This window comes from Nymphalis io, chromosome 3 (assembly GCF_905147045.1).
Source record: "Nymphalis io chromosome 3, ilAglIoxx1.1, whole genome shotgun sequence".
Lineage (NCBI taxonomy): Eukaryota > Metazoa > Arthropoda > Insecta > Lepidoptera > Nymphalidae > Nymphalis > Nymphalis io.
Window position 1 is genome coordinate 13,151,214 of NC_065890.1, and position 72,089 is coordinate 13,223,302.

General features: G+C 32.9%; 1 protein-coding gene and 1 non-coding gene across 2 annotated transcripts; one reads left to right on the plus strand and one right to left on the minus strand.

Moving 5' to 3' along the window:
• The first annotated feature begins 4,798 nt into the window (after window positions 1–4,798).
• LOC126781132 (uncharacterized) lies at window positions 4,799–30,860 on the plus strand. The gene is made up of 12 exons (XM_050505958.1): window positions 4,799–5,060; window positions 13,782–14,012; window positions 21,238–21,361; window positions 21,553–21,728; window positions 22,181–22,288; window positions 23,613–23,743; window positions 25,861–26,128; window positions 26,481–26,702; window positions 27,986–28,109; window positions 28,647–28,822; window positions 30,060–30,167; window positions 30,656–30,860. The coding sequence occupies exons 1-12, from the start codon at window positions 4,838–4,840 to the stop codon at window positions 30,793–30,795; spliced, it is 2,031 nt and encodes a 676-aa protein (XP_050361915.1). The 5' UTR covers window positions 4,799–4,837; the 3' UTR covers window positions 30,796–30,860.
• Window positions 11,177–11,267, minus strand: LOC126781474 (U6atac minor spliceosomal RNA). The gene has a single exon (XR_007670641.1). It is a non-coding gene; the product is annotated as a U6atac minor spliceosomal RNA (small nuclear RNA).
• Window positions 30,861–72,089: the final 41,229 nt, after the last annotated feature.

The following is a 72,089-nucleotide window of genomic DNA, read 5'->3' on the forward strand; positions in this document are numbered from 1 at the left end:
GCAAGGCGCTGTAGTATTCTGTGGAATGCTTTCCCAGAGTCCGTATTTTCTGATAGGTAAAACGTTGGTGTCTTCAAATCCAGAGTGAACAGGTTTCTTTTAGGCAAGCGTTCGACATTCTAGACCGTGTCTATGCTTAAGATCAGGCAAGTCAACGGTCAAACGCTTGCCTATTAATAATTGACTATGTTATAACTTTTTTTTTGCTAAGAAATCGTCTAAATATATATATTTACGTTATACTTTGTTCTGTCTTTTCAGTTCGTTGTGAATCTTCACTTATATATACAATAATTATATCAATGTTGAAATATTTATAATTTAAATAAACGTTTTAATTTTTTAATAATTTGATTGTAATATTGATGACAGCGACCGATGCTTGTTGATTAAAAAATTATAAAAAAGGACTCGTCCATAAGGATTGGTGCAAAGGGTCGAAACTTTATCATGAATGATGAATGATGTTCCACACATAGCCGACTCTATGGAATAGGTATGAACTTCAAATTAATTAAATATAATATATTAGATCAGGTATGTATAAATGTTTAATCTTGTACAAAATTACTGGTGGTAGGGCTTTGTGCAAGCTCGTCTGGGTAGGTACCACCCACTCATCAGATATTCTACCGCAAAACAGCAATACTTGATATTGTTGTGTTCCGGTTTGAAGGGTGAGTGAGCCAGTGTAATTACAGGCACAAGGGACATAAAATCTTAGTTCCCAAGGTTGGTGGCGCATTGGCTATAAGCGATGGTTGACATTTCTTACAATGCCAATGTCTAAGGGCGTTTGGTGACCACTTACCATCAGGTGGCCCATATGCTCGTCCACCTTCCTATTCTATAAAAAAAAATAAAAAAATTGGGCTTACCGTTGAAGCCAAACATTTTTAGCGTCAGCAAAGTGACACGCGAACTCGTGATGATAGCCAAGGCAATTGGAGAAGCGGGGTGGAATAAATTCCAAAACTTGCTTCTCAAAAGGAGAAGAAGCCTAACTCCAGCAGTAAGATATCGACATATATAGTTTCATACAAAACATTATATAGTTATTATACATTATAGTTTCATACAAAGTCTCCTGTTAAATGAAAAAAATGAAAGATATTGTTACTTCAATGTGAGTCGTACACACATATATGATGTAATTTCTTGACACACATTAATTATATAAAAAATAATTTGGTGCTAGCTCGGATTAGAAATTAAAATATTTCTGGTTCTGACCGATGGGCGTTTCGGTTCATTGCAATGTGATATTCACCTTACTATAAAATAAGCGATAACATGAACTTAAGCCTGCAGACAATGGAACCGAATATTGGCTTATGAAGAACTCTTGGGGTACTAGTTTTGGTGAGCAGGGATATTTCAGGATGACGCGGGGAACCAATTGTCTCCTAATCACCCAAGAACCAGCTATTACAGCAATAATAAGTAATTAGACTTCCTTGTTGCTACATCACTCCAATATAAGATACATATATGTGGAAATAAATTGTTTTTTTAATACTTTGTTTATTTCAATGGACTGTTTGATTTTGAAATCTTGACTCAATCGTTTTAAATTTTTATTTATATAAAACAATTTGCGAACCATAAATAAACATTCGCGAAAACGGTTTTAAAACATATAAAGTACAGTTGTATAATATAAGAAGCTTACAAATTACCGCTTAGTGCGAATTTGAATCCGGTAAAATGAAAAATAATTAAAATAATAATTAGCAGACATTTTGTCCACTGATTTACGCTGTACAGACTTAGAAGAAAAGACTAAAGACATGAATATTTGAAATCTGTTTTTAAAATCGCTCCTATCGATTGCTTATCATTATTTATTTTCACTGATTTTTTTAGACGTATATTGATTATTTGGCTTTGCACAAAGGTTTTTTTGATTTTTCTTACGAAATATTCAAAATGTATATTATTTTGAAAATCAGACCAAGGTAGGCAACCTGATCGCTTTTCTTCGTTTGAATAATTCCTACAAGAAGTTGATAATATTTCTGTGGTCATTAATAATGTAATGACATTGTGAAAAACAAATCAGGTCCGCTGGTGTGTATTCATTTACACTTTTGTAAATAATTAAAACAGAAAAATAAGTAACAACAAAACACAGTCATGTTTGATTCCTAAATTATCGTTTTCAGAAGGATTCTAAACATCAGCTAGGAGGCTGACATGAGCAAATGATATAGTGCGCCCGTTACTTTTTACAAATTCAAAGAGCTGTAAATTTATAAAACAGAATTCCAGTGGCAGTGGCAGTCCCTAATGTTTCTTAATGCACTATTATTACTATTAATAACGTCTGCCAAATGAGCAAATCATACTCCTTAGCCATAAGTGAAATTCGAGGACGTGAGCATAAAAGCTACACATACATACTGAGTAAACATAAGCTTTTTATCTTACATATATAACAAGTTTACTATAAAATACCAAGTTTGTAAATCAGCCACATAAAATTGTATAATAATAATAATAATAATCTGGGACATTTTTCACTCACGGCCATCTGATCGCAAATTAAGCTTGTACAGAGCTTGTACTGTGGAAACCAGGCAACTGATATACTGCATATACTATTATTCTGTTGTAAGTACATACTTATACAGATAATTACAAACAGACATGTTCATGAACCCACAACCTTCGGCGTGAAAGGCAAGCATCCACCAACCACGCCAACCGGCTCGTCATGATCGTCATAATGAAAATGATTTGGTAAATTAATTGTAAAAACTGTGTTATTCAAGGTGGCTTATCCTTTCAACAAAAGAAAGTTTATCATATTTAACATCCGTCAAGGATCCATGATCTATAATCCCAATTAATATTTGAATCTCAGACCAGACCAGACCAGAACCTATGGGTAGCGCTTTAAAGACAAAGGCGTGACTTAATTCCATTGAAATACTTTGTAGGAACGTCTTCGGTCTGATCCGATCTGACGAACCGTGCAATATTATAATTGCATAGTTTTTCTCTGGTTGATTATTGTTTGCAATTCCATATGAGGTTTTTTTTTGTTATCATTTCATAGCAACATTATCAAAAAATATAAAAAAAAAATATCGTCATAAATAGGAAATATTTAAAATTAACATGTAAATATTATTATACATACTAAGCAAATAGAATATCCAAAGAATTCAATGTCAATAGTTTCAATTTGATAGAAACAGCCGAGACGGCCCAGTGGTAAGAACGCGTGAATCTTAACCGATGTTCGTGGGTTCAAACCCGGGCAAGCACCACTGGATTTTCATGTGCTTAATTTGTGATTATAATTCATCTCGTGTTTTACGGTGAAGGAAAACATCGCGAGGAAACCTGTATGTGTCTAAATTAACTGAAATTCTGCCACATGTGTATTCCACCAACCCGCATTGGAGCAGCGTGGTGGAATAAGCTCCAAACCTTCTCCTCAAGAGGGAGAGGAGGCCTTTAGCCCAGCAGTGGGATATTCACAAGCTGTTACGGTATAAATACAGATGCATGTATTACGTAAGGGATGGTTAATATTATTTACCATGCCAATGTCTATGGGCGGTGATGACCACTTATCATCTATTGGCCCATTTACTAGTCTGTCTATCCAAATAAAATGAAAAGGCCATCGAATATTGTTTAATTGGTTGGCAAATGCTGTCCATCAAATGAATTCCTTGTAAATTTGTCTTAGAAATGGTTTAAGTAAATAAATCATAACACACTCCAACATCTATTTGTTAGTTTTTCCCTTTGTTTTACGAACATCAAAAATAATCACACACAAGACAAACATTACACTTTATTAAACCTTATTTATATATTAATATGCACAATTACTTAAAACTTTGTATATATTTTTTAACACGTGCACGAATGAGAGCAGGAATGCAGAAAGCTAAAATGTATTTTTGTTACAAATACATTCTAAATTACTGGGCACAATTAAAATGGAAACGGATTGCAATCTGATTCCTTTTACACAGCACTAAGAAAGGATTTTTGAAGTATAAATGTATAAGTAGAAGATAGTGATAAAAGGGATGCAGGATTATATGAAAATCCTTTATTTTGCAGAAAAAGCTTTGATATTGTTATTTAGCAATTCTGAATTATGACGCGAGATAAGTCTGTAATAGTATAATATAAATGTACATGTAGAGTACAAACAACTACGTACGAGTATATTGGTCTTAGTCTGACATGTCTGTAGGACGTTTTCGTCAAAGCTCACACTGTGACAAAATGAAAGAACGAAAACATTCGGTTAGGCTATCTAGCATTTTAGAAGATCATAAAGAAACTGTAATTATGACCATATAGACGAAATAGTACAAATATGCAATCTAAGATAGTAGCCGCCTCTTGTCCTCTGAATAATTTCCGTAGAAAAATTTAATATCTTTTTACTGACCCGATTTAGGGCTTGAACCCAGGACCTCGAGATAAGCTAGTCACTGGATCAACGAGGAACAGCATTAAAATCGCTTTTTAAACGATCTGACTGAGGATATAGCCCTTCAAGAATAGTGCCGACACATTCCTTAAAGGCTGGCAACGAGCGAGTCAAAATAATTTCACAGTATTTTTAGTTATATATAACTCAAGGAATAATATAAATATAAAATAATTCAAGGAATTTCACTATTAAATCTCAAAAATTTTAAACGTACACGCAAATATCCAAATAAAAAAGTTATATTACCAATAAATGTCCAATAGTGATCCTCGAAGAATGTTAAATATGGGTAACTGTTTGTTAAATCTTATATAAATAGACAATTTTCCTCCATTAATTCAATCAAGAATCGATACACAAGTAGTCAACATGAGTTCGATTTGCTTGGTTGCGTTATTTGTAGTTAATACAGTTTTAGCTAAAAGTATATTGAGATACAATCCTGAAGATGCAACTGAACATTTCGAAACATTTATAAGGACTTACGACAAGGAATATGATGAAACCGAAAAAGCAGTAAGGTTTGAAATATTTATGAAGAATTTAGAAGAAATAAATGATCTCAATAAACGAAGCGACAGCGCTGTCTTTGGTAAGTCACTAAAATTCAAATTGTGCCTAGTGCGACTTTTTTTGCTTATTCAATAGACGTCGTTAACTGCGTTTTTTATGGAATTCCGATTATTGTCAACGCTAGGTTATAATTAAAAAAACTTGCACTAGGCAGACAAAAGAAAACTTAACCATGTAAATAAGGTTTTATTATTTAATTATAAAGTAAAACGCTGCTCCAATGCGGGTTGGCAGAATACACATGTGGCATAATTTCAGTGAAATTAGACACATGCAGGTTTCCTCACGATGTTTTCCTTCACTTTCAACCACGAGATGAATTATAAACACCAAATTAAGCACATGAAAATTCAGTGGTGCTTGCCCGGGTTTGAACACACGATCATCGGTTAAGATTTACGCATTCTAACCATTAGGCCATCTCGGCTTTCATTTAGTAATATTCTTATCCGAATATTAACATTTTACAGCAAAGTGCAATTTCGTTAATTAAAAGTTTTACATTAAAAAATAATATTTCATTGAAGGTATTACGGAATTTACTGACTTAACGTCTGAAGAATTTATACAACAGTATACGGGCTACAAACGCAGCAACCATACTTCTAATAAAATGAAACCCTTACGTAACAGTGGACCAAAGACAAATATGAAATTGAAAGATACACCGGAATCATTCGACTGGCGTGACAAAGGAGTGGTCAGTGCAGTGAAATCTCAAGGCCAATGTGGGTCCTGCTGGGCGTTTAGTACTACTGGTGAGTTGTTATAAAGCTACTGCCCTACCATTTGTTGACATTAAAAAGATGATACAGTTAAACGTAAATTATTGACATAATAAGATCTTTATATATATGAATTCGTCTCGGAAAAAAAAGTTTTAATCAATTTCAATAATTTGTGAATTTTGAAGGTTTGTCACTCTGACGTTTGACGTTCAAACGCTGGAGAGGCGGCCAGCTTGAGTGCTAGGGAGGCCATTCGATGATCGAACGAAAGGGCGCGCGCTCGCCTCCACGCGTTTGACGGACGTCATAGTTAAAATCAGGAATTATTTCATTAATATTTTGTAATTGTAATAGTGTTAAAGTTAATTATAATAACATAGTAATTGTAAAGTGCTAATATTTTATTATAATACCCTCTCCTCGCCCGATAATTCACGCCATATTGTACAATTAATTACCCATACTCTTAATATATTTAAATTAATGAAACTTTATTACAAAATTATTTACATTAAAGCATTAATAAAAATTAAAAATGGCTAACGTACAAATAGTGACCGCGTGGAATGGTGGCAAGAATGCTCTATAATATTTGATTAAATTTTAACCGTTAATTTGATGTATATACAAAATATTGATGGATTGCGTTAATCATGACGAGAAAATTGTTTCGACGGAAAATGCGTTAATTTCTAAGTGAAAACCTTCTTTGGGAAAGAACTGGGTTTTTGGTACTAAAATTTTTCGACATGTACTTATATTGAACTTGTTTTTGTATATTATTTTATAATAAAATATATTTTCAGGTAATGTGGAGAGTGCCTATGCGATCAAAACTCAGCAATCTGTCATTCTGTCTGAACAACAGTTAGTGGATTGCGCTACCAATCAATGTTTTGGTTGTAATGGGGGGTATCCGCTAAACGCTTGCGAGTGAGTAACTCTAAATAATTTGGGTAGGTATATCTGAACTGTCCTAGTGATGGTAGGTTCTACTGGTGACAGGTGAGAGTATTATTAAACCAAAACGAATATGCAAACTAATCTTATGAATTTTAATGAATATTATTTTCTGAACTGCTTCGTTGATCTAGCATGTCAGTGATTCACTTTACGATGAGATCGGGAGGCCTGACCATACCTCGGATTATATGAGGGAAAAAGAATGCATCTATGTTTAAAAAAAGTACTTTTATTGGATAGATAGTCGGCCAAAATGGCCGCATGAACACAATTTTTTAAAAAAGATAAATACTATTATAGACAGTATTGTACAAATAAGGTATGGTATTTTTTAGATACTTGCAGTCACATGGTTCGATGGCCGAAGACAGCTATCCTTATGAAGCAAGCGATGGCCAGTGTAAATACGATGCTAATAGCGTCAAAGTTAAGGTTAATAATTGCATGTCTCTGACAGTCTCAGAAGACGAGTTGGCAAATAAATTAGCAACCATTGGACCACTATCTATAGGTACGTATTTCTTAACATTAAGTTATTATCAAGTATTATTTGGAATTTGAATAAGACTGCGTTCTAATTATTTTTAAAAGTTGATTATCTTTTTAATATTTTGATTTAATCTCGACGATGTAGAAAGATACCCTTCTTAATTTGAAAAATCAACCCTTTTACCCTAAAGATTGGAATAAGGGTAATATCTACGCATAAGAACAGAATACACTAGTGAAATGGAACACTTGTTTTTTTTTAATTTTGTTATAAATCTTCGCATATTGTTATTCTTATTTTTTGGTAAATGCCATCATTTATCAATAAAAGAGGTTATATATAAATTTAAATAATATTTATCATCCAGTGAAATGGTTATTAGGTACTGAAAATAGGTTCTATTTATGTAATCATTTTAAAAATACTAAGTAAAAAAATTTACCCTGAATAAATTAAAATTTAATTTAATTAAATGAGGAAAACCACATGGTAACAATGGCGCAGCGCGACAGCGGTAGCAAGGACATGAGGTCATGACCAGCTGAGATCAATCTTTTATAAGCCGTGTGGTTAATGTTATCGTTTATGTTTTAGTAAGTTGTAGCAACTTGATTGTGTGTTGTAAAAAAGCATAAGTGTAAAATTACTGTATGTTTCCCTGAAAAACCTAATAAATAAATTACGCGTTTAATCAGCAGTCATCAGTTTTATTCATAAAATGATTCGATAATTTTTTATTTTCTTTCCACTTTAAGAAGAACACAATCATACCGCTCGGATAACTAATTCAGTAGGTACGTGAGTTTTCTTATCAATCGAGTAGTCAATTTCTGGTTCAGACAGCTTACTGAGCTGGGTTATTTGTGGTTTTTTATTTTAGTCGGTAGTCAATATGCCGCACCGGTCGACTCTGAGCTTAGTATGAAAACGCCCTTACACGTGCCAGCGGTATTTCGAAGGTGCCGCCTGCCGACTAGTGTCTAGTGTATCACCTTTCGAAAAATTTGCTCGATCTTGGGGAAGTAGCGCACTAAATAGGCATTTTTAAATCACAATAACATTTTATATTAATGTATTTTTTAGTAATTTCTGTAATAAACCTATTCGGGTCGGATAGAGTTTTTTTTACACATTGTATAAACCATTTTATTATAGATGATTTATTTTTACAGCGATCGACGCAAGTGTTATGAAACCATATAACAGTGGAATTATAGCGAATGATATGTGTAGCGGAAATCAACTTAACCATGCAGTTCTTTTAGTTGGTTATGGAAAAGGTATGGATTAAAAAATAAATTTACAGGATTAGGCGTAAGCATGTTGTAGACGTTTTACTATTTCCGATCGTGTCAAATTGCCGTCCATCGAATTATGAGATGATGTGTTTGTTTGGTTCACACATTTGTCCACTGTAAAATATTCTCCGCGGTTGGCTAATCCACCTCAACCTTCACGTCAATAACTTTCTCCTCGAAAAGGGAGATGAGGCCTTAGCCCAGCAATGGGACATTCATAGGCTGTTACTTTTTGGCTAATCTCTCTTGATATTGGCCACTGTGGTCCAAATTTTTCAGGAGAACGTCATCAATTATAACATCTGCTTAACTTCATTATTTACTGAATTACTGAACATACAATTACTATATAAATGGGGAATATTAAAATGTTTATGTGCAGTGCCTTAGTATATATATATATATATATATATATATATATATATATATATATATATATATATATATATAGCATAAATTTAAACCTGCAGGTGACGATGGTACGCAATATTGGTTGGTGAAGAATTCTTGGGGTGCACAATGGGGTGAGCAGGGATACTTCAGGATGCAGCGAGGAGTGAACTGTCTCAGCGTTATGAATAGTCCAGCTGTTACTGCTGTAGTGTAGCAATCGTCTTTGTTTTAAGTCTCGATTGTTTTAATACCCTGGCTCTCTACTTAGTATTTATATCAATTACTTTATAATTGGTAATAAATAATTGCATTTTATTTGTTTATTTTTTATTTCACGTTATACTTTTTATTTAATAAATATATCTTAGAGGCGAACCGTTACATACGATGTCATAACCATTATTAATATTACATCACCATGAATCATTCTAATATTATAAAAAAAAGATTTATTGTTTTTTCAAATTTAAGCTCATTAGAATATCATACTTAAATAATGATAAATTAAAAATTCCTACTCAGATGTACTTTATCGACAGTCGAATCGAATTAATGATAATAAGAAGGCCTTCAAACGTATATTGTCTAAATTTTTTTTTTTGATAGTACAGGCACTGCTTAAAAAGTTGTGTGTTGGAATAGATATTTGCTATTATTGTTATGACGATAATAATAAATATTGGCTGGTGAAGAACTCTTGGGATATTTATCAGGGCGAGAGGGGTAGTACAGAATACAGTTAGTGTGAACTGCCTTTTTGTTGGTACCACTTACCACAACACTTGTTTGAATACGATTACACTGTGATATGAATTCCTGGTACACTGATCATATTTAATACGTAACTAGTAATAAAGCATTGAACTTGAATTGTGTTTTGTTTTTTTTAATATAAATTATAACTTTTTAAAATAAGGTTGCAAATGTATAATCAATTAATCATACTAATTTAATGAAGAGGTTTGTTTGTTTGTTTGTTTGTTAGAGTTTTGATATAATCTTCTCAATTCACGTAAGAACTACTCATCCGATGGTTATCGAACATTCAAACTATATTAGTTTATACTTGAGGATGGACATGGTATGTTAAAATGATGCTAATTTTGAGATATATCTTATATATCTACGTAGTCAGATAGACAATTGTCAGTCCAAGCATTTTGAAGCGAAACTGTAATAGATATAAAAAAATTCAATATGAGAGATTTGTAGATCTTCAAATCAGATAAAGTAACAATATGTTATTTATGTTAATTATGTTCAAAAAAATAATGACAACGACTTCAATTTAAGTGTCGCAAATTATTCCTTTTAAAACAAATAATATATTTCTTTTAACCGTTTTATAAATATAAATTGTTTTAAACTTTGCAATTCGAACTAGTAGTTATAGATAAATTACATAATGAACATATGAAAAAGGCAATTATTTTTATAACGAGGCTTCGATTCAATACAGGCGCGTAGGCTGGTGGCTGCTTTATATTATATCTTGTAAGTTTAAAAATACAACGAGAAATACCCTATTTTTACGTGTGAAACCGGAAAGGGTAGCCGGAATGTTTTGCATTTTTGCATTCAATAACTGATCTTTTGAAACAATTATATTTGATCTTTAAAAAATTAATTTAAGGTACATTTTAGAATAGTGTTATCATAACATATTGTTATTTAATTTAGGGTATTTAAAGAAAATTCTAAAGCATCTTACTTAAAAAATAGGGGATTATTTAAGTAACAATAACGTTAAGCTCATCATAACAGCGGCTTCCCAAATAAAAGATAATATAGTGCAGGTTTATGAAATGGAAGAAGAGCACGCAATTATTTTGGTGGTTGGAATTTGTGCAAGTCCGTCTGGTTAGGTACAACCAGTATGGTAGTATTGTCGTATTCCGGTTTGAAGGGTGAGTGGAGGGATGTGAAGGATGGTTAATATGTATTTTGTACAGCTCCATGTCTATGGGCGGTGGTGACCACTTATCATCTGGTTGCCCATTTACTAGTCTATCTATCCATGTAAAATAAAAAATACCTCAGTTTTCATTAGATAAATTTCATCACCGAACACTGTTTGATTTTTTTTTACGCTTGAAAAACGCATAACGCGTTTCCCCCACGGGAACAGAGTAGGGGTATGTGGGGCTTGCTGGTGTCTGAGGAGCCGAGTGCGCCCCGAACATTGGAATACCCACTAAAATACCAGCGGTACCCTTTCCGTCTTAACGAGGAGCGCCACGGGTTCGCTTGCGCATGCTATCGTCAAAAAGTGTGGTAAAGTAGTGCCTTCACCATTTTATTGTGTTCCATCCTTGTCAAGGGGAGTGCTAACCGTCTCTCCTTTCAATATACAATGTTTGATTGTTTGGCGGATGTTGCTCAACTAACGAATTATTTGTAAATTTGTCTTAGAAATGGTCTAAATTAAATATAGTCGTAAAACAATTTGAAAAATATACAAGAAATACCTAATGCTATATTAAACCTTATCTATATATTAATACGTAAAGGGAAAACTTTGTGTCCATTTTTAAACACTGCGTGCATGAGCGACTTTGAGATTTAGCATGGTTACAGTTTTAAAAATGGAGAATAAGTGTAGAAAGATAAAATTTATGTATGTCACAAATTACCAAAAAAATAACAGACTGACTGACTAGCATATCAACGCACAGCCCACTAGTGGGGCTATCAACCCACCGTTTTACCGTGAAAAAATTTAAGTGAATTTTACCGTGAAAAAATTTAAGTATATAGTTATAGAAGACAGTGATAAAAGGGATGAAAATTTGTATGGAAATCCTTCATTTTTGAATAAAGAGCTATTACAATGGTATTTAACAATTCGAAATTATGAAGCGAGCTAAGCCGCGGTAAAGCACTAATATAAACAAAGAAACATTCATAGCTGAGGTCATATCCACACTGTCATTATCAACTTATACATACATGTCAAAATTAATAACGTATTGTTTTAACATTGCCTTGTTCTTTTTTTATTTTAACAGCTAAGCCAATTATTTTTTCTTCGTATTTTTCAAAAGCTTCAACTGTTGTTGAATATTGTACCTTACAAAAAAATTAAATAGTGTCTTATTTTAATTAGCAATAAATAACGGTAGAATTTCAATAAATGATCAATAGGTGTTCCCTAGTGCATATTTGTTTGGAATATTCAGGTAAAATAATAAATACGATTTAAATTCGGTTGTAATGAAAAAGAACAATATGACATAACAAAAGAAAGAAAACAATTGAAGTAACAAAATAATTAACAAATGAATTTGAAAATTATAATTGTTTCATAAATGTAATATAAACTCTCTACACGTTTATACTATAAAATAACATTTCTTTCTTATTTGTAAAGGGCTATACATATTTATTTATAAATACGTATTTTAACTTAACAATATTACCTAGGTCTGTTATAGTAATAGGTAGTTTTCATTTTTGAAATTAGTTATCTTGTCAAATAAGGATTATGATATGTACAAAAAACGACGTACGATATATTGGTCTTGGTCTGATGTGCCTGATAGAATGTAGAAAAATCCAAAAAACATTTGTTGACCCGACCCGGGACTTGATTTTAGAAGGGAACATTACAAGGAACAGCCTTTTAAGTTACCCACTAGAGGAACGAGAAACAGCATTGAAATCGCATTTTCCTTCTATGAAATGTCGTTCCTAAGTCATAGACTTATGAACCTTCAAGTAAAGAGTCGACCCGTTCCGTAAAGGCCGGCTTGCACCAAGCCCTCCTGTGTTGCAGATGTCCAAGGGCGATGGTAATCACTTCCCATCAGGTGAGCTTCATGCCCGTTTGTCCCTTCTTATATAAAAATAATAATTTAAAAGTAAAAGTTTTCTAAGCAATTGTCAATTTACTATCCGTCCATAGTCAAATCACGGTGAGTCAAAATAATTTCATAGTATTTTTAGTCATCAAAATAATTTAAGGAATTTCGCTATTAAATCTTGAAAATTTTAAACGTACACGCAAATATCCAAATAAAAAAGTTATATTACCAATAAATGTCTAATAGCGATGCTCGAAGAATGTTAAATATGGATAACTGTTTCGTAAATCTTATATAAATAGACAATTTTCCTCCATTAATTCAATCAAGAATCAAAACACAAGTAGTCAACATGAGTTCGATTTGCTTAGTTGCGTTATTTGTAGTTAATACGGTTTTAGCTAAAAGTATATTGAGATACAATCCTGAAGATGCAACTGAACATTTCGAAACATTTATAAGGACTTACGACAAGGAATATGATGAAACTGAAAAAGCAAGCAGATTTGAAATATTTATGAAAAATTTGGAACAAATCAATTATCTCAATAAACGAAGCGACAGCGCGGTTTTTGGTAAGTAACTAAAATGCAAATTGTGCCTAGTGCGACTTTTTTTTGCTTCTTCAATAGCGTCAACGTTAACTGCGTTTTGTATGGAATTTCGATTATTGTCAACAATAGCTTATAATTAATAAAACGAGTTTTAGTCTACCTAGTGCGAGCACTAGGCAGACAGAACAAAACTTAACCATGTAATTAAGGTTTTACTGTTTGATTATAAAATTGGTTGAACTTTTACGCTGAATATAAAATACATACCTTACACGACCCAATTATATTTAAATATTATATTATAATTTATAACCTAAGGCAGTTGTTATATAACGTTTTTATAACATACATCTTTTAAGGATTTCTTAAGGATGGATTTTCTTAAGACTTTCAGCATAATTTTTAAGACCACTTTTTTTATCCAAATATAATATTCACCACATACATTTTAGAGCAATGTGAATTTCGTTACTTAAAAGTTTTTACATGAAAAAATTATATTTTATTGAAGGTATTACGGAATTTACTGATTTAACGTCTGAAGAATTTATACAACAGTATACGGGCTACAAACGCAGCAACCATACTTCTAATAAAACGAAACCCTTACGTAACAGTGGAAAAAAGACAAATATGAAATTGAAAGATACACCGGAATCATTCGACTGGCGTGACAAGGGAGTGGTCAGTGCAGTGAAATCTCAAGGCCAATGTGGGTCCTGCTGGGCGTTTAGTATTATCGGTGAGTTGTTATAAAGCTACTGCGCTACCATTTGTTGACATTAAAAATACGTTACAGTTAATTATAAATTATTGACATAATGAAGAACAGGAGCCGGGCCACGTGTCGGTATTCTAGTTTTTAATTGCAAAAATAGCTATTTCTTATATTGCAACTGCAATTTGAATTGAGGTAAGAATGCTACATTTCTGGATTATGTTAACCATGAGGAGAAATTAGTTTCGACGGAAATTGCGTTAATTTCTAAGTGAAAACCTTCTTTGGGAAAGAACAAGGTTTTTAATACAAACATTTTCGACATATACTAATATTGAATTTGTTTTTGTGTATATTTTTATCGTAAAATATATTTGCAGGTAATGTGGAGAGTGCCTATGCGATCAAAACTCAGCAATCTGTCATTCTGTCTGAACAACAGTTAGTGGATTGCGCTACCGATCAATGTTTTGGTTGTAATGGGGGGTATCCGCTGGACGCTTGCGAGTGAGTAACTCTAAATAATTTGAGTAGGTATATCTGAACTGTCCTAGTGATGGTAGGTTCTATTGGGGATAGGTCAGAGTAATATTAAACCAAAACGAATATGCAAACTAATCTTATGTCTTTTAATGAATATAATTTTCTGAACTGCTTCGTTGAGCTAGCCTGTAGATAGTGCATGCATAGGATTCAAATAACTCATTAGGCTGACATAAGCTCTTTCCGTTTTTGTAACCTGTTATTAAGAATTTGTCAGTGATTCACACTACGGGGAGATCAGGGAGGCCTGGCCATACATCGGATTATATGAGTTAGGGAAAATAATTGGATTTGTGTTTACGAACCTAATTTAATTGGGTAGATAGTTTATGAAAATGACCGCATGAACACACTTTTTTATTTATTTTTTATATTATAGGTAGGTGGACGAGCATATGGGTCAACTGATGTTAAGTAGTCACCAACGTCCATAGACATTGGCATAGTAAGAAATATTATTAGTTATAAAGATAAATACTATTATAGACAGTATTGTACAAATAAGATACTGGTATTTTTTAGATACTTGCAGTCATATGGTTCGATGGCCGAAGACAGCTATCCTTATGAAGCAAGCAATGACCAGTGTAAATATGATGCTAATAGCGTCAAAGTTAAGGTTAATAATTGCATGTCTCTGACAGTCTCAGAAGACGAGTTAGCAAATAAATTAGCAACCATTGGACCACTATCTATACGTACGTATGATTGAATATTTTTTTTATTTTTTTTACTATTAAATATTATATGGAATTTGAGTAAGACTGCGTTCTTATTTTTTATAAGATTTATCTCTCTAACATTTCGGTTAAATCTCGAAGGTAGGCATGTTAGTTTGAAAAATCACCCCTTTAAGATTGGAATAAGCGTAAAAAATCCACGCATAAGAGTAGAATACGGGTAATAAACTAGTGAATTTGTTTTGTTATTTTATATGACGCATTTGCGAACTGTTATTCTTATTTCATTGATAAAATAGATAAATTTAGATATTTAAAGCTGTTTTTTTACTTACTTTGACGACCCTATTCTTGAACCTACTCGAATTTAGAAAGTTGGCTTCTGTACTCCTAACCCTTAGTGAACTCTTGTACTTAGAAAACCCGTAAAATACTTTGAACATATTCAATATTACAATAGTATTTATAAAAAAAAAATATTGGTGTTTTTTATTACAGTGATCGACGCTGATATATTACAACAGTATACTGGTGGACTTGTAGCGAATGATATGTGTAGCGGAAATCAACTTAACCACGCGGTTCTTTTGGTTGGTTATGGAAAAGGTATGGATTTAAAATAAACTTACAATATTAAGCCTTTTTTTTTATAGAATAGGAAGGTGGACGAGCATATGGGCCACCTGATGGTAAGTGGTCACCAAACGCCCTTAGACATTGGCATTGTAAGAAATGTCAACCATCGCTTATAGCCAATGCGCCACCAACCTTGGGAACTAAGATTTTATGTCCCTTGTGCCTGTAATTACACTGGTTCACTCACCCTTCAAACGGAACACAACAATAACATGTATTAATACAAGTTTTGCGGTAGAATATCTGATGAGTGGGTGGTACCTACCCAGACGGGCTTGCACAAAGCCCTACTACCAGTAAGACTTACACCACTTAAGACGGTAGTAGTACAAATTGACCTTACACTGAAGGTCTGTGGTATAAAACTGAGCAAGCACTACTGATGTTTTCAGGAACTCTAATTATAACATTTTCATTGACTGCCTGTTTCGTATAGTGGTTAAGGCTGCAGATCTCAAGGCCCTGGGTTCAAATCCCAGGCTGGTACAATATAAGGCTTATTGGGTTTTTCTGTGGAAGATTCTCGTAATTAGCCCGAAGTGTGAACTGTGCCTCGAAAAGCACGTAAAAGCGCTGGTCCCGCTTCTGAACTCTTTCCAGTTGTGTCAAATTGCCGTCGCATCAGATTATGAGAGTAGGGGGACAGAGAATGCACCTGTCTTTGCGCACAGATTTGTCCACTATAATATAACCTCCGCAGTTGGCTAATCTCTCTTGATATTGGCCACCGTGGTCGAAATCGGTCAAGAGAACATCCTCAATTATAACATCTGCTTAAGTTAATTATTTACTGAATTACAGAACATATAATTATATTATAAATGGCGGTCAAATAAATGACTATGTGCAGTGCCTTAGTATATAGATACCTTAAATGTAAACCTGCAGGTTTCGATGGTATTCAATATTGGTTGGTGAAGAATTCTTGGGGTGCACAATGGGGTGAGCAGGGATACTTCAGGATACAGCGGGGGGTGAACTGTCTCAGCGTTATGAATAGTCCAGCTGTTACTGCTGTAGTGTAGCAATCGTCTTTGTTTTAACTCTCAATTGTTTTAATACCCTGACCCTCTACTCGATACTTATATCAATTCCTTTATAATTGCTAATAAATAATTGCATTTTATTTGTTTTTTTTTTATAATACCTTTAAAAAAACTACTTTTAAAACCACCTTCGGATAATTCTATGCCTAGTATGTGTAGACAACACAACTGTCTCGCTAAAAGGATAAGGAACCGTTACCGTTTTTTTATTTATTGCCTAAATAAAGAAATAAAATCTTAAACAATATTTAAAATAAACTTATCTCTATTCACCGTATTTGAATTTTTTATATTATTTTGTTTTAGTTGTTAACTTGAAACGTTTTTAATTTAAATTTTATTATTTATAATATTAGCTGTTATTTATATATGTATATATATTGGATGCTGTGATTTCTTATAATTGAGGGAGCATTTAACTAATATGTGATGTAAACTTTAGATGTGTATTCCTTGTTTTAGATCCTAATAAAATAAAATAAATAAAAATAAATAGTATAATAAAAATAAAATTTAAAAGTTTTGTGTATGAGCAGTTTTAGATATATTCAAGATAATTATTTAAAAAATTGCGGCGTATTAGAGCAGTACGGGGGACAGAAGAACAGTAGGTCTATGCTGTAAGAAGAAGCGTTGCAGATTGGTTGGCAAATGTTTATATATCTGATTGGTTCAATAAAAGTAGCATAGGATTTATCCTATGCTACTTTTATTTAAGTCTTGTACGATCGATATCTCAATATATTTTTCATATATATTACATATTATTTATTAAGTCTCTTGTTATAATAAAAATCTTAAAACCTAAAGAAACGATGACAACTGCGTTGACGTTTTTTTTTATTGTATAGGTCGGTGAGCTAGCCCAACCTGATGGTAAGTGGTCACCAACGCCAATAGACATTGGCACAGTAAGAAATGTTAAGCATCGCTTGCGTTGCCAATGCGTCACCAAACTTGGGAAGTAAGATGTTATGTCCCTTTTGCCTGTAATTACACTGGGTCGCTCACCCTACAAACCCGAACACAACAATACTAAGTACTGCTGTTTTGCGGGTAGAATATCTGATTGGGTGGTGCCTACCCAAACGAGCTTGCACAAAGCCCCACCAAGTCACCTAAGCCCTACCAGCTGTAAACGTATAATGTTTTTTCAATAATTTTAACTACAATAATTCGGTGTGTGTTCATCCAATGATACAGCATTAGAGTCTTCCACAAATATGCAAAAACGCGTAAGATACGATTATGGCTGTGTAGCTTTCTCTATATTCTTTAACAACATCGAGAATTAATGATTTCAATAAAAATCAGAATATGGTTTCTCTTTTTATTTATTTATTGAACCTTGAAGTTATTATGACCTACTTGATGATACTTAGTCATCTTTGGCCATAGACACTGGCACCGTAAGCATGAAAAACGATACACTGTCAAAGCCTAAGATGGTGTCCCTGGACTCGTCATTGTACTGGCTCACCTATCTTTGAAACCGAAACACAGCAATGTATTGCTAATTGGTGGAGCAACATGACTTGGTTGACTCACCCAGCTTGATTCGCTACCTGACTGTTAATAGAATAAGATACTAAACGGTTAAATAAGATAAAGCGATAAAGATGTTGATATTTATATAAAAAAACGGATAATTCTGAAAACGGAAAAGAGCAGTGATTAGAACACATTAATTGTGACTGATTATTGCGGGTTCAAGCCCAGACAAGCACTATTGGTTAATTCATGTTTGTAATTTATTTTATATGCTGCAGTGAAGCATAACATCTTGAAACTCTCAGGTGTTGTATGAAATTGTGCCACGAGTAGCATCTCGCTTTGGAGCAGGGTGGGTTAGCGCTGCAATCGGGCATTTACAGGTTTTTTGGACTTCTTACTTTGTGCTACTAATTGTTGTTTGTACTCCCATCAATCGATCATTTAGATTTACTTCCTTCACGTTAAAATTAGCGTTTTATTATCATTATGATGTTTATATTATATCTTCGTCAATATTTATGAAACTTTTGTTAATACACTATACCTAACTCCTAAGCTGAAAAGGCGATCTCCATGTAATTAATTTATGGGACAGGTACATTCTTACTTTAAACGAAGCACATGAACCGACTTCATATAAGACAGTTGTTATTGTGCATTCTATAATTATGTAGCAGCCGTGTATACGTGGTTGTAACAGTGTTGCATAACATGGATAGCTGTACTACACGAGATCACAAGAACAGAGTCAGCCACACAAACGAGATAAAGAATGACACCCTTAAAATAGCAATTATGCATAGAGATCGTGATGGTAGTTCCAGCTCAAAATAGAAAATGGTTTTACAACATATTTTAAAAAACGAAGGGTCCCCGAGTCTGTCTGTCTGAACCTAATAAACTCAAATACTACCCAAACAATTTTCATACGATTTTCACCATTGAAGTGATTCATGAAGAATGTTTAGGTGTATAATTCATTAATATTTTGTGCAAATTAGCTGAAACATGATGATTATTGTTGAAGATGTCGGAAAAAATCATGCCGATTGGGAGTTATACCAGCGTAAAACAGTTATACGTATAATAATACAATATACACTTTTTACATTGACCTTTATTCTACCCGTGCGAACCCGGGACGGGTAGCTAGTATAACGTAAATATGTAAATGTAAATAAATGAAATGGCTGGTCTATTTATTTCTAATATAGAATCCACATAACATTATTTCCATGTAATATCAACGCAAGCGCAGTCGCTGTAATGTCACTATATCGGTTTTGTTATCAAGACAATTTACGAAAATGCATTATTTAGATAATTTTAAGTATTTAAGACGTCCATGCATTTGTTTGAAATTAAAAAAAATGCCAATTAAATATAAATAGAATTTTCAAAGAATGAGAAATATGAAAAATGATTTGTAAAATCCAATATAAATAGTGATACCAAAAAAATGCTACACAGTCACAGCTGACCACGAGAAGTCGACATGAGTTCCATTTGCTTATTTATGTTATTTGTAGTGAATACAATTTTAGCTAAAAATATAATACGATTCGATCCTGAAGATGCGTATGAACATTTCCAAACATTTATAAACACTCACAATAAGGAATATAACGAAACAGAAATAGCGGTGAGGTTTGAAATCTTTACGAAGAATTTGGAAGAAATTAATTATCAAAATGAACGAAGTGATAGCGCTGTGTTTGGTAAGTTGTTCGAACTTTTGGTATACTTATAATAAAGTTTAGTTAAAGTAAGTTGAACATAATTTGATCATTACTAGGTAGGTAGAGCTTTATGCAAGCCCATCTGTTTTGCACTTTTAGACGTATACAGGTAAAGCCTTTGCGTTTTAATAATCTTGTATTATCAGGCAGTAAGTTGAAGTATTTGTCATTATTATTTTTTAAATCAGTCAATAGTAAAACAATACTTAAATATTTAGCAATTTAGCCAAACAAGATTCATATGAATAGTTAAAATAAGATATAACTTTTATTTCATATTAAATTGTATCGTTAAATATTATCGTTAATGAAAATTAATGTAATTGAAGGTATAACGCAATTTGCTGATTTAACACCTGAAGAATTTAAACAACGGTATACGGGCTATAAAAGAAACAATCTCGCTACTAATTTTCTCCTAGCTGATGAAACAGAAACAGATTTGAAATCAACGAGTATACCAGATTCGTTCGACTGGCGTGATAAAGGAGTGGTCACTCAGGTTAAAAATCAAGGCCTATGTGGTTCCTGCTGGGCGTTTAGTGTGATTGGTAAGCTGGAAAAACTTTTATTGTAATATAAAGTCACCTAATTTTAATACTTTCTGACAAAATTAAGACGAAAGATAATGTTCAATCTTTAACCGTGCTTTAACTCAAGTTGTAAGATCGGCATTACAAATTAAATAATACATATTATATTTATATATCGGCTCGCTATGCACACACCGTATTCACTTCGCACCAATTCCAATATAATATTCTATTTTCCCGCGCTCCGCGATGTCTGTCAACCGAGATGAGAGATGGATAGATACACAGATAATATATATTCATATTATAAAATACTAATTGATACATTATTGTTGATGTGTGTACACTACAGACATGATGGTAGGAAATTTCTGAATGGATTTAGGAAATAGCATTTCCTAAATTGCTATTTTTACATTCATACTTCAATGTAAACGAATCCGTTATATTGTGATAATACATAGATTTGTTAAAAGAAATCTATTTAAATTGCTTTTGTTCGGTTTGTTGCTATTTGGGTTAATTAAAAAAAAAACGCTCGTAATTTCCATAGTTTTGCTATAGTTTCTGTTTTGCAGGTAACGTGGAAAGTGCTTACGCGATTAAAACTAACAAATCCGTCGTTTTGTCTGAACAACAATTATTGGATTGCGATAAAAAATGCGGTGGATGTGATGGCGGAGATACGACGATGGCATGCGAGTGAGTTCTTTTGACTTGTTCTTCTCTATTTCCTGTTTGTATTACTTATCAACTGGTACTGATAGTTTAAAAAAAAAACTATAATCTTGTCATGCTTTTGATGTATGGATCATACGACATTATGAAAATAAGCCGTATTGTTATAAAAACGGAATATAAATACAGATAAAATAGTTGAAAATTTATTTAAGGTATTTACAGCAGTATGGCTCGATAACCGAGAGAAGTTATCCTTACGAAGCCAGCAATGGCAGGTGCAAATACAACTCTAATAAAGTTAAAGTTAACGTTGCAAGTTGTATGGCTGTAAACGTGACGGAAGATAAGTTGGCAGAAAAATTAATAAGTATTGGACCACTCTCTATAGGTAAGATTGACTGTTAAGGGTTAGAAAACCTATAAAAAAATAAATGTAATATGCTATTTCACAAATCCAATAATGGGCTCTATTTAATATGGAATAAGAAGAGGATATTGGCAAAAAGAGTAAAAATAAACATAGGTTATAATTAGATATTCCAAACAGTCTGCTATATATTAATTATTAATTATTCACGTGCTTACTTATGTCTACTTTAAATTATTTCCAAAATTCCAGTAACAATCACCGATATTTCAAATTCCATTTTGTTACGATTCCATAAATTTAATACCGTAGGTTACTTCGAACGTGTAGTACATACATTATAATAAACACTCAATCCTCTTTTTTTATTAATTTCTACTACAGCTATAAAGATATTCTTAAAAAAAAAAACAAATTATTTACTGCATACATACTGTATACATATTTTATTACTAATTATATTCTTATGGCAGCACTCGACGCTTCTGCACTGCAAACGTACCACGGTGGAATCTTAACAAATGACTCATGTTCAGCGACGGATATTAACCATGCAGTTTTGCTTGTCGGTTACGGAACAGGTATTCTCATCAGCTACCAATTTTAAAAGCTAAAACAGACTGACATACAGGCACGAAAGGAATTCTTATTTTTGTGGCGACACTACCTGTAATAATGTAATATATATACTATAATACAATACAATATAATAAATTTAGATTATTAGTACTGTACTATTAGTTACTGGTGGTAGAGCTTTGTGCAAGCTCGTTTGGGTAGGTACCACCCACTCATTAGATATTCTACCGCAATACAGCAGTACTTGGTATTATTGTGTTCCGGTTTAAAGGTTGAGTGAGCCAATGTAATTACAGGCACAAGGGACATAATATCTTAGTTCCCAAGGTTGGTGGCGCAATGTCTACGGTGACCACTTACCATCAGGTGGCTCATATGCACGTCCGCCTTCCGATTCTATATAAAAAAAAGTTTTTACGTTATTGGGATACAACTAAGCAGTATTTACCTTTTTATAATATTCTCTCTCTGCGCTTAATGTTTCTCCGTTGATAGGATATATTTAAGTCAGTCTATTTACTTTTTTTTTTTTTTATAGAAAAGGAAGGCGGACGAGCATATGGGCCACCTGATGGTAAGTGGTCACCAACGCTCTTAGACATTGGCATTGTAAGAAATGTCAACCATCGCTTACATATCCAATGCGCCACCAACCTTGGGAACTAAGATTTTATGTCCCTTGTGCCTGTAATTACACTGGCTCACTCACCCTTCAAACCGGAACACAACAATATCAAGTATTGCTGTTTTGCGGTAGAATATCTGATGAGTGGGTGGTACCTACCCAGACGAGCTTGCACAAAGCCCTACCACCAGTTTTTAATAACAATCACTTAAACGACAATCGATAGACATCGCACAGAACGGTAAAGTATTCTGTTTAACAGATATAGATCTTCGACTCCTTTTACTCCTTTTTTTCGATTTACTCCTTTCTTTGTCGCACTTCCAAAAAAGGGAATTCCTTACCAACTCACGTGTTCCCCTCCTCTAACAACCCGGGTTCCTTCAAACGAGGCGTGAAGCGGCATCTTGTGGGCCAAGGCGAAGGCGGCTAGTGCAGAACGTTTTTCCCGTCTGTACTGGCTGTCGTCGCGTTTGGACTCAACTACCACTTACCATCAGGTGGAGTAGAGTCATTTGCCCTCCCAGCAAATATAAAAAAAGGCTCCACTGCTACATTGCGGATTAGTGGGTTTGCGTATTGGTCAGAATTTGGCTTTAGCGCGTTCTCGATCTAAGATACATTAGAAGAATTAAAATACATTAGGTAAAATGATTAATCGCCTTTCTATTGTATAAGCTAGTGTACACTGAAAATTGCAGACGAAGCTGGAATTAAATATTGGCTTGTGAAGAACTCCTGGGGAACAATTTTCGGCGAAGACGGATACTTCAAGATGCAGCGGGGAGTTAACTGTCTCGCCTTTATGAAAGACCCACATTTATCTGCTGTAATACATTAAACGTGTTTGTTACGACTTACAATTACTATAATGAATTTCTAGAAAAGTAATTGATTGAGTTTTTATGTTTATTAAAAGTGTTAATAAATTGTGGAACACTGCTAGTTTTTTTTTTACTATACCACATACTCGTAGAATAAATTAATAAATTATATATAATTATATATATATAATAATTAAATAAATATTGAAATCAAAGACAATATATACTTTATACGAGTAGGCTCTCACAAGCAATTTTAAATCATTATTTTACAATTTTAATGGAATTATATTTTTGGAATGTATTATAGATTCTACCGAGAAGAACCGGAACTTTCTGTAGTCACTCTTTTTAACAATAAAAAAAAAGTACATGTATAAATCAGAATATACTATTATATTTATATATCCTGTATGAAACAATACAATCGGGCACATAATAAAATTACGGACTTCTACAATTTTAACCAAGAATAATTCCCAAGCATATGTACACGGTATGTTTAATAAAATAATATTGATACAGTCAGTTGCCCTTTATATAATAATCAATCAAATTAATAAATTACGGTTATTAATATTTAAAAAAAACAAGTAACAATAATGACTAAAAATAATTAAAGATGACATAATTTATTGTAACATTTTAAATTATCGAAATAACAATAAATATTTATTTACTTTCGTCCATTTAAATTAATTGAGTAAGAAAAAAAAATAAAGTAAAATTGACAAAATAAACAAATTAGAATTAGAACAATAAAATTATCGAAATTAGCTTAACTTATTTAGAAATAAGTACACTAAATCCAAGCTCTATCCTTTATAATACAATCATGTACAGTAAAATAAGTCTTATTTATTAAAAACAAATTAACATGATTTTTTCAATTCAGTTTTTGGTATATTTAAATATATGTAATGAGATTTGGATCAAGTCAGACATTTTAGTGAATTGGAGCATTAGAGCAGCGTGGTGGAATAATCTCCAAACCTTCTCCTCAAAAAGGAAGGGAGGCCTTAGCCCAGCAGTGGGAAATTCACAGGCTGTTACTGTTACTGTTACGGACATTTAGACCACCATTTAAAATCTATTTACGTTACTATTTAAAACTCAAAATATCTATAAAAATATAATTTTTATTTAAAAATATAAATATACTCACAGCACATTTTTATTTACAAAATATTTATAAAATCGATGACAAAAAGTCTATTCAGATTAAAATTATAATGAATAAAGTAACAAGAGTTACAAGACTTGATTAGTATTATATTGTACCTGGTGATGGTTCTTGCAAAGGTAGTAATAATACTTTAACAAATAAGCAGTACAGTCTCGGAAATTTCAGAATCACTGCTTGCACTAGTACGTGGTAGTATGCCTTAAAGGATATTGTTAAGTTTTGACTTTTACCAGGGGATTGTATTATATTATATATCGTAAGATTTCGGGGCACACATGCCAGTTAAGATAATTTATTGCGGATTATCTATATGATATTAATAAGCTGATGGTCTAATACTAGACCTAAATACTTTGTTAAACTTTCCATTAGACTTTTTTTTTGTATAAAAAATGTAATTCATGACTCATCGTTAGCATAAAAAGTTCTATCTTTTTTCATTGGTTGAAATAATAATTACTCGTAAATTAAAATATCATATTATAACATCATTAATATTATATAAAATAAAAGAGAGCAAAAAATCCAAAATTGAGCCCTAAGGAATGCCAAAATTAATCAAATATGCTTCATTGGTTATCAATGTACAACCTAAAACCTATTAATAAAATTACGATGCACCGAAAATACTAATAAAAGATCTTATTTATTAAAAGTATATTTAGTAATAAAAGATCTTATTTATTAAAAGTATATGTAGAAGTTTGAATTTTAATGGTTGTGTTTATTTTAAATATATACACAACTTAAAAAATCGCAAATATTTCAATGATGTATAGTTATCACAATAATAAAAGTAATGGCACTATTAAATGCCAAAAATTTAAAACACAACTGCGTATATTTGAAATAAAAAGTTATTACCAATAACAAATAAAAAGAATGTTCGAGGAATGGTAAATACGATAAATTGCTATATGTTAAATGTTATTTAAATAGCGACAATGTTATTTCTTTTTACATTCGTTCCTACAAAGCGTCGACATGAGTTCAATTTGTTTAATTGTGTTATTTGTGGTTAATTTGGTTTTAGCTAAAAATATATTGAGATACAATCTCGATGACGCGGCCAAACATTTCGAAACATTTAAATTAACTTACAATAAGGAATATGACGAAACAGAGTCAGCGTTACGATTTGCAATATTTGTAAATAATTTGAAAAAAATTAATGATTTTAACGACGAAAGCGAAAGCGATGTTTTTGGTAAGTCGCTGAAACGACACAAAACTATAATTATATTTATAATAAACATAATTTATTGCTGTTAGATTTCTTTTACATAATTATGGTACAGTAACTGAAGTCGCTTGTGCATCATTTATATTCAAACATATTTTCAAAAAATGCGCACACAAAAAATGTCTTATCCTTTTCTTTCGTTTAATATTTTTCTACAGACATTATACCGATTCAGTTTACTTTAAAAGCTTGCATTATTAGATTAATAAGAAAATAAAATTGTTAATGAGTATGATCGCATCAATTCCTTACATATTTTTTAACAATTACATAGCTTTTATAATTATACTTAATAAATAATAATATTGTATTAAAGGTATAACACAATTTAGTGACTTGACGTCTGAAGAATTTATACAAATGTATACTGGTTACAAAAGCAACAACCGCACCGATAATATTGTGTTTCGTAATGAAATTGAAGATAACTATATAGCAGAAGATACACCAGATTCCTTCGACTGGCGTGACCTAGGAGTGGTCAGTGAAGTGAAAGCTCAAGGCCACTGTGGTTCCTGCTGGGCGTTTAGTGTTATAGGTAAGTCAGTGCTCTGTCTAGTCTAGTAAGGAGGATTTTTTTTTTTTTTTGTAGAATAGGAAGGTGGACGAGCATATGGGCCACCTAAAGGTAAGTGGTCACCAAACGCCCTTAGACATTGGCATTGTAAGAAATGTCAACCATCGCTTATAGCCAATGCGCCACCAACCTTGGGAACTAAGATTTTATGTCCCTTGTGCCTGTAATTACACTGGCTCACTCACCCTTCAAACCCGAACACAACTATATCAAGTATTGCTGTTTTGCGGTAGAATATCTGATGAGTGGGTGGTACCTACCCAGACGAGCTTGCACAAAGCCCTACCACCAGTAAAGAATCCAAGCCGCGTACTGTTAAATGGTCATCAAAATGAATATCAGAAAATGGGTTACTTGATGTTAACTTTTCGTTTCTCAATAAACCTTGGCATGTAAAAAGAGATAGGGATTTATCGACGTACCTAATTCATTAAATCAAATTACAAAAAAAATGTTAAGAATATATATGCGGGTGATAAATTGTAAGGTGTATATTATAATAATTAACCTAATTATTTTTTAGTAACATTTTAGTTTCGGAGTTTCAGTATAATACTTCTTTTATAATTACTTACAGATAATAATATAATAATAAAATACTTTATTACACACCAAAACACACAAAAAAAATAGAATTATATTAAAATCATTAATAAGGCCACAATTTAGGTTTCAAGATCTTTTTTTTCCACAAAAGACAACGTCACTTACATGAAAACAATAAATTAAAGTAAAGCTAAGTATCGTAAGCTATTATAATCTATTTAATGTATTTACTTTTAGAGCGGGTAGTTTTGAATAATATATTACGATAGTTTAGTTTTATATACAATCTAAATCTACTGTCCCTGAGCTAGGTAAAAACTCTCCTAAAACACGAGGCTAATGAAATTAATACTAACAAATTTTTTCGACTATAAAAAGATTTTAAGACGATAACTGTTAGAGATAATTAAAATTGTAAAGATTGGAACTTATTATTTAATTTAATTTAATTGTAACAGTGTAATTACAGGCACAAGGGACATAAAATCTTAGTTCCTAAGGTTGGTGGCGCATTGGCTATGTAAGCGATGGTTGACATTTCTTACAATGCCAATTTCTAAGGGCGTTTGGTGACCACTTACCATCAGGTGGCCCATATGCTCGTCCGCCTTCCTATTCTATATAAAAAAATAAACTTAAAAATAACATTATTTTGTATACTTTTGTATAGAAGTTTAATTGCGAAACTTTGTTGACAGGTAATTTGGAAAGTGCTTACTCTATTAAATATCAACAATCTGTCATTTTGTCCGAACAACAATTAGTTGATTGCGATAAAACTTCTAGTGGTTGTAAATATGGGACATTAGAACACGCGTGCGAGTGAGTATTTGTAAATTAAGCAGCTATTATTATGTGGTATATTTATCGGTATCATTTTAGATGATCGACCTTTTAGACTAATTAATCATAAGTCGATGTGTTGCCTAGTAATGCCTTTAGTTTTTAATATATTTTGGCTTAGGGAACGAATGTAACGTATGATAAATCTTTTGCGTCAAGGTAACATACATTAAATATTTCCGATATTCATAAATCTCGTATACAGAGTTTTTTGGTCACACTAATATGGCTTTGCTTTAACGACTTTTGTTGCTATAATTCCTTGTTTGAGTAAATTGTATTTAAGTTGGATAAGTAATTTTGAGCCTTTTATGAAACTAAAACAAATTAAAGAAACTTTTCTATTATGTAAACTTTACTATATATAATTCCTAACTATGGTTCATTTTAACCAATTCGTTAAAGAATAAGGTTTTCAGTTCGCCTGATATATTTTGCTTTGTAGGCGTTAATTCAAGCTCGTACATTGTTACAATAATAAAAAACTTTAGATGATTTTTTTGTAAATTATTTAAGGTACTTACAGCAATATGGTTCCATGACAGAAGCTAGTTATCCTTATGAAGAAAAAGAAAACATTTGTAGGTACAGTTCTAACGATATCCAAGTTAAAGTTGCAAGTTGTTTGGTTATACAAGGTACAGAAGATGAGTTGGCCGATAAATTATTCAGTATTGGCCCATTGTCTATTTGTAAGTATTTTTCAGCTTCGATCACCTTCAGACGATCATGACGAGCCGGTTGGCGTGGTTGGTGGATGCTTGCCTTTCACGCAGAAGGTTGTGGGTTCGATTGCCACGCAGGACATATATTTGTGTGCATGAACATTTCTGTTTGTCCTGAGTCTGGGTATCATTATCTATATAAGTATGTATTTACAAAAAGAAAAATAGTATATGTAGTATATCAGTTTTCTGGTTTCCATAGTACAAACTCTGTACAAGCTTAATTTGGGATCAGATTATTATCAGTGGCTAGATCTCAAAGGCTTAGTAATATTATGTATGATCACTTAAGTTGTATAATATTTGCGCAGTTTGCCAAAATATATTCGATTAGAAGGACTTCTTTGTAGGTAAATTAGACTAAGAATTTACGAAATCTTACCGATCAAATGTAGTTTTGAATCTTAAATCAATGCGTTCAAGGGACTTTTTGAAGTGTTAGTAGACAAACTTGTCATTATAGTTTTATTTAAATGCAAAAAAAATAAAATATGTATTTTAGGAATTTTTGCCAGCAATATTGTTATTTGTTATGTCATTTAATTGTATATTTTACATTAGTCAAATATATTAGTTACGTATCTATTTGTGACGGATCTTCGAGTAACGAACCATTAGGTTTTATTACCCAATTACCTGCTTTTGAATCGTACTAAAAGCTGGGCTAAAATCCTCTTCTTCCTTTTTGAGGAGAGAGTTGGAGCACCACGCTGCTCCAATGCGGGTTGGTGGAATACAGATGTGGCAGAATGTTAGTGAAATTAGACACATGCTGGTTTCCGATGTTCCGATTCCGATTCACGATGTTTTCCTTCACCGTAAAGCACGAGATGAATTATAATCACAAATGAGGCTCATGAAAATTCAGTGGTGCTTGCCCGGGTTTGAACCCACGATCATCGGTTAAGATTCGCGCTTTCTTACCACTGGGCCATATCGGCTGTTTTTGAAGTCTCCTTAAAATATAAATCTAATGTATATTTCTTATTTTTTAGTAATATAATTACTTCCTTACTAATATTATAAATGCAAAAGTCAATTTTTTGTTACGCTTAACTTCTGAAATGATCGTCAGGGATATGGAAAATGACATAGGGTACTTAACCCCTCCCCTCCTTACACATGGGCAAAGCCGTGGGTGGAAACTGGTTAACTATAAATAGAAAATTGTAATGTGTCAATATACATTAATATTTAATTACAGCAATCGACAGCCTTCACTTACAAGGTTATAATGGTGGTATATTACCAAATAAAAAATGCCAGGGGGGGCAACCTAACCACGCGGTCCTCTTGGTTGGTTTTGGGACAGGTATGAAGAATAACTTAATTTATCAAATTTAAAATTTAAGATTTAATGTGAAGTAGACGGTGAATAGCATCGAAATAATTCTAATCCGAATTAGAATTACTGATTTTTTCAAAGTATAAAACATGGTGGTACTAGTGTACCACCTAGTGGTGGTAGAGCTGTGTGCAAGTCCGTCCCTTTTTTATTCCCAATACATAATATTAATTACATGTTGTATATTTAAAAAACTTTTTGTCTAATTATCTTAAGTATTTACAAATGGTAATCATGTATTTTTGATTTTATTATGCGATACAGTTGGAATTTTTTCGCGATGTTTTATTTACCCACGAGCACGAAATGCTTTCACGGATTCGAGTCCACAATCTTTGGTTTCGATCAATGTTTTTTATCAACATGGCTCACTTTAGTGCTGCATAAATATTAAGTCCATTAAAATCACTTACTTATCTTAAAATGAAATTAGCAATAAAATATAAACATTTCAGATAAGAATGGTGAGAAATATTGGATAGTAAAGAACTCTTGGGGTACTGATTTTGGAGAGCAGGGCTACTTCAAAATGCCGCGTGGCGTGAACTGTCTCAATTTTTTGAATGATCCGGCTTATACTGCTGTAGTAGCTTAATGACCTTGTCTATGTTATTTGAATGTAATTTGCATTCCCGCTAATAAATGAATTCGGACCCTTTACATTTTTTTTGTGTCGAATTATGTATTACAATTTTTATTTACATTTAATTAAATTTTGGAAATTATCAGTACAATACATAACATATTTATATAATTACACATAAAGATAAAACATTGACATTACAATGCGAGCTAATAAAAACAAGAAGTGTAAATTACATGATAAAATTAATAATTAATTAATTTGAGGGATAATAAAAAAAATAATATCAAGCAGAGATTAAGATAAAACTACGATGTCCATTTCTATACCATTTTTTACATATATCAAGTTAGCAGCACTAACGTGGCGTTTAGCATTAAGTCGCCCGTCGAGTTTTAAATAATCATTTATAAAACTTTTTTAATTTAAAGTTTACGATTAATTTAATAACATTATCTTAAATAACTTTGCTGTAAAATAACTAGTGGATAATTAATTCCAAATGAATTGCAAAAAAATATCTGAATTAGTTGTGTTAAATGTTATGTTATGTACATAAGTTTATTATTAGTGTATTGTAATTTAAAAAAGGTATTTATCCATATACCAACCTAATTGTATTCTTGTTATATTATTCTATTTTAATAAAAAAAAAACAACTTTACGAGATTTTGGTATGGAAATTTCTTACAAATTACGTATTATGTAAATGATATCATGGAATAGGTTATAAAATACATTCCATAATTTTACGAAACAATAATAACAGTTTAACTTAGGCCCAAAAAGCGAGCGTGCAACGATTATAGTCCAATTAGAAACTTATAGAAACACCCGAAAAAAGTTTAGTAATAAAAAAAAGTTTAGTTATAAAAAAAGTTTAATAATAACATTTTATAATGTTATTGTTCTTAAAAATGATTATTTCATCAACAAAATCATTTGTACATCCGAAGAATGGAGGACATCTTTCAAATAAGAGCATACGTGTTGCTCTCACGGTATAATTGGACGCAGCGGGCTTCAGCTAATCCGGGTTCGAGTCCCAACGTGTATTGTGAGGGATTTAATCAATTAATTTTATCGACTGGAGCCGAGGATTTCACGCTTGATATCCAAACTGGAATAGTTGCTGATTTGATGTCGATCATCCGTGGATGCGGTGGAATAGATTATGTTATGTGTTTTTTGTTGTTAATTCTGTTGACGAATTTGTTGTAGTGTATTCAGTAGTGAAAACACATTTATGTATGTATGATGAAAAATAATGTGGAGCTTGGATGAATTCCCATCATTTTCAAACATTATGTGTCCTAAGTTTCTGTTTTAATGGTTACAGTAAATGTCCCACTGCTGGGCTAAGGCCTCCTCTCCCTTTTTTGAGGAGAAGGTTTGGAGCTTATTCCACCACGCTGCTCCAGTGCGGGTTGGTAGAATACACATGTGGCAGAATTTCGATGAAATTAGATACATGCAGGTTTCCTCACGATGTTTTCCTTCACCGAAAAGCACGAGATGAATTATAAACAGAAATTAAGCACATGTAAATTCAGAGGTGCCCGCCCGGGTTTGAACCCACGTTCATCGGTTAAGATTCACGCGTTCTTACCACTGGGTCATCTCGACTTTTAATGGTGAACTTACTAGTAAACTAAGGAGAAGTTGGTAGTACCTAGTGCAGGAATAGTGACTGTCCAACCTAGATTCAATACAGATAATTTAAAATACTGAGTCTGAAACACGTCAGTTACGCTATTTATATTTCTCCTAAAAGTAAGTGTGTGTCAGGGTTAAGAGATAGAGCATACTATTTTTTTAATATTTTCCACTAGTTTTAGTCCAGCTTCACTCCGGGTGCAAGTGTTATGTATCCTACGTCGTTTTTTATCTTGTATGCAACATTATATGATAACCGTTTAAATAGTAAAGACGAGAAAGCGTAACAAACAAACAAATGAACATACAAAAAAAAATCACTGTCGCATTTATAATTTTACTAAGGATTTTCTTTAGCATGGATTGCAAACCTTATGATGGTGAGCAGACAACGTCACCAATAAACATCGACATAGCGACAAATATTCGCCTAACTTCTTATACCAACAATGCCCAATCATAGGATCCAAGATGTATATCCTTTGTGCACTAATATCCCTTGTAACTACATTGGCTCACTTATTCGTCAAGCAAGAACACAGCAATACTTGTACTGGTGACTATGGAATAAGTGTTTAGTGGGTGATAAATTAGCTACTGTAACAGCCTGTGAATGTCCCACTGCTGGGCTAAAGGCCTCCTCTCCTCTTTTTGAGGAGATGGTTTTGGAGCTTATTCCACCACGCTGCTCCAATGAGGGTTGGTAGAATTTACATGTGGCAGAATTTCAGTGAAATTAGACACATGCAGGTTTCCTCACGATGTTTTCCTTCACCGTAAAGCACGAGATGAATTATAATCACAAATTAAGCACATGAAAATTCAGTGGTGCTTGCCCGGGTTTGAACCCACGATCATCGGTTAAGATTCACGCGTTCTTACCACATGGCCATCTCGGCTCACAGATACACCAGCTACACCAGCTAGCTACACCAGAACAAATTTAGCATATAAACTATACTGTGAATATAACCTTCTATTTGGTGAAACAACCAAGTATTAAGCGGAAGTTTTTATAGAAAATAAAAACATCATTTAATAATAATTCTTTTTGATTCTGAAAAAGCCTTTTATTTTAAGGCAATGTTATTTACTAATGATGTTAGTAAGTTATCATCAATTTGTAATATGTGACGTACATCTTCTTCTTCAAATATATATTCTCATGAATCCCATTGTTTATAAGTCAATTATACGGAACTTTACTAAATTTTACAAAAAATGGTAAAGTTTTATCTTAAGCTCATTCAATGTTTTCAAGTGACCAAAGTCGGTAGCATCAAGAACCCATTCAAGGCCCACGATTCATAATCCCACTTAAGACGTTTTCTCACAACAATCAACTGTTTATACTTCAGTGAGTTCGATGTATGGGATGTAACAAAGAAAATCGGGATGTTAATGAAATTCTTTGTAACGAGCAACGGTGCCTTTCTGTCTGGTCTGACGGACCATGGATGTATCCATGGTCCATTGCAGTTATGTATTACTATACTTTATATTATATATATGTGTTTTGGTTTATATACTTTATTTACTTGGACTATAGCTAGTGGCTAACTTTCGTAAGGTTAACAAATTGTCTATAATATTAATAATCCTATCTAATCCCATTTATATATATAGGATTATTCTACTACTACTACTATATATATATATATATATATATATATATATATATATATATATATATATATATATATATATATATATATGGTATTCATGATGTGATCTAATTACAAAATTAAATCAAATTTAATATGTTAAGACAAAAACACCATCATCTTCAACCTCCTTTGTTAATACACTTAAAAAAAATGCTTTAACCCCGCATCCGACAATCTTATTATTTTGCTAAAATTTTCATATTAATTTATTGATCTAATTCGAAGAAAATTAAGTGACCATTCATGGAATTGTACACAAGTAGTTATGAATGAACTACCAACAATGTTCGGATTAGCGACTACCGAATCTGAGCTTACAATAAATCGCCACCAATGATTCTTCTCAGGAGCGGCATTTCAAACAGCCAAAAATAATTACTGCACCATTTTGAACTTTATTAATAAGGAAATAAGAATTATCAATATCATCATACGTTACTAATTCCTCTGTTGTAAATATTTGTGAATGAAACTAAGCCATATATTCTTAGGGATCAAGAATACCATTTCTTATGCATATTGTGTTTTATTGATCAGTAGCGGTAGTAGAACGAAATGCACAGTCCTTTCAAAAGTATTGCAAGATATTAGCCTATTCATTGATCAACTTAACAATAATATTATTCTTTTTACAAAAGAATTGTACGACACAAAATACACCGCCGCGTGTGCTACTAGGTTTGAGCTGATAGATCTTTGAAAATATTTACATGTCCAAATAAAGAAAAAGAAACGCTATTTGAGGTAATTCAGGCAATTAAACAAACCCATAATTGAGATAAACAGAATTATATAAATTAAAAAATTAAAACAAATAAATTTAAAGTAGATATAAAACACAGTTATGCTTGTCAATATCCAATATAAAATATATATAAAGCTAAAATCTAAATAAACAATCTAATCTACAAAGGGAAAAGAAATCAATTTTGACGTTGACTCGACCGTAAAACTAATACCCGTACAACTTATGAAGTATCTTTATCATAGTTATCTTCAATTACCTTTCGGTAGTCCTTATATTTGCTGGTTATAAATTAATTTTAGGACGTAATTATAAGTTTCCATCAGTTCATATCACATTATATAAAAATAGCCAGTTAGTATTAGAAATAATTATTGTCATTTTCGTATTTCCAATAAATAGACTTCGTTAGAGCTATAATTGTATTTCCATTTCACGTTAATAGGCTTTATTCTTAACATTATTTTTTTACGAATACTTTAATTACAATACAAATAGTATATTATAGTTCCACTTTACTGTACAAGAGCCAAAACCAATCACAATACATTCGAAACCAATAATTTCTCACAAATATATAAAGACCATTCTGTCTATTGATGGTGATGATCATAATGACACCATTGGGTATGAAATTACCAAGTATTAGATACAATAAATCCACTCAATGCATAAAAGTGTTGAATTCATACATCTCATTTGTCCGATAGTTCGTTGAACGCTTTTTCAACCACTTCCTGCTCCACGTCTCAATTGTGCAAAGTCTGCGAAATGACCGGATGTAGATTAGGATGTGAGCCTACTAAAGGTTCATTGAAATCATAAATACCCATATAATATATATTGTACGTATTTCGATACATATGTCACTTAGTTCTTGCTTTTATTACGTCCTAGTTTAGGAAAAAAATATCACTTCAAGGTGTGCATTTGTTGTCAAATGTTATTCGTTTTTTTTTTATAAAAACCGGGAAAGCAAATCACTCCACTCCACCTGATGGTAAGTAGTAGTGGAGTCCAAACGCGACGGCGGCCTGTACAGTCGGAAAGAATGTTCTGCACTAGCCGTCCCCGCCCCGTCCCAAGATGCCTCTTCACGCCTCGTTTGAAGGAACCCAGGTTGTGAGAGGAGGGGAACACGTATGCTAGTAAAGGGTTCCATTTTTTAGTGGTGCGACAGAGAAAAGAGTTGTCAAATTAATTTGTGCGCGACGGAATTGAATTGAGTTGAAGTCAAATGTATATTATAGTGTATTTATAAAACAAGATTAAATTTAAGTTAGAGAGGTCTTGAAATCTTGAAAAATCTATAATTTTCATTATGGATTCGCAAAAAAGGCATCTTGAATGTGAAGTTGTTGTCTAAGCTTTGAACGTAAAATTAAATTCGATATAACTTATAAATATATGTCGCGGATTCAAATGGATTGCCATTTTAATGGCCGCCATTGTCGTCCAATATGTTGATTTTATTAAATCAGTCAGTGCGCACGCTCGGCGCTGGCGCTGTCCTGAGAGCAAGAGACCAAGAGACCAAAGGGGTCCCTAGACAACGATCACACACGCTACTGACATACTCCTTTATATTTTACATTACCATCAGTCGGCTACATAATAAAATAGGCACCCGTCTTATATTTTTCACACTTGATGTCTGACAACCGACCAACCTATATGACAAACATCACGTTGTGTGTTGTTGCTATTCCAATAAGACGTCGTATACCCGCTTAAATTTATTATCTCTGAGATATATATATATATATATATCAAGAACTGCTTGTGGTGCATACTGCTATTAGCAAATTGCATGGAATATGTTACTGTATATGTACTATAATTTTAGTTTTTTTTATAGAATAGGAAGGCGGACGAGCATATGGGCCACCCGATGAAGTGGTCACCAACGCCCATAGACATTGGCATTGTAGGAAATGTTAACCATCGCTTACATCACCAATGCGCCACCAAACTTGGGAACTAAGATGTTATGTCCCTTGTACCTGTAATTACACTGGCCCACTCACCCTTCAAACCGGAACACAACAATACCAAGTACTGCTGTTTTGCGGTACCTACCCAGACGAGCTTGCACAAAGCTCTACCACCAGTAAATAGTTTGTTTATCTTTTAAATATTCAATTTGTTTATTTCAAATAAGGAATTCCTTAAATTAGAAAATAGGCTTTAAATATGAATTTTACGCTAAACATAGACACCAGACGAGGAGATGCGCTAACTATGATCTGCGACTCTACTATTCAATAAACAGTATATTATGTAAGCGGTTATATGGCTTTTATTACGAAACTCCTTTGAACGCCTCGAACGCTTTAGTTCCAATATGGCCTATAGTTTTATTTTTATTACGTGATTATCACAAAAAATGTAATAAACAAATTTGACACTAGATCCTAATATTAATTATGGTCAATGTCGCATACAAGTTTTTGACGTTTTACGATTTTTTTAATACCATATAACTTCTAACTCAGTTGGTTTTTATTGGACAATGATGTGGTGATTTAGAAATTATACTAATTTTGAATATAACCATTACTAATATTATAAGCAATTTGTTTTTCTATAAATTTAACTAAATTGATTTAAATATTCATAAAACGATTTGTATCAATAAAATTTATATCTACGTATTTGTCATTTAAACCGTAGCAAAAAGTTTACACTTATTAGTAATTTAAGGCAAAATATATAAAAACTTTTTTTAGATATATATTTTTTTCTTTTTTCAAATCAAACAAGGAGTGGAGTGATACAATTACAGTGTATCACGATACCGATATCGCACGAATTGTTCGGGACCGGATGTCTTGCCGCGTTTTGTCTTCACGATATAAACACAAAGAATACGTGGAGACATTCCAATAAATCGTACTAGTGGGTGGAACAGCAGAGGAATGGAGACGATGTTGAATTATAAAAATAAAATTATTGAACAAAATACCCTCACCCGTTCGTTTATTTGTTTACATTTTTATAATTATGAATTTAATTTACACAAACTCATAATACTAACTGTTCTATATTTTATGTTATATTGAATCATTCTCAATTCTTAAAATATTTTATTATGATATTTTTATATGGATCTTCCAGTCTAATCTTTAAATTAAGATTTAAAAAAAGTCTTAAAATGTATTTTAAATAGATCCCTCTATTGCTATTATTAATTGCTGATGAATAAACATTTTGTGATACTAGTGACATTGGTAATAAAAATAAATATAGTTAATACCGTCTCTGCCTCTTTCCTGTTCTGATACCGAAACACACGGGAGACGTTTATAATTTCATAATATTAAAATGTTTCGCATTGATCCGTCCAACAATGAACTGAACAATTGCAACAATGGGTGTACCTAACAATGACACTATGGCAAACATGTGAAATGTCATTTGCACCACGTAACATAACACGTTATAAGCCCAAATTTATTTCAAAGAAAATTAAACACTATCGTGTTAAAATATGGTTGAAATTTCAATCATAGTCGTTTGGTTTTTATTTATTTTTGTTGAGAAAGATATATATTGTTAGTAAGTAAGGCACAATAGTAAGAATAAAAGAGGAGCTAAGGATGGGCGCTTTGTTGGCATTGTGGCGGGTGTGCGTGGACAATGCCGTGATCACGTTTAGAAATTTTTGGACAATTTCTGGCTTTTTGCAACGGGTTGCACCTTGATTCACAGGGCTGTATTTAGCAGTACGTTAATTAAAATTTCTTTGTATCCAGGATATAAGTATAAAAAATATAAAATAAATCATATATTATTAAATATTTATTTTATAATTTTTCGAAAACACAATTAATAGCCCGAAATAGCTTAGTCTTACTTATTTATTAACTAGATACATTTATTTACGGCCTTACTTAAAAACGTTGCTTAGCGGATGATTAGTTGAACACTGATTTATCTCTTTCTGTCATTATTGATTTGGCTTCGAAAGAAGAAGACGCAGCATTGTTTAAGTAATCACTACCGGTAAACAACGCTTATAAATAAGGCCGTTACTTTCTAATATGTTATCTTAAGATGGTATTTGGTTTTGATTTTTTAAATATAAAAACATGTTATATTTATTTATTTGTAATAGCACACTTACAACATACATATAAATCATTGAAAAAATTAATTTATAAAACAATAATAGTATATCTAATATGCATGTCAATCACAAGTGTACATAGCACTTTCAGATGCAAACTAATCAAATTCAAATTAAAATTAACAAAAAATCATCAGTAATTTTTAAAAATTTCAAAATTAAATAATGTCATTGTTAAAATAAATATTTAGGTATTATTTATAACATAGGTTGACTGGAAGGGACTTTTTTGGCATTATGTCTATTTGGTGCAAATAATTACATTAATTATGTACGTACATAAAACGGAAATTAAAAGTTATAAAATCTTTAAAATACAAAGCCTAATCGTATACATCTTAAAATTATTGAATAAATATATTATTACCTTAAAATTTATACAAGAATAATATCAATGAAATCTTGTAAAATAAAAATATAAATAAATTATTTTTTAAATTAAATTAAATTAAAATAAAATAGTCTCTCAATACATCCCTGTCTATATTAGTGGTAGCTACAGGGTGGTATATTTTCTGAAACTACTTGTGACACCACAATGGCATAATTCGAGCGAAAATGCGATGCAAACAGGGGCAGACATGCGCGAATCGTTCACAACGGGCTCGGACGTTGCGTCTATTAGACGGACAATAGCAAACACCGAGCAGAAATGGCACGCATAGAAATATTGGCAAGCATATAATCAAACTGAGATAGAACGTCGAGATGGCCCAGTGGTAAGAACGCGTGAATCTTTACCGATGATCGTGGGTTCAAACCCGGAGGACAAGCACCACTGCATTTTCATGTGCTTAATTTGTGATTATAATTCATCTCATGCTTGACGCTGAAGGAAAACATCGCGAGAAAACCAGCGTGAGTCTAATTTCACTGAAATTCTGCCACATATTTATTCCACCAACCCGCATTGGAGCAGCGTGGTGGAATGAGCTCCAAACCTTCTCCTCAAAAAGGGAGAGGAGGCGTTAGCCCAGGAGTGGGACATTCACAGTCTGCTACTGAGATAGAACAAGAACATTTACATCTCTTTAGAGAATCTTTAGATTTCGCGGATAAGCAAAGCGGACGGTAATATCAAATTGTAATTTGAAGTAACTTTATTTTAAATTGAAATTTTTAATTTATAACAATAAGATGAGTGACATTTAATTATTGAACACACTAAGAATAAAGCGTAGTGTGCCACTGATACCAACTTACTTAGGTGTACTATGGACTATGAGCAATCCCGTCTGGGTAGGTACCACCCGCTGCCAAATAGCAATACGTTGTATAGTTGCATTCTGATTTGTAGGGTGAGTGAGCCAACGTTGCTAAAACAAAACTACATTGTGTGGAGACCACTTACCATCTCGTAGCCTATTTGCCAAATAAATAAAAAAGTACAGGCTGGTTGGCGTGGTTGGTAGATACTTGCCTTTCACGCCGAAGGTTGTGGGTTTGATTCCCTCCCAGAGCATACATTTGTGTGCATGAACATGTCTGTTTGTCCTGAGTCTGGTTGTAATTATCTATATAAGTATGTATTTACAAAAGAAAAGTAGCATATGTAGTATATCAGTTGTCTGGTTTCCATAGTACAAGCTCTGCTTAGTTTGGGATCAGATGGCCGTGTGTGAATAATGTCCCAGGATATTATTATTATTAGAAATAATTGTATATTAACTATTAACTATATTATTATAATGTATGAATATCAATGTTATTGTATTATATGTATGTGTTTCGCAAAGTATTCTCTTTATTCAGAAGCTGTGTAATCTATATAAATTAGTTACATTCTTCAATGACTCTCTGTATGGTTTTTTATCAATGGTTTTTTAAAAGCCGAGATGGCCTAGTGGTTAGACAGCGTGAATCTTAACCGACGGTCGTGGGTTCAAACCCGGGCAAGCACCACTGAATTTTCATGTGCTTAATTTGTGATTATAATTCATCTCGTGCTCGACGGTGAAGGAAAATATCGTGAGGAAACATGCATGTGTCTAATTTCATTGAAATTATGCCACATGCCACAGACGAGCCGGTTGGCGTGTTTGGTAGATACTTGCCTTTCACGCCGAAGGTTGTGGGTTCGATTCCCACCCAGGACAGACATTTGTGTGCAGGAACATGTCTGTTTGTCCTGAGTCTGGGTGTAATTATCTATATACGTATTTATTTACAAAAGAAAAGTAGTATATGTAGTATATCAGTTGTCTGGTTTCCATAGCACAAGCTTTGTTCAAGCTTAATTTGGGATCAGATGGCCGTGTGTGAAAAATGTCCCAGGATATTATTATTATTACATGTGTATTCTACCAACCCGCATTGGAGCCGCGTGGTGGAATAAACTCCAAAACCTTCCTCAAAAAAGGAGGAGGAGGCCTTAGCCTAGCAGTGGGGCATTAACAGGCTGTTACTGTGGTCTATTTATAATAATAATTTACGGTTATGATGGGATTAACTTGGCCAAATAGACAAAAGTAAAAAAATTAAGATAATAAAATATATTTTTTGTATGTCATTCTTTAATCATTTATGTAATAAAACAATTATATAAAAACCCTTTACAACAATACATCGTCATTACTTTAAGCAATTTATTGAAAACATATTGTCTACAGAAAATACATTATTCGTATTGAAAAGCCATGTGCACGGCTTCAGGGCTTTACAGAATCAGTCATCTAAGTTATAAGATTATCGCTATAAGATAAATTTGAGTAAAACTTTTATAATATATAATATGGGTGATTTATATATACTTTGGATAAATTAATCGGGGATAGTGTAGTGACGAGCATATGGCCACCTGATGATAAGTGGTCATCAACGCCCATAAACATTGGCATTGTAAGAAATGTTAACCATCGCGTACATCGCCAATGCGCCACCAACCTTGGGAACGAGTCTGTCGGGCTGTCCCTGCGATTAACTCGATCATTAGATCACTGGTAATATGGTCGAAGTATATTAAAACAGACGTCTTTGAATGAATATTTATATTTAATTATTTCTCATTAAGGCGTCATTTGATATATTAACGAAGAACACAAAAATCGCTTCCGCTTATAACTTGTAACACATTGATGAGCAGATAATAGGTGGTAGCATAATTTACAAACAATAAATAATAGCTTATTGTTATTATTTGTAACGCCATATGTTATTCATTGTTCCTTAAAATTTTCCCCAAGGGATGCAGTTGGTTTTTTTTTGTTATTTATAATATAATTAATGTTAAGCAATATTTTATTTTATGTACACGACATTTAGGTTCAAATTATTTTTTGTTATTTTAAGCAAATATTGGTTTTTGACAGTTACCATCTATGATCTTGATAGTTCATTACCGTTATCACTCGCTTGCCCTTATCCAATTTATTTGTGTACGGCGCGGTGAGCTTATGTCTTTCATTTATCTCTATCTCTATCATATGACATGACGAGCCGGTTGGCGTGGTTGGTAGATACTTGCCTTCCACGCCGAAGGTTGTGGGTTCGATTCCCACCCAGGACAGACATTTGTGTGCATGAACATGTCTGTTTGTCCTGAGTCTGGATGTAACGCTATATAAGTATGTATTAACAAAAGAAAAGTATATATGTAGTATATCAGTTGTCTGGTTTCCATAGCGCAAGCTTTGTACAAGCTTAATTTGGGATCAGATGGCCGTGTGTGAAAAATGTCCCAGGATATTATTATTATTATTATTATTATTATTATTATATCCCTAGTTACTCTCTTACTGGTGGTAGAGCTTTGTGCAAGCTCGTCTAGGTAGGTACCACCCACTCATCAGATATTCTACCGCAAAACAGCAGTATTTGGTATTGCTGTGCTCCGGTTTGAAGGGTGAGTGATCCAGTGTAATTACAGGCACAAGGGACATAACATCTTAGTTCCCAAGATTGGTGGCGCATTGGTGATGTAAGCGATAGTTAACATTTTTTACAATGCCAATGTCTATGGGTGTTGGTGACCACTTACCATCAGGTAGCCCATTACTCATCCGCCTTCCTATTCTATAATATATATATATATATATATATATTCCTTTACTTCCTCATATACTCTCCTGCACGTTCCACTGTTCGACGTAGGGCTAATTAGCACCACTTCTGTCTGTTTTGCGCTCCGCTATTCCGTTTTCAGACCTCCGAACAACCTGTAATCTGTCTATTAAGAAATATACTTCTAAATTTTAAATGAAATAAGTCCACAAGATACTGTCAATATTTTGTCTGTTTCTTAAATCCGTACAAAAAATCTCGTATTAAATAAACTATTCTTGTTATCCAAAGATAGTAAAACTAAATTCATATGTTCAATTATTCAAAATATAAGAAAAGCATAAAAGGTCTACATTTTGAAGGGACAGTCGTAAAAATGATAAAAAATCCACGCAATGGTCATTTTATCGGGATATGACCTCGGTGTACAGTGGACACAATACTATATTATAATTATCTAATTCCATCTCTATTTCTATAACAATAAAGAGAATTATTCCGTGATGAAATTATATTTTTCGTTTCCTACCGTATCGCGGATTTAGTTTATAAATAACACACAAATGAGTCTCGTTGGTCGAACGGCTAATCCTGATTTACTGAGGTACCTGGTGCGCATGCGTGATACGGGAACGGCCATATTGATTCCGAAGAAAAAACTTAAAAAAATTAATATAAATTAAGAATAATTCTGACAAGCCTGTCTTCTAATCCTTGTACGACCGCGTGTTTTTTTTATTATTTTATTCTAGACTATGTAAGTGTGAACCAGGCCACCACCAGGCAACCACTTTCAAGGCCAAACCACTGAACCGATTTTGATAAAATTTGATATGAAGCAAGGTCGAGCCCTAAGGACGGACATATGCTACTATTTTTCTATTTAACATTGCGAAATAATGAAACATAAATTCAATTTTTTTATAGCATTAGTCTTAGATTTAATAACTCAGCTCCAGTATATCAAGGGTTTACATCTATCGGCTTATAGTTCATGATATGGAATTGAATTTCAATTTCTAAAGGCGTGTGTACATTAACGCTGTGAGAGCGCCTGACTTCATGATGTCGACGATTGTCGCATGATATATGGGACAGTTATAATTAATGGCAGCACGGGTAATATTATTGATGGCAAATATTTATGTTGCCATATCATAAATAAACTATTGTACTGTTTATGGTGTAATTCAAATTAGTATTGTATGACAACTTTCAACACGATGATTTAAATTTTCGTACCTACGTTTTGGTATTTAATTAAATGTACAGTCTCGTTTGTGGTTGCACATATATAAGATGACTAGATATTCTATTGAACTACTCTAAAAGTACATACTAAAATTGTTAAATAGTATGAAATTCTTATCAGTGAATTGCTATATAACTTTTTCTATATATTATATAGACAAGTAACTAATTATTATAAATATTTAGTTATATGCTGTTTTTGTGTTGTATATAATAAAAAATACTAATCGATTTATGCGAGATATTAATTAATTATATTTTAAATATCTTTAAAATTGGTGTTAGTAAAATATAAGCTTAAAAGTCATTCTATATGTAGAGATGAATAAAAAATACTTCCTTTACACTTATAAAACAAATCGATACTAAAGAAGTGCTCGCACAAACATAAAGACACTCGTATCGTAATTGCCTGTCCCACTGTTGAGCTAAGTAAGGAATTGCTTGCTCAAACATAAAGACACTCGTATCGTATCGTAACAGCCTGTGAATGTCCCACTGCTGAGCTAAGGCATCCTCTCCCTTTTTGAAGACAAGATGTGGAGTTTATTCCACCACGCTTCTCCAATGCGGGTTTGTGGAATACACATGTGGCAGAATTTCAGTGGAACTAGACACATGCAGATTTCCTCACGATGTTTTCCTACGCGGTCAAGCACGAGATGAATTATAATTACAAATTAAGCACATGAAAATTCAGTGGTGCTTGCCTGCGTTTTAACCCACGATCATTGGTTAAGATTCACGTGTTTTTACCACTGGGCCATCTCGGCCATAACGACACTAGCTAGACTTACTATTGTCTAAATGTTATTTGATTCATTAGACAGATGCAATTAACGGCGACACTTAAACTTTATCGATTTAAATTACCAATAAATTGGTAATTCTGCAATAATATTAATGTATGTATTATATTATTAACCCGTAATTTAATAATTTATGGATTTAATGGTTTAATAAATTGATTTGAAGTTAGCTAGTTTGTACGAAACTGTGAAAATCTATTGCCTCTATGCTAATTAGTAAGAATAAGTCAGATTTACTGGTGGTAGGGCTTTGTGCAAGCTCGTCTGGGTAGGTACCACCCACTCATCAGATATTCTACCGCAAAACAGCAATACTTGATATTGTTGTGTTCCGGTTTGAAGGGTGAGTGAGCCAGTGTAATTACAGGCACAAGGGACATAAAATCTTAGTTCCCAAGGTTGGTGGCGCATTGGATATGTAAGCGATGGTTGACATTTCTTACAATGCCAATGTCTAAGAGCGTTGGTGACCACTTACCATCAGGTGGCCCATATGCTCGTCCGCCTTCCTATTCTATAAAAAAAAAAAAAAAATTAATGCCATTTTTGTTGTTCCTTATACTTAGAATAAATTTAGAATAGTTTTTAATTTAGAGACGTTATTGTTATAACGTGTTGATGTTGTTATAACGGAAGCCGTACACTTCCCGAATCTTGCTGAACATTTCTCAACAAAAAACGTAAGCGAATCCTGAACATTCTTACATTATTATAAGTAGGTCAAGATAAAACAGTTAATTATCTGTTTCTCATCTGTTTGACAACCATTTGTCATTTTTTGTTTGATAGCTAATAAGAGTAGAAATAATAAATATTCGTAACTTGCAAATTCCCACTACTGGACACAGACTCTTATTCTTGGAGTGGGTTTATGGAGCTTAATCCATCACGCACCGATATGGGTTTGTAGATATGCATTTAATAAATTCCTCACGATGTTTTCTTTTAACACCGAGTACGACATAAATAATATACACGAATTTAGCACATGAAAATTTAGTGCTGTATGCCAGGCATGAACCCCCAATCTTTCGTTAAGATTCACTTGTCCTAGCCACTGGACGAGCCGAGTTGCGGCTCCATTCAATAATTATAATAAAATAACGTCATCATAATCGTTGGTCGATTATATTAAAACTTTTTTTGTATTTTGTTTCTAAGCTAAATATTAGAATCAAAGTGATAAGTAAAACGAAACTGTTATACAAAACAAGATACGCGTTTACTCAAAAACTAACTGCCAAGCGATTATTTATTTCCCTTTAAATATGTCCACACAAATCAATAATTCGCTTGCGTCTTGAAATTGTTATTGATTATGTATTGTTGTAATCGTTCGACTGAAACATAACGATTGTCACCCACTCATTACAATATAGCGATAAGCAAACCAATGCTGTAAATTTTTTTATAACATTTATTATTATGTTTTCTTTTTTTATGGATTAGGCAGGCAGACGAGCATGTGGGCCACCTGATGGTAAGTGGTCACCAACGCCCATAGACATTGGTATTGTAAGAAATGTTGACCATCGCTTACATCGTCAATGCGCCACCAACCTTGGGAACTAAGATGTTATGCACCTTGTGCCTGTAATTACTCGATGTTAGAAAAATATTATCCACTGCTTGTTTCTATCGAAACATATTATGATAGGTTACAGCTCTGGAATGTCCAATTTACAGACGTGGATTAATAAAGGCCTACTCTTCTTTTAAGAACTCTTGGAGTTGATTCCAACACGCCACTTCAATACCGAGTAAATGAATAGAATGTCATTCGATACATACAGGTTTTTGTAATGAACACAAGTTAAATTAGTAGATTTTTGACAATCAATACGAAAGTTTAATTATATAAAAAAAAAACGAATTAATCAAATGATAACTCATTAGTGCCTTCCGTATATATACGAAAGAGGTTTATACCTCTTTCGTTAAGACCTTATTATTTCTATTGAGCGATTACTCTATAAAGCTTAGCATAAATATATTATCAGCTTTATAGCAGTGGATTGCCAGTTTAGGAACATAAGTTAGGATTTCGTCGCGCTGTTTGTACCTGCAGAGGCGTGAAGGCATGCTATCGGGCTAAATGCAATTGTGAAGTGCGATTCGCTTTGAGCTTTGTGATGTTTTATTATTGTTTATTTGATAACCGATTACTTAGGGAATTGTGAATTATTGTTTGAACATATTTTTAAAAATATATACAATTTATATACATTTAACTCGTAAGTAACAAAAATAATGTTACAGTCAAATCTGTCTCTGAAAAGTCAATTCATCCTTTTTTGTGCAAGGTGCTTACTTTTATAATTAAGTACCTCGAACACTATTAGTTATGCCAATTAATAAATTTAAATCACGTAAAGAACTTTGATTATTAAGGCGTAGAGTATAGTATATTGCAATATATATATTTTTCTAGTTAATTATGCACTTGAGTAGATATTAACACATGTCATATAATACTAATTATTACATAGATTTATTTATTTATTTATTAAAAATACGTAAAGTTCATAGTCATGTGGTCGTTTCTTACAAAGGATTGTATAAAAAAAATAGGAAAATATAAAAATTCTAATGTATTCCCGTCCGTCTGTATTTTCTCATGCTTCAAGCGATATATCTTTATTAATTATACATTCATACACAATGTAAACAAAACGCATTGTGATATATGGGGTGACGCACTTCCACTATTTGACCATAGCTGGCCCACCGTGCAAACTATACTATAATAGCCCTAATTATACTCTATGGTAATTTTATTACTAAAATGTCCCTTTTATTACGCGGTGTATAACTTAAGTGCATGTCTTCTATACATTTGGTAATTTATGTGAATCTTTATAATGTGTTCAGTGACGTTCAGTGAGAGGATTACGGTGTTCCGTTCGTTAAGATGACGTCGCTACATTTTTAAAAGTATATTTGAATTATATTAATTTTATGAATGTTTTTTGTGTCATTTTTTTTAATTTTAAAACGGCTTAATGTAGTATTATTTATTTTATTTAAAAATAAAACAGTAGAAAATACATAACGTCTTGTATTCAAGTATATATACTTAAAAGTTATATTGAAGTTCAATTTAAAAATGTCGTTTATTATTTTGTTATAATATGGCTTTAAAACTAAATAAATAATGTCCTCCAGACCGATTTCGGCCACGGCGGCCAATCTCAAGAGAGATTAGCCAACTACGCAGGAGATATTATAGTGCACAAGTGTGTGCGCAAACACAGGTGCACTCTCTATTTCCTAAGTCTCATAATCCGGTGGGACGGCAATCCGATACGACCGGAAAGAGTTTAGGTGCAGCACCAACGGCTTTACGTGCTTTCCATGGCACGGGAGTGTACATACTTCCAACTTCCAGACTCCGGGCTGCTACTGAGAATTTTCTGACCGACAAACCCAATAACTTTTTATTGGCTTGACCTGGGAATTGAACCCAGGACCTCCAGGTCTACGACCTTACATCAAGCCTCTAGACCAACGAGGCAATATACTAATAATATAAATGCGAAAGTGACTCTGTCTGCCTTTTGCGCTGTGACAGCTAAATTACAAAATAGAAATTTATGAAATTTGGTATGAAGCAAGGTTGAACCCTAAAGAAAAATATGAGCTAAGTTTTTAATACCTAACACTTGCCCCCTCACCCTCAAATAAGCAGCTGAAGACTTTGGTGAAAACTAGTAGTCAATATATACAAAAAAAATCGTGACTCATTTGAATTATACTTTTAAAATAGAATATTATTAAATTTAAGCACAATTATATCTGTACTTAGTTGGCTACCATATAATTTAGTAACGTTCCGTGAGAACGAACATGCCTGTAGTGCGGTGGGCGGGCGGCGCAGCGTGTGGCGCCCTGCGCATGCGCATGCCAACTTTCTCAAGATATTTCGATAATATACGTAATAATTCACATTCGTTTTTTATACTATATCTTTATTACAACTTTTATGTTATTGTTATTTAATTATTTATAGAAATAATTTTACGAAATTTTGTTTAATAGGTATGTACTTAATTGTAAGATGTAAATCTGATGGCGTTGTGTTATAATTAATAAATGAAATATTTTTTTAATGCTTCTGTATACTCATATTGTTATGTATTTCTTATCACAAGGATACATAATCGCATTGGGGGTAGATTATTAAAATAATTATTTTTATAAACTCAAAACTTTTTTATTATTAACCATAGACGTTAACATGTTAATAAATATTACCCATCCGTTACATCACCAATGCGACACTAACCTTGGGAACTATGATATTACCTCTCTTGTACCCGTAACTTGACAACTCATCCTTCAAACTGGAACACAAAACATACTAAATACTAATGTTTCGCAGTAATGAGTGGTTCCTGCCCAGACGGGCTTGCACAAAGCCCGACCACCAGTAATCACTATTTAGGAAACCTTTTTGTTTATATTATACTAAAACGAATGAAGTTTGGTTTACTGGTTAGTATCAACACCGTAACCAAGTTTGTGTAATATTATAACTTAAAAGATTAATTGAAAATGATTTAAACTTCAGAAAAAAACAGATTAAATAAAATCTATGTCCAATACTATTTCAATTGTTTTTAAAGTCTAGTAATAATGATTTCGTGTGAACAAATATTTAGCAAAGAAAAGGAACTGGTACTTTACAAGTGGGCGGGCGGCACAGCATGTGTCCCGCCCAGCACCAGCGCATTCTCAAGATGTGCTAAGGGGTTGATATTTGGGAAGCAAATTGTTATAAAATTTCTATTACTCGCGATATAGTAACACCGTTTGAATTTTTTTTTCATGTTTTACAATTAGGACATATTTAGGACAGTTTTTTTTAATCAAATCAAATAAAAATACTTTTTTCAACACAAAAACATTACACTTATTTATTGTAAAATTAGAAACTAACACCGGTTCGGGAAGAATAATTTTTTAGAAAGATATATCGTGTAATATACATATTTATAGCAGTCTAGAAAATATTATAATTTAAATATAAATTCTCGTAGACACCTAATCGTATTCCTTTTATCATATAGTCTTAAAACTCAAAATATATAATAAAAAGCTTGCACTAGTACTTCATCTAAACCATATTTGTGATATAAAGACTGTCATAATAATATACGAGATACGACGAATTAATCAACCATAAACCATACTTAACTAAGCGTTAAGTTAAAGTACACTAATCCTGTATATATTATAACAATAAATTAAATTCTAATTCATTTAATAACGTACAACAATGTTACCTGTATCTTACACCACAGGGCGCATTTTACCCCTCCATATCCAGCAAGAGTAGATGTCTTGCTGCGAAAAAGTCGTCGAGTTTTCGAGAAATAAATGAGGCAAGTATGAGAAAAATGGGCGGAGATATCTACAGGGTGGACCACACCTATTCCTCAATTCTTATGAATACAACATAATCAATGCATGTGAGAAAAATGTAATTATTTTTGATTCCTATGAAATTTTTACACCCTTTGGGAGAATTTTATTGTAACGATGTTATATTGTACTTTTAAAAGGTAATTGTAACTCATTGCTTATTTGGTCTAGTAGCTAACTTATAAAACTGTAAATTCCGAGATATTTAAATTCCGTCATAAAAAAATGATGTGAAAAATTCATAGAAGCTCAAAGTTAGGAAGTTAACGGTGTTGCAATTTGTGTTAAAAGCACTTAAAGCCGTTGCTCCTACGCCTGATCTCTCTTCAATCAGGTTATATTCAGCAATCATTAATAGATAAAGTACGTTATTATTATTTTTTTTATAGAATAGGAAGGTGGACGAGCATATGGGCCACCTGATGGTAAGTGGTCACCAAACGCCCTTAGACATTGGCATTGTAAGAAATGTCAACCATCGCTTATAGCTAATGCGCCACCAACCTTGGGAACTAAGATTTTATGTCCCTTGTGCCTGTAATTACACTGGCTCACTCACCCTTCAAACCGGAACACAACAAGTATTGCTGTTTTGCGGTAGAATATCTGATATTTTACAGAGATTAAATATCGTTGATAAAAAAAGATAGTGATTCCATGGAGGACATATAAATTCAATTACATATGTGTATTAATTGTATACAAATGTAATTTGATTGTTGACAAGGAGTTATAAATGAGTTTCATCTTGGTAACTACATCTCGAACTGCTTATATTTAATTTGTTAATTAAGATTCAAAAATACACGTAAGAATCTCCTTGGATAAAATTGATTTTGATTTTATTTTTAAATATTGCGGTGATTTTTTAACTATAAGAATATATAACACAATCACACTAAGAAAAATTATTAAAGTAATTTATTTACTCATTGAAAATGTTTAAAACGAATTTACAACATACAAATTATGCGTTACTTTTTTAAGGTGAACATTTACGTTCAAAAATAATAAAATAAACGTTTTAGGTAAATAAAAAATAGATATTTAAATACCTATAACTGTTTTGTAAGAAAAAACAAACTTTCAATATTAAATATTATAATGACGCAAAGACTTACAAGCATACAATTTCTACATTCACAATGAATTTAAACCCCTCACATCCGGGATATCTCCAGAACACAAAGGACCAAATTGATCAGCCTTCACCTCGAAAGGGACAAGATTCAGGTGTCAAAATCTTAAAAATAAAACCCATTCACAAAGGAGTTCCGTCAATGTATCAAATCTCATTGATGATTTTAAAAAAACTGTCACAAAGGAACTCGCACGCAATTTTTGAATCCAATATCGTATTATAAAGGACTTTTTGTTATTTTAGGCTCGAAGCTACTGTGAGATTCACGTTATGTATTATTTTAAATCAAGAGTCGATTGCTCAAGTTCTTATTTCTGTTAAACTAACACAGGTCGGTTTGGAATGATATTTGATAGTAATCCAAGTTTTTTAATTCTACTGTGGGAAAATCTTAAGCTTAATTTTTACATGTAATGTTTTATTTGTGAATATTTAATTAAGTTTATACTAGACAATGAAAACAGTAATTATAAAAACGAAATATTCAAACAATTTTCCATAGTTCGAATTCGATCCCATTGGGTGGACGACGAATATGGCTGTCGGTGACACGCTTTGTTCAAACAGAATAGACTATCTTTTTACCTTTTTCTTTCTTTTATCTTTCGCCTTCAACAGAGCACAATGGCCGCCCGGCCGCGCTATTTAAGATACCATTCCGATCAATTATATTGTCGCGCATCAACTTTACAATACCTTTAAATATGCTATAAAACTGCACTATTCGTTAAATGGAAATTTAATTTACCGTATATAATAAATCGTTGGAATATTGTTACTTAAATATGCCTAAGATATGTTCTCTCAAATATATTCCTCAAACCGGACTTAGGTTATAAAAATAACGAACAGGACAACAATACGTTTTATCAATTACCAGATTTTTCATAAAACCTTTAGAAATCAAGTACCTAACATCCGAATTGTGTAATTCAAGGTCGCGATACGCCATTGTTGTCACTGTCATAATGGTATCACAGAGTCTTATATTATCCATTCATATCATCATAACGTTTATAAATACATTTCACGGCAGCATTGTGGACGTTGTCTCGAAATCCCCGAGGATATGCCCAACAAAGAATCGCTAATAATGGCCAAAGATTGCTTCTTACGCAGCCGCTCATAACCCGTTATTTTCAAACCTATTGGCTATTTTTATGACAATAACGCCATTGTTGTCGATCAATTGTATTCGGTACAATGTTAAAAGAATTCGCAAAACAGGAATAGTCTCCGTCCGTGCTAACGAACGAACGCTCCGGGCGTGTCCTCTCTTAAAAAATATTAAGTTGAAGAACCTCTTCACAGCTCTCTCAGGGGTTATAATGTATCATACATCATAGTAAGATATCAAATATGTAAAATACGAAATGATTTTGACATTTTCGAGTATCATCAGTTTTACAATAGATAAATGTTAAACGATTGCGCTTACCTATTTATTATCAAACAAAAACTGTATACTTGGCAAGAACACTTTCGTACTCGTCTTTTTTATTTACAAAGACAAATTTAGCTTAAATATGCTTTGCAGTTATACATTTTAAAATAAGGTAAGTAACTTCACAAGTGTTATTTAAAGATCATTACCCTTTCTATAACAAAACGTACCCAGTCCACAATTCATTATTAGTTCATATTATAGTTTTATTGCCTTCATTAGAGGCTTCGCATAAAACTAAACAAACATTAATACCAGTGTCCGTGCGAGTCCATTCATTCTTTGGACCATTGTTAGCGTCGTCTTCGAGTTCAAGTCAAGCTGCGCGTGATAATATTTGGTTTCTGAGTAACCTGGCTTTTGTCATACTCGTCGGTTTGCCCACTTGAAAGGCAAAGCTTTGTTTGTGGAGACAAGTGAAGATGAAATTTCTAAGATTTGTATTTTTAAATCTCTCTTTCGGCTTCTGTATGTTGAATGGCTCCTGTTATACAAACATCACCAATTATGACCCTTCGATTGTTGAGCGTACTATTTCTGGTTTGGCCACATTTCTTTTGGTGGATATTTATTGTTTACACATCGTCAATGAAGCTCCAAATGGTCTAGTTTCAAAAGCAAACTTTTTAGCAAATACACCCATTTCTCAGTGAGTAAACGTATCTATTTTAATAGAATTGAGAGCGATTCGTGATTTTTCAAACAACGAACATTTTTTTTTTCAATTATACGAATACTTTTCTGTTAGTCTAATATGTTATTTTATTTGTTACAATAGTTGGACTGTCAATGGTTTTGCTATTAGTTATTATTTCTTCGGTGCGTTTACATTTTGATGTTAGACAAAGGTCGTTTAGTATCGTGAGAAGATCTTTCAATTTGACACCCTTGGAAATGTCCAATATAAAACCATTGAGAAAAGGCATCAGAATGGAAAAATTAACTCATGCGATATGTCGGATTTATTTACCATCAAATTAAATCTAGAGCCAAATAAATAGCAATGACCTTATTTCATTTGAAAATAAAGCTCAAAACAGAGAACGAATGCACGTATTGTATTGTAGTATTATAAATAACCCTTTGCTTTTATTGAATTAACATCCCTTGTCTTACCGATCGTGGTCAGATAACAAAGACTTCTGAAACGAAATTTAATTTCCATTCTTAACACCATTGTGGTCGTTGATTTATAATCTACGATTTTTTAATACAATGGGAGCTCATAGTCTTAATGTGATAGTAAATGTAACAAATGATTTTTTTGTTTCATGTTGACAAAGGTGCTTTACAAGAATTCCATGTTATCGTTTACAGCATTTCCTTAATATTTAAATATATGTTATGGATAGATAAAACGTTCTTTTTGTTCAATAACGAAAATAAGACTGGAGAAAAAAAAAAAACATTAAATCGAAGTAACGTGTTGTCAGATATAAAATGCTTATTAATTTTGAAGATTTTTATTATTCACGTCATTTAAAACAATACGTATACATCAATGCATTACATCTTGACTCCACCGAAGTAGCAATTAGTAACGTTCATAAGAATAAGATTTTGATAATAAAAAAACTTAACTTCCAATTATTCCGACCCAGCTGTTTCAAGTGCCATTACGAATATACTACGACATTAATTGTACAATTATTTCTATCCATTGTGCTACATCGAACGGTAGTTAGTTTCTTTGTGGTCGCATTTGGTGATTGGCACGTGGTTGTATAGAGTACCACTTGATCGGCCACTCATTACATTTTAATGGTCTTACTTTTTTAAGATCTCGACATGTACGGTGGCAACAAGCTTATATCAACATTATGTTTTGTGTTGAAATAGCTTCTATTGCTTTCGTAATAGGGAATACTTTACTTGGCTTTACCAGTAAATAGTTTATCTGTTAAAACGATAAAAGATTCGTTATTAAAATTTGACGGTTGGAGCGTGTCAGATAAATTGTCGGCTTCGAATCATTTGTTCGTATTCACCGTTTGTAATTACTCTATCGTTTGTTTGGTTTGTATCGTCTGTGTTAGGAAATTGTTTCGTCGCATCTTTAAAATAATGTGTACTCATCGTCTCATAAAATTTTTCATAGTTACTCGATTTCCATATGAACACAAATAATATTTAAGCGTTCTAATTCTAATAGATAAATCAAAAGTGATTGAAACGTTTTTGTGATGTACATTAGTAATGTCACTTTTTTCTCACAGTATTTTAGAAAAACAGTTAACTTATTTGGAACGCGTGCAATACTATCGTGGATGAGGTTATCGTAAAACTTAAAAAAAAAACTTTATCAATTCTGTTTAGCGGGTGTCCATCACCATTGATTTGACATTGATAATTGTTTTACTAATCATACCCAAAACAATAATTGGAGGTTATAAAAATGATAAATATTTTAATACCATTTAAAAAACTGATATAATATTCTAACTGGATGTTGATTGAAGTTATTTTAGATTCCACAGCTTTATAATGGTTATTCATTTCCTCCAAACATTTATAAACTGACAACCGGCTCAAATACCTCTGTTATGAAAAAAAACATCAATAAGAAACCGCTCATAACGCATAGAATTGAATACTGTAGCATTATAACCAGTTTTTGTGAACGTAACAGCCAGACACGCCGACGCCTGTACATGGGATCACTAATCTTGAAAGGAGTTAAACATTTTATTATTAAGCCCTTGCAGTAAGTTATTCTGTTAGTTGTGTTGAGTGAACGGCATTTATATATATTTGAATTTAAACGAAACACAGTAATTATTAAGACAGATGCTATTGTTTCGGTATTTAAAGGATTAAAAGCAATTGAAACATATTCTGCTAATCGTTAAACAAAAATTTCTTTAGATAGTGATGCTGCCTGGTAATAAACATGCAAGCACATTAAAAAGAAATTATATATGATACATAAAAGGCACTACACGTTTATGGAGACACAAATAAAATAAGCAAAAAAAAACTTCAGTAAATAAATTACCGTTCCGGACGACTTCCATTCCGTTCGTTACTATTTGTAATTTAAATTATGTATAATTTATTATATAAACGTTCCTGATTGGTTCAGTAATTAATTCATTGCCTTAAAACACCCGTTAATTATAATAGAAAAATGCGTCACCGAAATATGTACAGATTTGTGCAAGATATCTTCAACAGGTGTTTTGATTTAAGGAATTGTGTTCAAGGTATTTTAACCTTTACAACATTATATATCACCATGAAGCTTCTAACTTAGCTTTTGTGTTATAAAGTTCATTTTACTCTGCATTTTATTTTCATATTGTATATTAATCAAGCAGTTTGTATAGAAGGCAGCTTGAAGTAGGTTGTTCTGTCTACTTAACGCCATTTTGTTTTTATTTGTCAGATACATATGTTTTTTTCTATGATGTGCCGCGCATTCCATTTGATTAATAAGTCTATTCTGAGATTGCATCTTTAAAAAATGCTTTGTGACTTCTTAATAGACCGCTTCATTTTGTTGATATATTTTTTCTTTGTGTGATTAAAATTTTAAGTGTTCTTTTTTGCGTATAGATTTTGTCGCAAGTGAAGTGACGTCATTATTGATAGATCACAAATCTCATCCTCATTTTTTTCGAATGAGGGTATTTTAAAATATTATAACATTAAGTATCTGTTGCAATGTGCTTAATTTGTTTATAATTCATCTCGTGCTCGTTAGTTCGTTAGGAAAACATCATGAGGAAACCTGCATGAGTTTTTTTTATATAGAATGGGTACGCAGATGTTTGAATGGGTCACCTGATGGTAAGTGGTCACCATCGCTCAACTGTTACTTATTTTAAAACGCCTAAGGTCAGCATTACAACGCTTCTTTCTTCTGTAAAATTAGTATTTTTTTATTTTCGAAAAGAGATATATTCTCGAAGAGAGATATTACATTTTTTTTTTACATGTATAGTTTGGTGTGACGTTGCTGTGAAAAAAAAATCTATAATAATATTGTAAATGCGAAAGTAGTCTGACTATTACGCTTTCACACCTAAAACACTGATTTGATAAAATTTAGTACGAAGCAAGCTTGAACCTCAAGGAAGCACATAGGCTACCTTTTATAAACTCAACACCAGCCCAGCACGCAACACGCGGTTAAAGTCGTGGGGAAAAACTAGTATGAAATAAAATCTTAAATAAAAATCGTGAAAATACAAGATTTTTTTTCGTGCATATAGATCTAACAGGAAATACAATATAATTAAAGTATTGCTGGCATTTATTCTCACAAAACGGAAATCGCATATCATATCCGTACTATTATGAATTTCAATAAATCTTAATATCGCCTCTTAGGTGCGCATGAGTTGATTTGCGCAAAGGCACCGAAAGATCTATAAAGCCGCCGTATTGTTTACATAAAAAAAAATGAAAATAATCGCAAACGAGGTAAACTATGGATTATTATCATTCTCATAATTTAATTTTTTACGCAACCTTAATTTCTATAAAGTCATAAACATAAAAAGTGATCAGATCAATATGAACTTTATTTGTATGCGATAGAGTTGGAATATGCACGCAACGAATTGTTTCTAAATCATTAAGCAGCGTTCACATGCGCGGGTCGTTTAATTCCGCCCCATTTAGCGCGTCGGATCGTAAGTTTGCACACAATCGTTCACAATTGCTCTTTACTCGAACCAATAGTTTTTTTTTCTATATTTTAACGCTCCTTTTCAATCTATTGTTAACTCGATATAATGTTTCGTGTACACCATGCTTTACGCATTGTTTACTGGCGTGGAAATTTGATTGGCTTTGTGCACATGGCCTTAATAGTTTCGATTGTAATAAATCATACAATTCGATTGTTGATACTAATATATCTATTACAATGTTTTTCGATAAGACATTAGCGAAGTTTTGTTGGATTCCTGTATTTCATTTTCGATTCATTTATCCGTTTTATCATTAACGATTTTCATTGTCATTAAAGTAAGTTATGTTATTCATGTATAAATGTTTTCGTGAATTAAATTTTTAGTTATTGCTTTTGGATGACTTATCCCGCGGCAGGCCCAAGAAGCGCCGGCTCGATGTTGTGAGGAACGACATGAGAGAGCACGGTCTCACCAAGGAGGATGCTTTAGATCGGACAAAGTGGAGGAATAAATGCAGGAAAGCGGACCCTGGCGTTGCTAGACCGGGAAAACGATAGGCAGAAGAAGAGAAGAAGAAGAAGCTTTTGGATGACTTACTGAAATTATTATGCGAAGATGAGCAATTGAAAGAAATAATTTAATGGGGTCCTTACTGTTGCTATTAAAACTTCATATTATAATTATAATTTCTCATTCTCAGTCTTCTTCTTCTTCTTCTTATCCCACTACGTGGGTCAGCACAACATGTTTTTTCCTTCCACTTCTCTCTGTCACTCGTCATCTCAGCACTTACCCCTTTCATTCACATATCGTTTCTTACGCAATCCATCCACACTTTATTCGGCCACCCCGTCCCCTATATCCATCAACATTCATACTCATCACCCTTTGGGTAACATGCCTTTCATCCCACCTCATCACATGCCCATACCACGCTAATATATAACTCTTCAACTTTTCAACTATTGCTGCTACTCTCAGACTTCCTTTGACATACTCGTTTCTTATCTTGTCCAGTCTAGCTACATTATCAGTATAAAATATAAATTACTCGTCTCGAATGTATACTTACTATATATAACATAGTACATTTACATTATATTACTAATGAAATAATTAAACTCAGGACTTCGTAGCTACATAAAGCTTGTTGTTGCTTGCTGACGATATACTACGAGAGAATTTTAGTTTTTGCTACATTTAGGTAAGGATTATATCGAATAATCTCGTAAATTTCAATATACATTTCAAAATATATTTTTTAAATTTTATTAAACTTTTACCCCCGTTTTAATTACTGTTTATTAATTAAAATTTGTAACCAGAAAGCTCATATAATGATTCAGACAGCCCTTGAAATGTTTATAAAATACAAGTTTTATGACTACTCAAGATTTGTTAGCTTAAATTATTTTAAACATAAATATAATGTGTTGTTGAGCAATACTGCTTTTCGATAAATCCTAACTAATAAATGAATAAATTATAAATGCGTGACTGTTTGTTTGTTACGCTTTCACGCCTTAACTAGTCAACTGATAAGGTTTTGAATACACGTTGTAATGTGTTCAGAAAAGGATATTGGAAAAATTGTTAAGTATTACATGTCTGGCCCGCATCTGCAGGCCTCCAAATCCTAGGGGGTTCTCAGGGTACAAATACTCCCTAACCCCGGCAACACTTACGGCGGGAGGAAAAGATGCGCATAGCGCCGATGCCTTCTCCCCGGTCTTATTCGGCGAAGCGATTCAGCGGAGGCCCTCTCCTCACGCTCCCGCTCCGCTGCCTCCTTCTGCGACATAACATTTTCGCAGGAGGAGACCGTCTCCAACCAGCACCTCTCGCTACCAAGCATGGCGTTTATCATACTCGGCAGCGAGAGGTCTTCACCGACTAAGGCCGCCAGAGACAGGCGCTGAGGTCCCCAAGCGGCACACTCCAGTGTGGCACGCTGTGTCCGAAGGCGCACCACACTCATGGCAGGAGGGTGTCACCTCCCGCCTCGCTATCCGGTGCAGGTACTTACCGAAACAACCGTGTCCGGTAAGTACCTGCGTCAGCCTGAATGTGAGTGTCTTCCATCCTCACGCAAACCCACGGGCGCATGCCTTCATATTTACATTTTTACCTAAACGACTACCGGTTGACGTGAAAAAAGACAACCTAAAAATACTTTTGAAACAACCCGCGAATATGTCCTTGTCTAACTTAAAAATGACCTGAACCGCGTCATTATAGAGTCGGCAGGTTACAAGATATACTTCCAGTAATATTATAAAGTGGAATACACACTTGACGTTTGAATTCATTATATTAAACAAACGGGAAACAGTCCGCTTTAATGAAAACAAAGTTTATTATAGAATTGATAGGCGAAAAAACAATGAAAGAGTCTGATGTCCTACTACTGGGCGAAAGCTTACTCTTCTAGAGATATATATTTTTAGGTGAAGGCTTGAAGCTTATTCCATCACTAACACAACTCTCTACCACCAGTAAACTTCAACTTGCGATTATAATTAACCATTAGAGTTATATCTTCACGAATTAAGTTTACTTGAAATGTTAAACGAAACGTAAGAAGTATTTATTTGAGTACATAGATAGAATGCATGAAAATATATATTTTATGAAAACGTATGTAGAGTGTCCTCGCTGCGCTCGCGCACAGCGGGGCGCTCGCTGCCACCACTATCGCATAAATTCAACATTTGTCACGGTATTAACACTCAGAGAGGTTTTATCATATCGCCCTCGCATCCGGCGATCGAACTGGACTTATGCTTTACGACATTTTACGACCCTTTTGTTGTTCACCGGTGACACCTAAGACTGTTGCTGGTCTATAAGGAGCAAGTTCTTGTAATGAATAATATTATTTCCTTTTAAATATAATATTATTATTGAATTGTATAGATAAATAACCCTCAATGTTTCTGGAGAAGGATACCTACTATAGTAATAATACATGGCAACTAAATACTATATTAGTATTATCTGTTGTGTATCGTTGACTGCTTCTATGATATGTTAAAAGTCAAATATGTTTGGGGGCCCTTAAACTTTAATAGGTATCTAGTAATATTTTAATACAAATTAATATAAGCGTATTTCTTAGCTATAAATTATGTAGCAATCTTGATACTTTATAGCAAATAGAAACAGAAAAACCCGCATCAAAATCAGTCTATCCGTTTGGGAACTACGATGCCACAGAGAGACACACAGACACTCACGGTAAACTTATTTATGTCAGGGGTTGATAAAAAATAAATATTCATTAAAGAACACAATTTAAAATAGTATTCTCCTACCCCTCATTTATTTTTTATGTACGCATATGTAAAGTTAGAGTATTATATATTTAAATTTACCTATGTATATTAATACATAAGATGTAATTATATCATATAATGTTTAATATTTTGTGTCATTGTGTGACATGGTGATAGCTTGCGTTATATTTAATATATTACTTATTATTTATTCCTTTAAATCTCATGAAAAGCCGCCTATACTAAGACAAAAAGGGAACTTGAATTGGTGGCAGGGATTTTTGCATGCTCGTTTGGATAGGTACACACTCATACAATATTTTATCACTAAACAGCAATATTTTGTATCGTTATGGTCTGGTTTAAAGGTCGAGTATGCCAGGGTAACCACAGCCACATTACAGCTTCGTATGGTTGGTGGCCCAATGCCAATGTCTGTGGCCAATAGTTACCATTTGCCATAAGGTGACCCATCCGGACGGCAGTCCACCTTCCTATTTTATATATGAAAAAGAAATATATCTAAAGTGACACTATTTTAATATCCCAATGCTTGGCTAATGCTTTTGAGGAGAATGTTCGAAGTTTGCTCCAATCTTGATACACATGTGGCACATTTTCATCCAACACATGCACGTAATTAATTATAAACACTAATGAACCGGCAATCATCGGGTAAGATCCACGTACGTTCTGACTACTGGGCCATCTTACCTCTTAACGATATGTATAGCACATAATTATTCACGTCAATATTTTAGACGGTCCGGTATCTTAAGCCTGATGTCGCAGCAGGACATAAATCTCTTAGCAAATTAAAAAACAAAACAAATACCATCGTTGACACCTTCGAACTACCAAATTGTTTACCATCGAATTATTCAAATATAATCCATATACCACTACGATAAGGTTAAGCTTAATTTTATGAGCTCATGTTTAAATTTGCAAACGTAACCAGTGGCCAAGATTTCATAAGATCGTTTCTTTGGTTTAATTTAATTTGTGCATGAATTTATTTTGATTAATATCGGATGTATCTGGATTGAAGATTTTTTTTTTCGTGTATTTCGAATATATGATTGCATTAGCTATTTAAATGTGTGCCATTTATCATTTTTAGGTGTGATTTTATTATATTCACTTTATTATATTTGAAATTTTCTGGGCGATTCGTTTATAGAAAGTTAAGTAAAAGTAACAGTTTACTTGGTGGTAGACTTTTGTGCATGCACTCCTGGCTTGGTGCCACCCATTTGTCAAATATTCTATCGCAAAGCAGCAGTATTTAGTATGTTATTTTCCGGTTTGAAGGGTGAGTGAGCCAGTGTAAATACAGGTACAAATGACAAAGCATCTCCATTTCCGGGGTTGTGCTTGATTGTTTATTTTTGTTTTCATGACACTTAAGTCTTTACTATTAAGAAGATATATATTTATATATAAGTCGATTGTAAAACTTTTTTATTTTTAATTTCCACCAGTTTTCCTAAGAACAGCATGTCTTAAAGCATTTTTTCATCCATGATTCTGGTATCAAGGGACTTAGAACAAAACCCGCGATCCCAATTTCTCACGCCTCACGGCTCTCACTTGTATAAAAGTGGCATTTTGACATTTACACGGTGACTGCGCCTGAGCAGCACGAAATCCGGTATTGCCCCTACTCAACAATACCAAGAGTTTTTGTAGTAAGTATTAATGTAATTATATAATTAATCGTTCCATATCTGTATTATGGCAAGGTGCTCTGTATGTAAACATAATGTCTGTAAAACTAAGATGGAACAGTTATTAGAGCACGTGAATCTTAACCGATGTCTACTTATTCAAGCCCAGGAAACAAATTTCATTTTAACGATTTAAGCAAAACATCATGAGAAATACTGCATATGTCAAATGAAAATCTATCATACCTGTCCAACTGACACGTATTGGAACTACGTGGTGGAATAAGCGCCAAATCTTCGTCTCAAAAGTAGAGGACGCTTAAATCTAGCTGTGGAACATTAACAGGTTGGTGTCTAACAATAATATTATTTTACTTTGATATATTAAAATTAAACAATCGAGTAGGGACGAGCCCGTCACGGGCGGAATGTTAATTGAAAGCGATGTTATCTCATAATAAGTCATTGTGCCACGAAACGCATTACTGTGCTACCGGCCTTAGTATTGACTACAAACAGTACGCTGAATATGACGGGCGTCAAGTTTGTATTAAACGTGATTGTTTCGGGGATTATCTGAAGTAATCAAATTAAGATTCGCAAAGATGATACTGTGTGTGTAACAAAATGATATTTCTGTCTACACATTAAATACCTTTTGGTAATAATTACGATATAATAATGATCCACCAATCATGGTTAAGGAACTCTATCAAAAGTCAAAGTCGAAGGCAAAATTTTTTATTCAATACAGAAGCGTTACACTTACTTATTGATTGTAGTAAATCTACCACCGGTTCGGAAATAAACACCTCGGTATCAATCGTCTTTGGGTCTACATTACAGTCCGGGTGTCTTCAAGGCAAGAGTGAATAGGTGAAACATGTTACATCTTAGACTGAATCAATTCTAATCATCAGGTATGATTGTCTTCAAACGTAAGCCTATCAATAAAAAAACATTCATAGTTTATAACGCATTCATAATGCTTCTCGAAATTTCTGGTCAGCAATAAAGCTTACCTATGAATATATTATATTTGTTTCATTTTTTATGCAATAATTTAAAATATGAACTATGACCTTGGCTGAAAAAGCTGAACACTTAAACCTTGTCAATACTTAAAAAAAAAACCAAACGTCAAAAAATGAATTAGACGTTTATAAGTTGGACATGTGTGTTGACTTTGAGAGTATGAGCGTAAACTGTGAATATTTCATTTTGTTTTGTACAGTGTAATTATAGTGTAATAATAGTGTATTTTTAATACATAAGTAAAATAAAGTTACAGTCTGTGAATGTCCCACTACTGGGCGAAGGCCTTTTGTCCTTTTGCAAAGATTTGGAGTGGATTCCACCAAGCTGCCCTAGTGCAGGTTAGTGCATTCACGTGAGGCAAAATTCCATCCTAAGCATGTACCTTCCATCAGATGTTTTCCTTTACCTCCAAGCACGAGTTGAATTATAAACACAAATTAAGCATAAAAAATTCAGCGCTTACTTGTATTTGTACTCGCAATCAATGCTTAAGATTTACACATTTTAAACACTGGGCTATCTCGGGTAACACACGTTATATAAAAATATTTGCGTTCTGCAATCCTTTATAGACTAACTAAGCCAAATCTCACAATCCTTCGAGCGCGCAATATTCTTAAAAATAAGTACAAAGTTTTCTCTTCACGTATTATTATAAAAGTAGATTATTAACACGTCTGTTTGTCCTGAGTCTGGGTGTAATTATCTATATACGTATTTATTTACAAAAGAAAAGTAGTATATGAAGTATATCAGTTGTCTGGTTTCCATAGCACAAGCTTTGTACAAGCTTAATTTGGGATCAGATGGCCGTGTGTTAAAAATGTCCCAGGATATTATTATTATTATGGACACAGCAGCTAATTTGAAAGACTAGCTGCGCAAGAGATTTTACCTTCAGCGTTCTAACTCCTATTGTGTTTCTGAGAAATTCTTGATATATAAACTTAAAACTTTTTCTTGGATCGGGTTTTCGGTCACCCACTACCTTTATATATGCAAAAGCTTATTATATTATATACGCTATTCATTAAATAAATTAAGCAGTCGAATTTGTTAAAGCAGTTTATATCGATAAATATAACAATTCTAAACCAACACACAACAATATAATATGAATATGTATTATTCGTATTCTAAGTAACTAAAGTGATATTTATAAACCAATAACAGTTTTACTAAAAAGTTTACAGCTTTTCGTATAACAAATGCAAGTTTCACAAGTTTATTGGTGCTACTGTGGTACCACAATAAAACAGACGGACGGCGGATGATATATGGCGGCCAATTAGATGCTGTCGTAAGTTTGCAGCGGCCCCTAATGACGGGCTACCGGTGGGCGGTTGAAGATAAACGAATCTCATAAAAGTGACTTTTTTAATTATTTTTTTTATATTTTTCGTGGAAAAGGTCACTTGCTGACGATTTTTTTATTACGACCGAACAAGTATTAAATCACGCTTTCGAAATCTTGGCAAAAATTGGGTTATATTTCTTTGAGTAACTACCTAAACATTTTTATGCGTTTCTCTGTTTATATTGAATTTGATTAAAATCGGTCCAAGAACTATAGCTACGTCAGCTTTTTTCTTCAAAATTCATAGTAATAATTTTCATAATTGTATAAAATTAAACATTCGATTATATGTATAGAAATAACATTCAAATTGTTACTAAAATTTATCACGCAAATTGTGCATTAAAAAAAGAGCTGTCAAATATGTTTCACGCCCATTTCTATTTGAACTTTCTTCATAACTCTATGAACCTCTTAGACGCGTTTACAACATCATAAACGCTTTTTAATTAAGGACCCGAATCACACGATCATCGCATCGCCTACAGTGATTTACGGCCTTTTTCTTGTTCCAATTAGCACAGCGAGTGGTGGAGTCAGTCTTTATATGCTACACCTTGAATGTATGATTTGTTGAATCAATATAAATATATATTATATATTTATAAAATGTGCTAATAAAGCCCTTTCATTTAATATACAACAGCGCAATATTAAAAATGTTTTTCAATTCAAAACTGTAAGTCCTCTAGAGAGTGCCATATTCAATTTAATGTAATGTCATAGGCATGATGAAGAATAAATAAATGCAGTAACAGTATAGTAACAGTCTGTTAATGTCCCACTGCTGGGATAAAGACACCTCTCCCTTTTGAGGAGAAGGTTTGGAGCTTATTCCACCACGCTGCACAAATACACATGTGGCATAATATCAATGAAATTAAACGAACGATGTTTTCCTTCACCGTCAAGCAAACATATTTTTTTATTAGTAATTGGTACCAATTCAGTTATATCAAAGTTTCTATAATGAGTCAATTTTGAATACAACACGTAACAAGACGAGAATGTTCCACTGACAACGAATTATGTTTATAAGAAAAACGAGGAGATGTGCCCACTCTCCTCGTGCCTCTGAAAACACAAAAAACAGTCTTGCGCCTGGTCTATCATGCTCTTCCATCGGATTGAGTGTGGGGGAATATTAGAGAGTGCATCTGTGTTCTCGCTCAAAGTCTTTCAGGAAGACATTGCTTTTTGTATTTTTTCTAGAAATTCTATGTTTTTCTAAATTGTTACGTTATATATGTATATATTTATAAGCATATATATGTGAGTTTGTTTGTTACGCTTTCACGTTTTAACTACTCAATCGATCGTCTTGTCATTTTGCATACACGTTGTCGGGGATACAGAAAATGACATAAGGTAACTCCTGAACATCTCTCATCTATCATGGCGAACCTACTAATAATATAAATATATAACAAAGTTGAGCAATAGCAATATATGAACATAAAAACAGATCACGTGGTCCATCCGTGAACTCCGAATATTAAAAAAAACCGATAAATATAATTATGTTAATAAATAACACAATAAATAAAAACGTCGATTTCCTATTAATATTCATACATAAATGCGAAACTGTTTGAAATAAATTAACAATTCCAAAGATTGTAAATTAATTTGTTATAATGGTGGAAATATAATCCCGCTTCTCGACACTTTGGAACTGATAATAAATTTAAACAGATAACACGCACACTGTAGAATTATCGACCAAATATTTTCATCCTTAACGCTTTACGTCGAATCAATATTGAGTGTGTATTTTATTCAAGACACCTATTCTTGCCACCATTCCACGTGATTATAATTTATATAGTACTTATCTATTTTTAATTTTTATTCGTATATATTAGTATTTTATTTGTATAGTTAGTAATAGTTTTTTTTTACGCTGTCCGGCTAGGCTAAATCGAGTTTTCTTGTATAGCAAATGATTGCTACGAAACTCTATAGTTAGCTTCGATTAAAACTTAATCCATATATATTATAACAATTAAAGTTAATATGGATGGATTTAGCTTCGTAGTATTTAAGGTTTGTTGATAGAATAGTTTAAAATTTGATCACTTTTTTATATTATAGGTAGGCGGACGGACCATCGCCAATGCTCTACCAATCTTGGGAACTAAGATGTTATGTCCCATGTGCCTGTAATTACACTGGCTCACTTCTATATAATATATAATATTATACATTATATGATATAAAGTCCTGATGATGAGTCTGTTACTAAGTAACCTATGATGCATGTATAAGTTTGTACAGATTTGGAGGTTAAATCTACAATGTGCGTTATGACTTGAAATGAATAAAGAATGGAAATGACTTATAGAGAAACAAGAATTTATGATACGAAATAAGAAAGACGTAAAACAACGGACGTTGCTCAAATTCCAATGAGACATCGTTTGTTGAGATCCGTCTTCTTAATTTCACCGGGTAAACAGCGTACTTATTATGAAGAACGATATTCTTTTTTCAAAAAATAACATCTATATTGATTGGATTTGAAATGAAATAAATACTTTTTTTATTAAAAGTTATTTCACGCAATATATACTACTGAGTTATATACTTAAAAAAAAGTAAGTAAGAGACTGTGAATGTCCCACTGCTGGGCTAAGGCCTCGTCTCCTCTAATGCGAGTTGGTAGAATACACATTTAGTTATTATTATTTCAGTGAAATTAGATGCAGGTTTTGTCACGATTTTCCTTCACCGTCAAGCACGAGAAGAATTATAAACACAAATTAAGCATATGAAAACCACTAGGCCATCTCCGCTCTTATATACTTAATTTGTATTATTATATTTCATCTCGGTATTATTATTATTATTAAAAGGTATTATTATTAAAGTCGAGATGGCCCAGTGGTAAGAACGCGTGAATCTCAACCGATGATCGTGGGTTCAAACCCAGGCAAGCACCACTGAATTTTCATGTGCTTAATTTGTGATTATAATTCATCTCGTGCTTTACGGTGAAGGAAAATATCGTGAGGAAACCTGCATGTGTCTAATTTCACTGAAATTCTGACACATGTGTATTCCATCAACCCGCATTGGAGCAGCGTGGTGGAATAAGCTCCAAACCTTCTCCTCAAAATGAGGAAAGGAGGCCTTTAGCCCAGCAGTGGGACATTGACAGGCTGTTTCGGTTTCGGTTCTCGGTATTAGCTGTAAAGGCTTCCTAAATGAAAATTTCATGTGTCTGATGATATTTTGCAACACCGACCTGCATTAAAACAGCGTTATTCAATTGGCTCAAAGCCTTATTAGAAGGCTTTGTTCCAGCATCAACATTCATATACGCGTTATTACATTTTTTAATTACATCGAGACTATTATTTCATTTTTTCTAATGATATTGCAATGACAAAAAAAATATAATTTCCTCAATCAACAAATATCCTTTTAAAATTTTTATTAAAAAAAAAATAACCAACCGAAAAAGTATCACATTTTTTTCGTTTTGATTTTTTTTTTTTACAAAAACGACCACAATAAGGACACGAGTTTTATTTACGCCTGTCAATTCCGACACATCTCATAAATCCAACGACACGCCAGACCGTGTTTATAATAATACCTAATTATAAGATATCAGCCAAGAACAGTCTGCGGTTTCACATAGGATTAACATTTTACGAGAAGTATTTATACATTTTGTCGAATTTTATAACTTGATTTACTGGTGGTAGGGCTTTGTGCAAGCTCGTCTGGGTTATCAGATACCCACTTATCAGATATTCTACCGCAAAACAGCAATACTTGATATTGTTGTGTTCCGGTTTGAAGGGTGAGTGAGCCAGTGTAATTACAGGCACAAGGGACATAACATCTTAGTTCCCAAGGTTCGTGGCGCACTGGCTATGTAAGCTATGGTTGACATTTCTTACAATGCCAATGTCTAAGGGCGTTTGGTGATTACTTACCATCAGGTGGCCCATATGCTCGTCCGCCTTCCTATTTAATATAAAAAAACAACTGTTTTGATCGCATTCTATCGTAATCCTTTTTAAACTAATTAACATCTAATTGTTACCCGATTACTTTCAGGCGTAAATAATTTAATATTACAAATATAGTTTGTTCAAAGTAATATAAATTTAAATATCGAATACAAAAAAATTAATTAATAATTTTATTGCTTATAACGTTTATTTTCTGTTCCTTCCTCATTTATTGTTAGATTTACATATTAATCTGAATTGAATCGTTGCTTTTATGTAATAACTCACACTAATGTCGTGTAACACTTTCTGACATTTTACTATCGTTTTCTACGGTGAATTTCGAGTTTGTTCTTTCAGAAAAGCTCTACTACTCCTTGATATTATATCTTAATACAAAAATTTTGACAATTGAAATTCTTGCAAGGGAAGACATTATGTTTTTTTATACATTTTCATAATATGAGCATTAGCTTTGTAGCAGCTACTAACCCTATATAACCTTCATAGAAGAAAACCGGCTGAATACATCATTTCAAGTGTCTGTTTTTCGTCAAAAGAAAACAAAAGTTAAACGTTATTATATACTAACAAGAAAAGGCTAGATAATCATGTAATTTACCAGTATAACATCTCGTTTGGATATATACATATACAAACATAATAATTCATGTATAATCAATGTTAAAAATCTGTATAATAATGATTTATATAATTACATACGACAAAGATTTATTACAAAATGGCGCACGTTAAATTGTACTCGTCACGGTGTAAAGGAGAGTCGGCTAAGACAATGATCGTTTGAAACGTCAAGTTTGATTATTCGGTATTGGATCCGTAGATATATAAAACATATTTTTTTTACTTTTTTGATTTATATTTCAGTTCGAATGATAAGTAAGCTAATGTTATGACATTAAGGCAAGGTACCTAATGCTAGCCAAATGTTAACGGTATTAGGAATAGTTTTTATTTCTAAGGATTTCCACGTTAGCCGATCTTGCGCTGCCCGCATCCAAAGGCTGCCCATCCCATTATCATACTTAAATTTAATTAAATTAAAGTAGAGCCTTTTCACTCTCATCTAATTCAATTATAACACATACAACTCGCTTTTTAGAAGGTTTTGTGGTACTTACAAAGAAACCAATAAGCACTATGATGATTCTGGTACTGACTTATGTGTAGGCAGCCTTCGCTTATGACATAATAAGAAAGGTGATTGAATACCAGTATTGTTGTTTATGATCTTTGTATTCCAGTAGATTTTCTCAATTGGAGCTGTTACTAGCTTTTTTATCGCTTATTCCATCGCTTACATCGCCAATACGACACAAACCTTGGGAACTAAGATGTTATGTCCCTCGTGTTTGTAATTACACTGGCTCACTCACCATTCAAATCGGAACACAACAATACCAAGTACTGCTGTTTTGCGGTTAAATATCTGATGAGTGGGTAACTACCCAGACGAGCTTGCACAAAGCCCTGTCACCAGTACTACTAGTGGATGCCATTTATCGTTAGAACGTTATTTTTTACACGTATGATATTGTTGTCCATTTAATTACTGCCCAAGGATCCCCGAATATGATAAAGCGGTGCCCGCTCGCTCTTTTGTCAACATCACCGTTATCGGGCACATCTTAAAAGCTACATCGGGAACAATAAGTGAATCTTAAATGTTAGTTTCTTATCAAAGATTTGTTAAGGTGCGGTTCATTCAAAAAGTTTCTAGAAGTTTTAAATTTTCGTTTAAGCGAATAATTTTGAATTTTTATACCTTAAACTTTCGCAGTGTACATTATCCATTATATATATGTACTAGTATATATATTTATATATAAATTAAGAATTAAAAATTAAATTTGTTCGATAATTCCACAGAGTTACATCTGCCTATATTGAAATTATATTTACTTACTCACCTAGCTCGTGAAGCCACTGTATCGTGTAAGTATAACTATATCATAAGAGAAAGATAAAAAGTACTGTATGAGGAACAATATGTCTCATAATGAAATGTAATGATAACAGGCTCTACTAGAGGTTAGCATAGTAAAGTAATAAAGTAGCAGGTAGTTCCCATTAAAGAAGGTTTTTAGTTTATTCCGCCATGCTACTTCAATGTGGGTTGGTGGATACATATGTGGCAGATTTCAGTGAAATTAGACACATGCAGATTTCCTTAAATTTTTTTTTTTTCATTCGCATGAAAATTCAGTGGTGCTAACCTGGATTTGAACCTGTAATCATCGGTAAGTTTACGCGTTATATATTGAATATTTATTCTCAAATTTCATTAATATGTGCTTTTAAACAAATTATTTTTAAAAATACTAATAAGTTGTCTTTAATTAAAAAAGTTGAATGTTATTATGATTTAATATAATCGAATCTCTCAATAAATTATTCGGTCACAATTTCAGATAAAACAGATTACATTTGTACACTGTGTGACTTGGGTGACTTCTTATTGTAGAGATATTTATGATTTATAAAAAAGTTGTAACGAAACCGCAGCTTAACCAGATCAAAGCCTGACCGCGTCATTGGTGCGACCAGCCCCACCTTAATGTCACTTTTCGTAAATATTTTGCGGCGATCCAAACTATAAGATTGTGACGCAGTCGTGAGATGAAACGATAATCGCATGACAAACGAATTTATTATCAAAACAATAAAAACAAACTTTATAACGCCCGAAATTTTAAACGATAGAGAAAATAAACTGATTTTCGTTGATAGAGTTGTATGGATGAAATCGTTTGATGACTAGTTAAAAATATTAACTTAATATCTTGAATTTCTTTTAGGCTTAATCTATATTATGTCGTCGCAATCGAATAAAAACAACATTGTAAATAAGAACAGATTTTACGATCATGAACTGTATAGATGTCATGTGATCATCAGTAAAATAAAAGTCAAGTAACAAATGAACACGTTAAGCAAAAACTCTAAACAGTAGAGCTGTTCTGGAAGAACAAACAACAGAACATAATCGTGAAATATCAGAAAGTAAACACGTTTTTAGTCGAGACGGCCCAGTGGTAAGAACGCGTGAATCTTAATCGATGATCGTGGATTCAA

Bases quoted from the DNA above. Each gene is read 5' to 3' on its own strand.
- LOC126781132 (XM_050505958.1), top strand. From the start codon at position 4,838: ATGAGTTCGATTTGCTTGGTTGCGTTATTTGTAGTTAATACAGTTTTA. The intron at 5,061-13,781 runs GTAAGTCACTAA...ATTTTATTGAAG, and splicing joins AAGCGACAGCGCTGTCTTTG to GTATTACGGAATTTACTGAT. The intron at 28,823-30,059 runs GTAAGTATTTTT...ATTTAATTACAG, and splicing joins TATTGGCCCATTGTCTATTT to CAATCGACAGCCTTCACTTA.